The 71,141-nt window shown below is 47.6% G+C and overlaps 1 protein-coding gene across 2 annotated transcripts; it reads right to left on the reverse strand.

Moving 5' to 3' along the window:
* Window positions 1-39,330: 39,330 nt before the first annotated feature.
* Window positions 39,331-43,178, reverse strand: OTX2 (orthodenticle homeobox 2). 2 transcript variants are annotated; one of them, XM_021534661.2, is made up of 3 exons: window positions 43,039-43,178; window positions 42,517-42,668; window positions 39,331-41,278 (listed from the first exon to the last, which is right to left on the reverse strand). In XM_021534661.2, exons 1-3 carry the CDS (start codon window positions 43,133-43,135, stop codon window positions 40,658-40,660), a joined length of 870 nt encoding a protein of 289 aa, XP_021390336.1. In that variant the 5' UTR covers window positions 43,136-43,178; the 3' UTR covers window positions 39,331-40,657. The 2 variants fall into 2 exon arrangements, with proteins under 2 accessions (XP_021390336.1, XP_021390335.1); XM_021534660.3 differs by having other exon boundaries at window positions 42,517-42,689.
* Between the last annotated feature and the right edge of the window lie 27,963 nt (window positions 43,179-71,141).

Raw genomic sequence — 71,141 nt, forward strand, 5'->3', positions numbered from 1 at the left:
GTCAAAATTATTATGTGGAGATTAAACTGTAGAATTTAATTATGTATTCTGTTGCTCCTAGTACATTTATTAATTTAGCAGTACAAACTGACTGGAGCTAAACAAGCAGGGCTGATTAATTTGCAAAGACATCTAGGTAACAGATTGTGATCAAAGTGGAGACCTGATCCTGTTAGATTGAAATGTGTTGTTTTGTGCTACATGAAGGACATAGAGCAGCATGGTTTATCTTTATCAATGCTTTCCTCTGAAGGAAAGGAACAAGCTTGCAGATATAATCAGCGCTGAGGCAATGCCACTCAATAATTACCCACTGTCTCATCATAATCCCGGAACTAAGCCCCTGCCCAATCCATCTGGGACACTTTTCCATCTATTGCACAGCTCAAGAATACGTGTGTAAGCTATTACCTCTGGTCCTGCTATCTGTCCCCTGAGTAAAGATTCATAGCAGTGACCAATTATGTTGCAGGGGGCTTCTCTGTCTTTCTGTCTGGTTTGGTTTTTTGTTTTTTCCTCTCTTTTTTTTGCCACTGAATCATCCTGTATTTCTTAATTATAGTAATGGCACATTAGTGCCCTGCTACTTTGGGGTGCAAGAGCCTACACAGCTACAAAAGTGGCTGCTGCTTGTCACTTGTGAGGCAAATGTTAAAGTAATGGGGACGTGAGAAAAGCCTGTGCTGATGTGATCAGGCATCTGAAAGCTAATTGAATGCTACAGGTGGAAGTTTCTATTCTTGGGAGGATGGGAAGAACCCAGTTTGCATGGCAGCTGAGATGGTGGAAGTTCACAGCCTGAAACACTTATTGTAAAAAAAAAACCAAAAAAACAACAGACCAATGGTAGGAGAACCAGTGGCCAAAAAATGGATTTGGGATGGTCTCACCTCAGAAATGATGGAGAATGGGCCAGGTTCCCATTCTCATGGGCACAGGGTGCAAAACTGAGATCAGCAGTGTGCCAGCAGCTACTCTGCTCAGCATCCCTGGTGCCAAGAACAAAGAGAAATACCCAGCCCATGGCTCAGAGGTCCCAAAGTTCAAGCCAGTGTTTAAAAGGGGAGCAGAGGAGCTTCATGAAGTTCTTTGCCTTAGACTAAGCAGGATCAGCAGGGACAGCTGCAGGGTCTTGAAAGCCAGGACACTCATTTACCATGGATTTAAGAGGGTCTCTGTGGTGTTCTGTGTTGATAATCTGGTGATTTTCGTGTGCTGGGCAAAGAAGAAAAGTGGAAGGAGGAGAGAGATGGCTTGAAAAGGATGAAATCCCAAATAATTGCTTTATGTGATTGCTAGAGAAAATGTTTGTAGGCACGAATCAGATTTTCCCCCCAAGGCTGATCATCGTGAGAAGTTGCTGTGATGTCTCCTTGTGTCTGTTAAGTCTTGGAGTGAAATGCTCTGCATCACAGCCCTGTCCAGCACTGTTATCACAGGGAAGGATTCAAGAGGGGACTCTGGATGTCTCTCTGCCTCTTTCCTTTGCCCAGCAGTGCAAGGACACCTGCACCTTTGCCTTTCCTTTCCCTCGTCTCTCTGCTGCAGGAGTGAGCACACCTATCATGAAATGAATCAGTTGCTGATTGTCTTATGGACAGGGATTTTTTGGCCCCAGTGGAGCCTGGGGCTTAGAGATCCTCAAGGACTGTAGGATCTCTATAGGCAAAGCAGGAAAAATGTAGGGAATTGGATACAAAACCTGAGAGAAGTGTCCTGGCCAACAGAGCAGGTCAGTGGTAAAACCAGGGAGGCAATTCCAGCCTCACAGCCTAGTCATCCCAGAAATTGTTGGAATTTAATAGCAGAAGCATTTATACCATAGGATTGCAGTGATTTTAGCAGACAAATCTTATTCATGTAAGTGTGGCACCTTTTAGATGCACCAGTTTACAGACAGAGCAGAGTTAAATGCAAAAACGCAACATTGAATTTGCTCTGAAGACCAAAACTGGGTGGGTTTGTTTTTTCCAAAGACCAAGAGATAAATCCATATTTTGGTGATCTAACAGGTGGCACTTCTTTCAAGGAGAAAGCAGAATGAGGCTGCTGGATGATAAGAAATACTTAAAAAATTCAGGTAATTTATTTTTGTGTGTCATTCGAGGATTAATCCCCTTACTATAAATTCTTCCTGAATTATTTCCACTTCATTCTGAAAATCTTGTCTATGGGTGAGAGCAAGCCTTTTATTTTTTTTCTAGTCCAGAACTACTCACAATAAACTTTGTTTTTGGGTTTTTTTAATCTAGATACATTTTTTTTTGGCAGCAACTATGCATAGTGCAGAACAAACATGCAGCATTTCCTGTTTTCTGGAGAATGAGAAATCTTCAATTTCCTTATTATTACTTATAGAATGATTTAATGGTGGAAATTTGTGTCTGGGGGGGGGGGGGGTAATTTTTTCCTTTTCTGATTAATAACCCTGACGCAGGGTCATCTTTAGCCATGATCATGGGGACTGGCTAGACTGGTCCAGATGGTGCCATGTTGGCTAACTTCCTGTCAATACTCTTAACAGCTTACAGATAGGTTTATCAGGAACTCAGTCTAGACAAAAGAGTCTATCAGGCATCTCAACTAACAGAAGGAAGACAGAGGATATTCCTAATTTTCACGTATCAGTGGGGCTGCCCACTTAAGACCCGGTGTGAGCTGTCCTCTGTGAGACAGAAATTGCTCATTAGGACACTGTGCTGAATTCTGCCCTCTGGGTAGAGACTGTGTCCCCTTCTTTTCCAGCCAGAATAGCTGCAGTCAATTCTTGAAGCTGCAATGCCCAAGCCTCCCTTCTATCCCCATCCTCTTCCCAGTTTCAAATTTGTCCTTATGAATTTTATCCCAGGATAAGTTTTCTTTGACCAAAAGATGACCTCCTTTGGGCTTCCAAATATCTTTCCTGCCCTGAATTCTTAATTTTTGGTATGATCCATGCTCGTGGGGTTCAAAGTAGGCAACAAATGGTTTCCATGCCTCTTCTCTGTAGGAATGTGAAGATCCCAGTGGGTCGCTGGGGACTGGAGGCTTGTTTTTAACCTGGCTTTTGGTTTTAATATTCAAAATACACCCAATGTTTAAACACCTCAGTGTCTGTCGTCGCCCACCTGATGGCCACTGTCAAAAAGAAGGCTGAAAATGCCAGCCCCTGCTAGAGATTTGTTTTTTGAAGCCTCTGTTCAGCAGCCTTTCCAGCAGGCTGAGGGGTGATCAGAGAGCACTGTGCTGTATTGGCTGCCTGAGGGGAAATATTCTGCATGAATCCTGTAGTCATGGTGCTTTCATTATGCTGATGTCTTTGTCCAGGACTAGGGAATCTTCTTCCCATTCCACTCAATCCAACAGCTCTGCTTTGCCTGGTTTGCTCACTGCTCATGAAAAGCAGTGGGTGAAAATATTCTCCTCTTTATTTCCTGCTTTATTTGTTTTACACATCCCATCTCATTCCAGCCTCTCTCACAATGACATTCCTCTTCAGGATGGGATCAAGGACTCCTCCTTTTATTGGTAGTGCTGGACCTTCTCCTGGTCCTGGTGGGACCATGTGCAGAAGAAGACCCAGCCTTGGCTCAGTCTGGATGACACAACAGGGTCCTTATTCCAGCCCACGCCTCCATCTCTGCCTTTTGGTAGAACTGGGCTGAGAGTTGTGTTTTTATAATTTTATTTTATTATTAGGCTTCATGCTTGAGGGATATTCATAAATGGTTTATGATAATTTATCAGCCCACTTGGGTGAATATTGAATTTTGTATTTTACATGGCATGCCAATTTCCCATCTGTTGTATTTGAATAATATACAGGATAGAAACTACCACTCAAGTAATCCCTTTACTACCAAATCAATATACAGTGCATATGGTGCTGTTTGGCCCACAGATATTTATTGTAGGTCTCTTTGGATAATTATCTTCTAACTCCCCCTGTGTCCTGGTTCTGTAAGCCCTGATCCTGCAAATGTCTGTGACATGAGTGGCCTCACACATGTGAGCCCTTCAGTCATGTTTGCTGAAAGTTTATTTGTAAAACCTTCAAATGTTCTGCTTGTGGCACCTTTCATTATTCCTGGAGAGCACTTGAGGTGGGATGGGATGGCTGGTTCTTGCAGATGATGCTCATCTTTTCTGTTGCCTGCCAGGATTTTCTGTTCACATAGATTTGCATGACATTTCTTCAACTGGAAAACAGTTTTGGGAGCCCTGCTTTAATGAAGGCTGATGCTGTTGTTTCAAAGAGAAGACAGTAAAATGACTTTACAAAAAAACCCCCCAAAAAACCCAAACAAACCCACATCTCACCAAATTATCTGCAGAGGCATTTTGACTCTTTTTTTGGTGGGGAGATTGTTTTTAAAAGTTTATTTGTGATCATTGTAAAAGAAACTCCCACTTCTTCATTTAAAACTGAATTCTAACAGAATTTCCTAGATATATTGATGTGGGAAGGTGCTTTTTGTCCCGTGGTGATGTTACGGTTCTTTCATCAGGTCATTTTAGCACCTCAGAAAATTTATTTCAGTGCTGCATTTGCCAGGGAGCAAACACAGAGTACTTTAGGATGTGATTGAAGGGCTGGAAATATTTAGATTTATACTTTTTTTTTCTGCTTCCTTTGGTACAAGAAAGCACTCTCTCCATGGCTGCATCACACTCAGGTTCTGAACTCAGCTTCAAAGAACAAACAACTCAACCTGGATTCCTTCCTGCTGAGGGGATTCTGTGGGAAGTAAAAGTCACAGAGTCTTTCCCTGATTCACCAGTGCTCGAGGCTGCTCAGCAGTGTAAGGGAGATCGATTTTATTTGCCCTCCTCCTTGGGGCATCAATACACAATTTTACAAGAGGAGCACAACAGGGTCTGGGTGGGATTTGGAAAGGGGCAGATGAGACCTGGGGAGGTTTAAGGGGCAGTGGATGGGGCTGGGAGTGGCAGATCCAGCTTGAAATACATAGTTTCATAAAAAATAATGTCATATATTTGTCATAGGATTTCTTTTCCAGGCCTTTCTTGTTTGCATCCCAGCTGAATGTCTGTGTGCTGCTCCCCCAGGAAATCAGCAGGTTGCAGGAGCTGTGGGGAGTTTTGTGGGCATGTGGAGATGGATAAAATCCCCAGAATTTTGGTGTGTTTGGACAGGGCTGGAGGAGAAAATTCCTTCTCCCATCCCTTTGCTGGAGGTGGGCTGAGCAGGGATCCGAGTAGGATAGGTGGGAGTGGGCATTGCTCATGGGTAATTTGGGGAGTAAAACTGTAAAAATCAACCTTATCCCATCTCCCCTAGGGTTGCGTATTTGAGAAGGGTGGGACAATGAGGGAAAGCCTTGAAGATAAAGTCCCACCTTTGAATCTTGGTGATTCATCACAACTGCTGCAACCCAAGCACTGCACAGGAACTGAGCTGTCCTCACCAAGAGGAAAAAAATCCCCTTTGACATTGGCAGCATTTCCTTAGATGCCCGTGGTACATCTCTATGGTTTGGAAATAGGAAATAAATAAATACTAATGAATCAATCTGACAGCTCTCAGATGTGTACCAGGGCAAAGGTGCCCTAGCTCCAGGTAAGCAGAGATGAGTAATTAAAGGAAATAATTATTATGTGTTTGTTTAATTGAAAATCCCCCGAGGGGAAATGAGATAATTTTAAGTAAATGCTTTCACCAATGCATTAAAAATACATTTGTGATCAAGTCTAGATTCTCAGAGGCAGATGGGCAGGCCTGCAGGCAGACAGAGCTGCTGCAGCGACCCACTGCAGCACAGCACTGGGACGGGGCTTCAGCATAAGGAGGAAAAGATAAAACCAAGGGAATGGTGTTTTTAAAGCCTGAGCAGATGCCTGCAGAGCTTCTGTGTGGTAGGAATGGCTGGTTGGATCTTTTCCTCTTTTGCACAGAGCAGGAGAAAGTGTTTTGGACTTGCTGGGAGAATATTTTATACTTTCACAGTCTGTGTAAGTGTGTGTGCCTATGCATGCAGCACGTGCTCATTTGTTCCCCATTGCTAAATCAGCTTCCATCTACCTCTGAAAAGGATTTTTTCAGTGTTTCCTTGACTTTGGCAGGTTCAAAATAAGGCCTTCCAAAAGTCTTTGTGCAAACCTCACCCAAGATTTTCGAATTTGCTGATAATCTTTGAAAGTTAAGTCAGGAGCAAGTCAGTTTTGGCTGATGGATGGACAAAAACTGGTTTAAAATGGTTTTAATTTTTTTTTTTTTCTAGACATTGTATTCAGTATTTTCTCAGCCTGGTCAGTTCTGTGAGCGTAATAGGGTATAAGAACTTCTAAAATAGAAATGTGGAACTCTCTGATGTGTGTTCTTGAATCCTGTAGTTTGAAGACTTACCAATATTACTGGCTCACAACCTCTGTTGACTGCAGGATGAGGATGTGATGTTATGCTTAAAATTGAAACCTGTTCTCTTCATTCCCCTGGACCTACAGTGGAATGCACACTAATATTTACTTAGCATGTTACCAAGCAATTATTTTGATAAGTCCTGAGATAAATCAGGAGGCCTGGTTGATGCTAAAGAAGCATTTCATTCCTTAATGGGCCATTTCTTTATTACCCTGCCCTTATGCCAGATGTGCCCAGGTCTGGAACTTTATATTTGTGAGTAGTTTCTTTATCTTTAAAACGGTGACTTGCAGGGTAGGGCTTCAATTCAGCTATTGCTGCAGGCATTTCTAAGTTACTTCTCTCTCCCCTGCACACACCCATTCTTCAGCCTCCTGTACTGCATCCCTGGAAAACAGTGAGGTTCTTTCTGTGCAGAAGGTGTCTTCTCTGGGTGGCTGAGCTGTGCTTGAGCTGTGTTATGTTTCTGCCTCTGTTTTGAAGCTTTTCCACTGTGGCACAACCCTGTGTGTGATCCAAGGTGATGAAACCAAATCAAGCTGAGCCATCCTGAGTTCCCTTGGACCAGGGCTGTGACTCTGGTGACAGGAGTGACGTGGCACAGCAGGAGCCAGGTGGGAGCTGTTGCTGTGCAGAGGAGGAGCTGCATGGGGGGGTTCTGCAGGAAGGGATAGGAGAGGTTTAAGGAGGGGGTTATTCCTGAAATAGGAAAAGGATGCTGTTCCAGGCACCAATTCTTGCAGCAATCCATTGCCTAACTCAGAAAATCCCTTAGAACAGGCTGATTTTTTTCTTTTCATGAAATCACTGAATGGTTTGGGTTGGAAGGGACCTTAAATCTCATCCAGTTTCACCTCCTGCCATGGGCAGGGACAACTTCCACTATCCCAGGGTGCTCCAAATACTGTCCAAACTGGCCTTGGACACTTCCAGGGATGGGGCAGTCACAGCTTCTCTGGGCACCCCGTGCCAGGGCCTCCCCACCCTCACAGGGAAGAATTTCTTCCCAATATCCCATCCATCCCTGCCCTGTGGCAGTGGGAGCCATTCTCTCTTGTCCTGTCACTCCAAGCCTTGGTGAAAAGTCCCTCTCCAGGTTTCTTGGAGCCACTTGAGGTACTGGAAGGTGCTCTGAGGTCTTCCTGGATCCTTCTCTTTTCCACATGGCCAGGTTGTCAAGCTACTCATCCACCAACACCTCCAAGTTCTTGTCAGCAGGGCTGCTCTCAATCCATTCTCTGCCCAGTCTGTATTTGTCTCCTTGGTATTGACCCAACACACTTGCAGAACTATTTTATTTTATTTTATTTTATTTTATTTTATTTTATTTTATTTTATTTTGTTTCATTTTGTTTTATTTTATTTTATTTTTTTTTGAATTGAATTGAATTGAATTGAATTGAATTGAATTGAATTGAATTGAATTGAATTGAATTGAATTTTATTTTATTTTATTTTATTTTATTTTATTTTATTTTACTTTAATTTGTCCCTTGCAAGACTTTTCACCAAAGCCTTTCTACAACATGCTGGACTTTATAATGTTCTCTTCCCACTTGAAAGTAGCCTTCGCTAGTGGAAGAAAATGTGAATAATTGGGAAATATCAGCCTGTGTCCCATGGGCTGACACACCTTCTCTTCCCTCTGCTGGCCCTCACAACAAGGCAAAAAATCTCATTCTTAAAAATGTTATTTTTCCTTCTTATCAAAAGCTACATCTCTGCTGTGAGACAATTTCAGGAAAGTTTGGGCAGGTAAAAAATAGGAAAAATACATTTAATCCAGCCCCAATCCTTAGGTTTTTCAACTACCAAAACCTCTTGACTAATTAATTCAGTCTCATGGAGATTTTTACCTTGGTGTCAGCGCATACACAGACATGCTAGAGCAGAACCTCCTCCCTTCCCAGCTTCTCCCATCCCACCAGACCCGCTCGTGCCATTTCCAACGCTCCAAAGCTGGGTGAATTCCCTGCAGAGGGGCCAGCCCTGTGCTCTGTGCCTCAGTTCCCCCAGCCTGGCTGTGCCATTGCCCCTCTCCCAAAGCCTGGCCGAGGCAGAGCTGTGGATCTCTGCCACTTGGCTGAGGGTCAGCCCAGAGCAGGCAGAAGCTTGGCACAGGGAGGATTGGAGGATTGGAGCACAGCCTCTGCTCCCTCTGTTGAAAAGCTCCCATCCTTTTTCTCTCCAAGTGGGTTTGGGCAGTGCAGCCCCTCCCCTGGACACCCCAACAGCAGCAAAGTCTGGAATTGCTCTTTCATTCTGCTCCACCCAGGAGGTCTCATTTCTCTGATGTGGGAATCCAGAGCATCCCTCTGGCTGCCCTGGGACCCTGGCAGGGGTCAGGAACCCCCCTGGACAGAGCCCCAGAGACACTGGCTGTGATCTCTGTCCATGGAAAAGAGTTTTCAATCTTACAGCATGAATTACCAGCTCTGTGTGTTCCATATAAGTAACAATTAAGTGTGGCACGGGTGCAAAAGTCAAATTTTAGGATTCTAGATGAGGGGTCCAAAGGGGACAAGATGGAGGAAATTGGGTGTGCCTTGTCCTTTTTCTCCTTCTTCATGCCCTCCATGTCTCACTGTGGTGTTGGCATTTTTCTGTTGGTTCAGGCTGGGGACACACTGTCCAACGTAGGTGACAGATATTGGCACGTTCTTGTAAATCCAGCCCAGGGAGTTTCTGGTATTGAATGTTTGTCACATCCCACTGAGGGCAGAGCCCCACACGCTGCCCTGCAGGACAGAGCTGGGCAGGGCAGCAGAACATGTGAGAGATAAACAGAATAAACAACCTGGAAACCAGCACAGAGCAATTATGGCTTCTGCTTTGGCAGCGGGGCTGAAAGACAGAGACTTTTTGCAATTTGGGAATCATCAATACCACAGATTCCGACACTCTGAGATCTCATTTCTGCAGGACCTTCCTGTGGTTGTCTTTATCCCTGCTGCTCCAAGGCTAATCTAAGGATGCAGGCCCTACCTTGGGCTACCCTGGAAGGCTGCTTGGAAGCCTCATCCAGCACAGCAGAGCACAGCTGCCCATCCTGGGAGCAAGGCAAACTGGCAGGAGCACATCACACCTGTGCTCCATGCTCTGAACTGGCTGCCAGCTCCCTCCTGGGCCCCGGCCAAGACTGGTTAAATATCGATAAAGGCGGAAATGAGCTAAGCTCTGGCTAGGACCAAGGCTGCTTTGCTGCCTTGCCTCCTCACAACACCTGAAAAGCCATCTGAGCCCAGATCTGTGGCCACACGGCTGGCGCCCTGCTTGGAGAAGGATCTCTGTTCACAGCCCACTGCTTTGTGGGGCCTGAACCCAAAGCCTGGGAATTCAAGGGGAGTTCTGCCGTGAATAAAGTGAGGAGAGGCATCCACAAGAACATCCTGTGGAGACAGGAGGGAGCAGAAGAACAAAGAGAAGGATCGATGGTTGCCCTGAGAAGCTGTGGCTGCCTCATTCCTGCCAGTGTCCAAGGCCAGTTTGGACAGGGCTTGGAGCAACCTGGGATGGTGGAAGGTGTCCCTGCAGGGTGTTGGAACTGGATGTTCCTTAAGGTCCCTTCCAACCCAAGCCATTCTGTGATTCTGTAATCTTTGAGCTAGACTTCCTTATCCAAGGAAGAAAGATTTGAGAGACTGTGCAAAAAGAAGATGAGGTTTGCCTTCTTTTACTTTTTTATCACAACTCAAATATTTTTCCTGCTTGTGCAGAAGGCACTTGCACTTGCAGGACACCTGAGAGCTGTGACTTAGTGAATTTGGTGTTAATGCTGATGTGAAGCACTCTATGGGGCCAAGCCATGTGCTATTTCATCCTCCAAGCTCCCTGAATATCCTCAAAATTATACTTTGACAGTCAGTGAAAGAGGCCAGGCAGCAAGCAGGGGGATTTCTTCATACCAACACAGAAACTTGTTTGGGATTTGCTTCTCTTACTGCGATTTGGCTTTTTAAGATTTCCATCCTGGGAAGCAATGGGCAGGCATCCCCTGAGGGAAGGGACTCCCGGTCCACACATGACTACCTCCAAATTGTTGTGCTGGCCATTTCATCCCTGGGCAGAGACAAACCTTGGTGGACTCCAGCCACCTGCCTTGGAGAGATGCATGGAGCCAAAACATGCCATAAGTGCAGTTCACTCCCTGGCTGTATTTCAGATTGTCCAAAGCACCACCCCTGTTGTTCACTGACAAGATGAGCTTTGTCTTCTCACTCTCTGCTGTGCACAAAGCTCCTTCCAGTCCCTCTGAGTGCCTGTGACACCATCCTGGACATGCTTTTTTACAGCCCGCTCACTTTGCAGCACCTTTATACCCTACAAACTGCAGTCCTGGGGAGGATGAAAAAAATCCAACTTTATCCCACCATCCTGTTCCTGGTAATGGCTGCAGACCATAAGGGGAGGGTAGACAGTGAAAATTCCCCTATGTTTTGTTCCATTTTCCAGACATGTGCAGCTCAGAGACTTCCCAAGACAGAAACAATGTCTTTTGCATTTGTTGGTCTGGGATGGATTTTTATTCCATTGATTGCTTTAGGAGCTTTATGATTTATATTTTTGGCACCCAAAACTTCCTTTGGCAATGAGATCAGCAGCCTAACATCAAAAAATGTGACCTCATTAATTTGTTTTGGAATCCATCAAACTATTATTATGGTTGATACTGCTCAAAAGACAATGCATCCTCATTCCTGGTTACCTTCTCCATCCCTCTTTTTTATTATAAGTTCTTGTCATATCCAACTTATATTCTTTTTTGACCTGTGAAGGCTTTGCCAGTTTAGGATTCCTCCTGTGGAAGCCATTACTCCAGCAAACCTCGTCACCCACCTCTCCATCCTTTTTTTAGATCTAAATCTCTGCCTGGCACAGTGAGATGAAAATTGCCTGTGATGCTTAGGACATTAAGCACAGCTTCAACAGGAACCTTCACACACCAGGCATTTTCCAGCTCCCTCGCCAAGGGCACCTGTGTTGTCTATGAGCAAATCTGTCTCTGTCACCAATGGGACACCTCAAAGCTGTCCCTGCAGCAGCAGCCACAACCAGAATGGGAACGGAGGGACGCCAGCCCGTAGAGAGTTTGCAGTTATGAAAAAGCCAGGGAAGAAATTGTTAATAACATAGTGGTACCTGGTATCAACTGTTTGGGCACTCTCAAAGCATCTGGGTATTCCCTGTAACTCAGAAATGATTATAAAAGCAGCTCATTCCATCACACAGTCTGTTGAGAATTTCATGCATGCACTGGGGAAAAAAAAAAAAAATCATGATTGCTAAACGCTCCATTTTCTTTTCAAGACACTGTGCTAGTCTGAAGTGGTGTATGTATACATTTCAGGCAAATGTGTACTTTGTCTTCAAATGAACAGCTTTCAAAATGATCTTTGGTTAAGCTCCCTTTTATTTTTATCTTTTATTCGCCTACAATGCCAGCTGAGGTTACCCATCTCCCGACAGCTACCAAATGGACTCGTAATTGTAAGGCTCGGTGATTTAATTAGACTCATTCTAAACACTCACATTTTTATCAATTAGTTAATGGGCTAAAGAGAGTCTTATTGTTGGAGCCAGGTCATTTGGAAGCTGGAGCCTTCGTGAGGGCAAGAAGCTGAAGAACAACAGCGTTAATATCTGTAATTAACCTCACGAGTCCTGGTTTGTTCAATTAGGATTGAACCCCCTCTCCATCCATATGCCTTTCGTCAGATGGGCTTTTAATTTGAAATAATTGTTACAGAAAAAAATCAACAAATAATAGCTTCTTTTTTTTCTTTTTTTTTTTTTCCCCTCAAATGCAGACACATATGAAAACAAAAAGCACAATCTTGACACACGTGCCTGTGAGCTATTTATTAGAGCCTGGTTAATTCACAACTCCTGTATAAATAATCATTCTAGGTTTTTAAAGATTAACAAAGCTCTTGGTAACAGATATTGTGAGATCTTTTCAAATTGATCCTCATCTTGTAATATGTATCTGAGTCTTTTTTAATGCTGCCTTTTCTGCTACTACCAAAAAAAAAAAAGTTTGGGCTTTGATTACTTTTTGCAATTTGTTGCATGTGATTTCTGTTCTTTGGAGCATCTGATACATCTGCTAGTTGTTTTTTTGTTTTTTTTTTTCTTGAGGACAAGCTGTCTGGTATAAATACATCTGTTATAAATTAAAAAAGAGAAATATAGAGCAGCCCACGATTACAGAATTACAAAATTATTACAGAACTACAGCAGGTTCAGCATGCCTGTCTGTGTACATATTAAAACACACACACCCATCTATGATGTTTAATTAGTCATGCTATACTGTAAATATTTAAATGTATATGTGTCTAAATAAGTGTATATACTTGTATATGCACATATTTATGAGGATCAAGCTTTTCTTGTGGTGTGCGTGATCTTTCTTACCTTAAAAAATTTAATTATTCATTTTTATATAGAGGGATTATATATATATATATCTGTCACTGTATGTATACAAATGTATCTATATAAACATAAAAGCCCACTTTCCTGGCTTGCTGAGACAATAGGCACTCTGTGTGTCCTTAATCTTTTATATAATGTATACACAGTAAACATGCCCTTAACACTTGCTCCTGCATTTTCATTCTCTGCAACTTATTCATCTCTGTTCCAATTGCCATCTACAGATAAATCCTGGGACAGACACACAGATGATTTTTTTTAAGCTGCCTTTGAATTCATTCAGTCAAAAGAGAGCAAAATTAATTAGAAAGATTTAAGGATGGGCGTGATCACATCAGTGCAAGGCATTTAAAAGAGGGTCGGAGGTAGGTAAGTAGATACTAAAAATACCTCCTGGATTACGTTAGGTCCTCAGTCATAGGCATTAATTGCATATTGCTTCCACAGAGAAATGTCTCTGCCCAGCCAGCACACCCACACCTGCTCTGTTTTGTGTGCAAGCACCTAATTCCACGGAACTCGAGGGCTAGTGGAGATGCACAGCAGGGAGACTGGTGCTGCCAGCAGCAGCACTGGATTTTTCCATGGTTAGGGTTTCCCTTAGGAGGGAGGAATTCACCCTGAGAATGGGTCAGCCCCGTGGGAGCTCAGACCCAAGCCTGGCCAACCCAAAGGTGCTACTGAGCCCACACCAAAATCCCAGACCCCAAACCCTGCGGGGTCCTGGGGACACACTGGCTGCACCAGGGCCACCAGCCCAACCCCGCTGCCACCCCGAGCCCAGCCTCCAACCCAGGGAGGGTCCAACCCTCCCCAGCACAACCATTCCCACCGCAAAGCGCCGTGGGTCCAGCCATAATTGGTTCCAAATTAAGCAGGATTAAAAAACAGAAACGTAACATAGCACAATTGCTGAGAAGTCAGGCCTTCTTTTTTTACACAGTTATCTTTTTTTTTTTTTTTTTTTTTTTTTAACAGCGCCAAAGAAAGAGGCAAATTGTTGTGTAAAAATACGCGAAAATAATAGTGGTCCTGGAAGGAATGTTTTTCTTCTCTCTGGCTGCTACAAAAACAGTTGACTACTGAGAAGCAAAGAGGAAATTTGCAAGAAAGGGCACAGCACAACAGCAGCGGGGACTGTTAGGGGGAACGGTAGGCGCTTTGTTATTTCGGGAACTTCACTGTAATTTTAAAGCGTTATTTATAATAGTAATAATGCCAGCCAACTTGTTTCACTTAATACACAACCAGCCTAAATAAAAGGCTACAAAGGCAGCTGGGAACAGTACAGTTTCCTACTGTAATTGTGTGTACGTATCCGAACATCTGATGAGCCCCGCTCTACGTTTCCCTTATTGTTATCGCCAACAATTATTCCCGTGCATGCGCCTCAGAGCCGGAGCTCCGCTGAGCTGCATAAATGCACTCTTTGTTTCCTTAATTATTAGGCAGACAGTTCATTCTGTCCCATGTCCAAGTTCCAGACAGGTGGAATAAGGAGGTGGCATCTGTCTTAATATTGAATGCCACGCTTCCCCCATCTGCCGTAATAACAGCGCGGGGGCTGCTTGGCTTCGGTTGCTCCGTTCCGCACCCGGCCATATGCCCTGGTGTGCCGCACGTGCCGCCGGGGCTCGCCCAAGGAGCCTCGGCGCGGGGCCGGGGTCAGGCACGTGCTGGAGCCAGCAGGTGACACTCGACACGGCCACCGAGAGCCGCGCCAATGGACAGGGGCCTTCAAAGTCAATTGACGGAACGGAGCGCGCTGCCAATCAAATTTTGCAGGGCATACCTTCCAGGCTAGGCAAATAAGAAGATTTAGAGCACATGGCAGTTCATCGTTTATAATCCTGTCTTAGCCCAGCATGGCTTAGTGATAGTTCTGTGACAGATGATGAGCACATGACAGCTGGGGGATCTTATACAAACTCATACAGTAAAATTAAAATTAAATTAGTGACACACTTGTACACATTAGTTGTGCAACAGTTATGCAATCTGTTCGAGACCCTTAACGCAAACCATTGCTGATTTAAATAATTTATACTGGTGCTGAGGTGCTGGCTTGTGGGTTTTTTTCCCCCTCTCTCAGAAGGAATGCAGCATTTGCACATTTTTAGCTTTAAACAGCTCTGTCCTTTTCATTCTGTTTGTCCTCTCAAAACTTTGGTTTTTTTTAAGTTGAAATATTCAGAAGGGTTGTTCTGGAGTTCTGGGAGTGGTTTTTTTTTTCTTCCTGAGTGCACTGTGCAATTCATAATATTACAGCTGTTTTATTTTCTTACATAGCCATACTAGGCTACCATTAAAAAACCCAAACAAACAAATAAAAACAAACATGCTGATCTCCCCCCACAAGATGCAGAGAGGGAAGGAAACCTATAAGATCTGGGTGTTTTTAGACACAGGAGTATAATAAACTGGCTGTTCTTTGGCTCTTTAATCTGATAATCTTGTTACTATTTTATGTTTGTGTGTTGGGGAAAAAAAAAAGAGAGAAGTAATCACTGAAATGATGACAGTAGATCTGCAGTTTGAAAAGACTCATAACTTTAAAGCTTAGAGGGCCTGATCCTTTTATCCGCGTGGGCTTGACACCAGGCTACCTCTATTAGCTTTAGTGGAGTTCCACCTGATTTACACAGGGTAAACAGAGACAGCATTCGACCCTGAAATCCTTTTTGGGAGGCCACTCCCTACACCAGCAGCGTGTATTTCCTGCTCCTTCCCAATCCCTCCGTGCATCTCAGTCACTAAAATTACAGCTCAGCCACACAAAGTGGTTTTACCCTCGTGGATAGCAAAACTGTGGTGTCCAAAAGCTGTTGCAATGCTGATCTGTACTGCAATAATCCAGGGAATCATAATGATTTATCAGCTGGGATAGAACAAAAAAACGGAGAAAATATTGGGCTTTTTTCCCTTAAGCAAATGTATTATTTATTTATTTACCTATTTATTTTTGTGCGTGTATTTAATCCCAACCAGGGGATGATCTGGGGATTCCGAAATTCCCAGCCACGGGAATTTTCCCAGCTAATAAGGATAGTGTGTGTGCATTTATGTTTATATATAATTGAGATTAGAGGATCATTTGGAGGCTGTGGAAATGCTCACAGTTAGGAAGGCTAGTTTGGGTCTTTACAAGCTGTCTCTGTGTTAAGTTCCCTTTTCATTTATGTAAAGGAATAAACCATGATAACCACCCAATGGTGATGCTGCCTTTGAACCCCCACACTAAAAAGAACAATTATTGTTCTACATATTAATATTTTTATGTTAACAAGGTCAGTGAGGTTTTTTTTAGTTGAAGATGTACTTGCCTATTCAGTTTTGGACAGAATGACCTTAAAGGTCCCTTCTGACCCAACCCAATCTGAGTTTAGGATCCTACAGAATATTTTTAGCATCCTCCTCTTTCCTCCCAGAAGCATCTGGAGGCTCAAGCCGTCCCCACCACCCGTGATGCTCTGAGTTAAACTCAGCTCACCTGGGGCTCAGTGAGGATGATTCACCTGGCAGCTCCGTGCCAGCAGGATGCAGAGAGCAGCCAGATGGTGAGGTGGCTGCAGCTCAGCCCAGCTGGGAGTGCAGCTTCAGGTGGTCCCTTCTGTGTGAAAATGCAGTGTTGTGTGTCACCCGTGCAGAGCCATGGGCACTGGTGGGCCCAGCTGCTGCTGGTAGCAGTGGGGTGGGCTCACAAGGGCATTCAGGTGGCCACCACCTCCAGGGAAAAGGCCTTAGACAACTGCTGAGGTTCTGGCAACCCAGGAAATATCCCACATGCTCCTTCCCTGCTCACTGCAGAGGTTAATGCCACATCTCCCACTGTGCTCCTGCTCTTTCATGGTCAATCTATCAGTGGAGTGAGGTGCTGAGATCCCAGACCTTGTGCTGCCCAGGCCTTGGAGGATGGACCCATGTGGGGTTATGGCTTTGAGAATTCTCTACAAATCCATTTCTCACAGACCCACAGCAGCGATGCTGGGCCAGTCAATCCCAGTGTGGTCATCACTGCTTGGCTGCTCCACCCCCTGAGCCCAGAGCAACAGCTCCACTGGCTCTGGGCAACCAGGCCAGTCTGCTGATGAAACACAAAAGCTTCAAAAAGCCACCTCTGGGCCATGTCTGTGACTTGATATTCTCTCTTCTGCCACATCTCTGCTCTAATCCAAGCTCTGTTCTTCCCCAGCCTCCAGACCAGGAGTCAAACCCTTCCTTGAGCAAACCCATTCTGTTCTCAAGCTTCATTTGGTCCCCAGTTATTTCTGGGACATTTTGGCCCTTGACTTGGCAGGCTGTGAGGGGCAAAAAGACACTGGCACCCTGACTATGGAGGGAAACAGGCCTGGGAGAGGGATGGCAGCGAGCCCATCTCTGCCTGGAAATGCTCCCCCAGAAGTGCACTCACACTGCTGTGGTGGCCCCAATACTGTGTGACAATCACAAGGCCCCTGGTACACAGAGCTGCAAGATCTTTCACAGAGAAATGGTTTTTAAAAAAACTTTTAAGAGCTTTAAAACATGGTTTTCTTCCCGTTCTCTGTTTCTTCTCCCTGGGGCTGGGTAACAGCAGGTTCTTCTGGCGACATGAGTCCAATTGTGCAGGTTTCAGAAGGAGAGAAAAATGGTGTATAATCAATTGTATATAATAAAACTCAGGGGGAAAAAAGCCTTTTCCATGCTGCACAATATCAGCATTTTGCAATTGGACACTGTGTTTACCAAGGCTAGAAAGAAAAGATGCCTTCCAAGGAAGAGTTTGGGGCTTTAAAACACAAAGCACAAGGTGCAAGCTGAGTTACTGGAACCTGTCACAGAGTGTTGGTTGCCCCACAATTAGAATGAAGCCATTTAGGGATAGAAAACCCCTCAGCAAGTGGCAAAAAAGCAGCTGTTGGAACATCTGCAGCAGCATGTGCCCACCTCACCTGAGATGCACATGAAGGGAAATCATCATAGAATCATCACAGAATTATTTGAGTTGGAAGAGACCTTAAAAACCACATTGTCCCAACCCCCTCACCATGAACAGGGACGCCTTCCACTAGAGAAGGTGCTCCAAGCCCTGTCCAACATGTCCTTGAATATTTCCAGGGATGGAACAGCCCAAACAACTCTGGGTAATGTTTCCAAATGCCAAATCCCAAATTTTTCCTTCATAGGTTGGAAGGGACCACCTTGTCCCTGCTCAAACCTGACTCTGGGGCCTCCTCCAGCCACCCTGTGCAGGATCAGGAGTTGGATTTCTTGTCCTTGTGAGTCCCTTCCAGGTCAGGATATTCTATAGTTCTGTGCTTCTGTGGATGTAGTTCAGCAGCTTCTTCTCATCACACCTGCCCTCCTGTTTCACCTTTCCTGCACAACTCAACTTGAGCTGGAGGGGCAGGATTGCTGTTTTTTCAGGAGGAAAAAAAACAACTCTCTCTTTCCTAGTAGCTAGAATAAAAAACTATAAGGAAAAATCAAAGCAGGCTGAAGATAAATTGGATAAATCTTACACAAATCACACCTCTGTGCTCTGCACACGACAGACATGCGAGCGTGGAGCAGAGTCAGGGCTGGAGAGGAGCTTATCCACGTCCTGCACATGGGCAGCTTTTTAATTACTTGATGGAGTGACTCGCTGTGATTTGCAGAGCAACCTGGGAATGGGACATCTGTCTCCCACTAAACGAGGCCAGTCAGGGGGATTAAGTACCTGTCCTCTTTGAAAAGAAGCCTCACCCTCCAGCATGGCCATGTCCTCTTCCACGGGGCTTAAAAACGAAGGAAGCAGGAGCCAGGCTGGGGTTCAACACCACAAATCAGTGCCCACCTCCTCGCTGTGTGATGCAGTTATCCACTTAACTCCTCTGCTCCTTGGAAATAATGGTTCCAAGGATAAGGACACACACAGGTGGCAAGTGGGATGTCCTGGGCTGTTGTACCTGCCTTGAAATCCTAGGTGGGATATTTCTGGCTGCTGTTGTGTCTCTGTGCTGTTGTACCAGGTCTCAGGGCAGCAATATATGTTCATGAGTCAACAAGATTTTAGTTTGACAATGATCCCTGGCAGTTGGATTATAAAATATTTCCAGAACATAAACAGGACACGATGGTTTGGCCCCTCTGATTGTGGGGATAAATACGTGTTTGGGGTGCAAACAATTGTGTGCTGTGTGTGAAATACACCCATGCACACTGGCATGGACTCCCTAATCATTCCATTTGTGAATGAACCACGGTTAATAAAAATATGTGGGGCACCACAAGAATTAATAACAAAGGTGCAGCACCACAATGAACATTTTCTGTGAGAGTATGGGCATAATGAAGTGAACAAAGCGAGAGGAGAAACACAGAGAACAATATCTTCACTATCAGCAGTTTACTTCAGCCTACTTATGTATGATCAAAGACTACAAATATAGTTTAAACAGCATGAAATAATAGCCAGGTTTGCAACGTGAAATAATTTTAGGTGAAAAAAAAAAATAAAAAAGAAAAGGCAAAACATACGACGGGCTCGGTGCCACGATGCAATGGGCGTGTGGGCTCATTTTGTGATGAACAGCCAAGGAATGGCAGCAGTAGGGAAATGAGGCTGGAGGAGCTAACCTCCCTCCTACCTCCTCTTTGAAGATTTCCACGTTCTGGGGAGAGGATAATGAAAAATATTTTACCTCCTCTATTACAGAGGTGGCAGTGGACAAAAAAAAAAAAAAAAAAAAAAAAAAAAAGAAGGAAAAAAAGCACCCAAACAGAAAAACCCCAAGGATGTAGTGTAATGCAATTGCCAGGCAGATGTTGGAGGGAGGGCAGGGCTGCTCCCTCTGGCTCCAGTGGAGAAGAAGATGCACAGAGAGAGCAGCTGAATTATTCACAAGGGATAAAGGGGACTGGAACTCACTCCCTGCAGCCCCCAGCGAGTGTCTCATGCTTTCCCCTGCCTGTTTGCCTGGCTTGGCACGGCACCTCCTTCCCCCCAAAAATCACAGAGGTGAGTTTCTCCATGACCCCTCTACATCCAGGCCTGCTGCAGAGGGCAGGCTGACATTCCTGCCTCTTCTCCTCCAGCAGCTTTTGGTGCAGCCCATGCCCTCCACCTTTTCCCCAAAGAAGCCATTCAGCACCACTGATTCAGTGATGGATGAGGGACCTGAGCAGGGCACTGGCCCTGGGTGTTCCCTGTGTCCCCTGGCGTGGGATCAGCCAGGCAGAGGAGCCTGGGAGTGAGGAATCAGGGCTTGGATTGCATCCTGGTGGGTCATTCCAGCCAAACACGAGGCCTGCAGGTCACAGCTGACCAGGGCAGCAGCGGATGTTGGGTGACATTGTCACACCTGGGGCAAACAAACAGCAAGGTGGGAGAGATGTTGCTCCATCCCAGCAGCCTCAGCCAAAAGCAAAAGCAGCTATGGCTGCCACTGGAGGTACCAGTGATTACACTTAAGGCTGTTTGGTTTTTTTCCATTTAGTCTCCTGTTTTCAGCCTGCTGTTGCTTCTCAATAACTAACACTTCACTTGAGATCCTCGATGTTTATTCCCAGCCTTAGGGTGAATTCTGCAGCTCTGTCTGCTTTTTTTTTTAGTTGTTTGTTTTAGGGTTTTTAGATGTGTTTTCTTTTTTTTTTCTTCTTTTTTTTTTTTTTTTCCTAAAGACAGCAGAATGCCCCAGTCTTTTGGAGTTCTGAATTAGTGTTGCTAATGCTAAAAATTGGCTTCAGCAGCATTCAAGTTTAACCCTTTCATATTTTGTAATTGGTATTTTACCATTTAGGAGTTTGATTTGGGGAGAAACATGGAATTTGGCAGATGGGCAGCACTGGAGGGGGAGAGTTTCTGTTTTCTGTCCCTGGTAAAACAGGTTTAGGTGCATCCACATTGCAGCCCTTTGGTGACCCTCACTGCAGAAGCCACACTGAAAAAATCCCAGCTCCAAACGTGACACTGAGACACCACCCACTCCGAATTTCAGGGAAGAGCCATCAGTCAACCCCTTTTGACCCTGGGCTAGTTTGGGAGCCACAAGATGAGTAAAACACAAGGGTGTTTGACTCCCTGCTCTTCCACCAACTGGCACAAATAATTCTGTGAACTTCACAGCCCTTATTACTGAGCACGGCCTAATAATGTCATCTCAGGAGGCAAGTAATTGCAGTAATTAAGAGGTTGCACAAGGTCACTTGAGGCAGGGCTGGGAATACAAGCTTTTGTCTCTCACCCTGCTGCTGTGCCCTAAGAAGATGTGCACTGCAGCCACAGGCTGTGTGTGACCACCCAGCCCACCTCCCTTCCACAGCCAGGAATGACAATCTGCAGGGACAGCAGCAAAAAAAGGCTTTAGACCTCACTTTTCCTTCCCTTACCCAAGAAACCTCCTGCTTTATAGAAATGGTTTGAAACGGGCATGTTTTGTGGGTGAGGAGGAGGATGGAGGAGCATCAAGCATCAAGCAGAACGAAGTGATTGTCCCAAAATTCTGTCCCTGCTTTGAGAAACCTACAGTGTTTCACATGAAAAACATTCTGTGCTTGCACAAAGCGTGTAAGTCCTTCCCTACCCAGCACACACATCTGGGAAACAGGCACCACGTTCCACGGGCTTCATTCTTAGGGGCTTTTCTTAATTTTTGATGGCTCAATTTTGCCCCTTTCAGGCTGTCTGAAGCCTGTCATCAGTGTGTGACTTGATGGGTGGGACTGTTCCACGGGGAGGGAAGAGCCACCCCACCACCCAGCACTGCCTCTCTCCAGCTGATGGAGCAGATGAGGGATGCGGGGAGCTACGTAAAAATGTAGGGAGCAGAAACTTAATGAAATGGTTCTAAATGTGACAGCATTCATGAAAAGATTAATTACCAGGAGTAAAGGGGGAAGGATGCCAGGAATTGATAGGATTGGTACCAATACCAAAAGCCTGCTGTGCTAGTAGAGCCATAATATGCAGTCCTAATCTGAGGGCCTATTGTTTTTCTTACAGAAACAACAGGCTCCAGCCAATGAGACAAAAGGGGCTACATTACAGTTTCTGCAGGAAAAACAACAACAGCCATTAGAAATAATTATCTTAAGACAAATCATCAAGCAGAGTATGGCACACACAAATATCCTCCCAAGCATGAGGCTCTGGGAAGAGAGGAGCTGTTGCTATATTTATCCCAGTGGTTGCACGAATGAAGGGAGAGAATTAGGAAGTGGAAGAGAGTGAGGAGCAAAATGAGATGGGGGAAAGAAAGAGGGAGAGATAAAAAATGCAGGTTTTCCCATGAGTGACCAGTCATGGCTCTTATCCCTGGCATGGGCATGTCCAAGGATGTGGTCCCTACGTGGACTCTTCCTGTGCAATTCCAGCAGAAAAGAGGGAATATGTGTTCATCTGGATTTGCTGCTTAGGCCCTCAATTTGCCAGGGTGTAATTAACTGTGAGGAAGGGCAGCAAAGAATCAAACCCAGAAAGTCTCTCAAATGAGATCATTATTACTGTTCCCTACAAAGACCTGCTCTCCCTACTTCCCCCGAAGCAAAGGAGGCTATATTTTTAATTTGTTCTTCCCCATCTCCTCTCCTTGGCAGAATTGATGTATTTGACATATGAAATCACAAACTAACCCGTGGCGGGATAAAAATGAAAAAGCTCCATTTTGCAGTGGGATTAGACGACCACATTTGACTAATGGCGATTTCCTGCTGCATTTTATGTTGGCTGTGATTGTGCAAAAACTTTAAACTGAAATTTCAGATGACTGGGGACACTGAGAACGTTGTACTAACTCCCCATACAATGAGGTTTTACAGGATGCTGCCAAATATATCCTTAGACAGCATTTCCCTCTGTATTTTGGGTTATTTGTATGTGTAAATATATCACATATTTTGATGTGTGCATGCCTTTTCTGTTTGATTGGTGTGTGTACTGATCACTATTGTATTTTACCTGTAATAATGTCATATAAAATACACATAAACCCAGTACAAATTTATAAGTACAAATCCAAATGGCTCTGTAAGCAAGGACCACATCTATATGGGTGTCTGCATACAAATAGATCCTGGCAGAGCAATCTCTCTAAAGTCATCTTCCACTCCCCTAATGGAGACTACTTTATGTGAAGGAAAACATTGAAAAGGACATATCTATACCTATCTCACTTGAAACAAAAAATACACAACATTCTGTAACCTCTGCAGTGTTAATACATAACATATGGTGTCTGTTTCACATGCTAATAGTGACTTTTTAATTTGAAGTCAGCCCCAATGAATCTAAATCCGTGCTGTCTCCAGGATTAATTATGAGTACTAGACTGTGATACCAAGCCTCTCCTCTTGATAAGCTTTATAACCAGGTTTGCACACAGGATAAAACAGCTCCTGAGAGCTGCCATATTTAACCTATATGTGACCTGCTGGTGCATCTTCTGGAGAAAGAAAACAACTTGGTGAGGTGCTTGGCTCTATCTTGAGGGTGTGGGCACTGCCAAGGTGAGAAACACACCACTGATGGGTCCTGCCATTAATTACTGAGCAACACACACCTCTTCATCTTTATCCAACACACAAACATCCATTGGAAAGCAGGGAATGGGTCCAAGTGGAGCAAAGCATTCTGAGGTCCATGGCTCACAGGTTAACCAATATCTTCTGCATCTGAGCTGCTTCTCCTGCCCACAGCCCTGTGTGTTTGGGAGCTCCTCCTGGTGCTGGTTTTCTGGGCTGGGGCCGGGGTGGAATCCTCAGGGACAGGAGAACACAAATGACCACTCACAGCTTGGCCTGAAGGTCCATCCAGTAGAGGTGCTTAGAGAAAAACCATAAAAACAAGGTCAGCCCTCCCCCTTATCACCTCCATTCCTTGCAGCACTGAGCTTCTGAGTCAGAGGCTGTATCTTTTTTGCTCAAATAGCCCTGGCTGGTGCTCACTGCATGAATTTGTAGCTCAACCTGTTTGTGCCTCGATTCCCAGAGCGGAGCGTGGAGCGCGCGGCCAGCGAGGGCTCTCCCTGGCCCAAGGTAATTTCATAGCAGCACAAAACTCTTAATGTCACTTTAAATAGGTTTAGGTGCAAAGATCAGAGCCTATCCTAAGCACTCCTATAATGTTTCTCCTTGGAGGAAACAGCTTCTTGATGCCCAGGGGATCCTGCTGTGGCGAAGACGTTAGGAGTGGTTTTCTCTAAAATACATGTGCTTGGATGCTCAGGTGGCTGTGAGTTCATCTTCCCTTCCTTGACAAATAGGCCTGCTTAAGGAATTGAGGCTTCCTTTCTTTCTCTGAATCTCTTTTATTAACCTCAGGTTTTTAAATTACTGCAAAATACATTTAAAGTGGTTTTTCAAGGTCACTGGAAAACTACATTTTCAAAGTGTCAGTAGAAAATAACCAACTTTCGGACCACGAAAACGATGATATTTATTTTTGAACCTGCAAACCCGGTGATAAACCCAAGCTGTTTACATTAGTTTGAAATCTGTTTTCCTGGTTCTGGCCAGCCATGGCCCTGCTGCAGCTACTTTTCCCTCCAGATAATTTGCCATTCCCACTGCAGCGTAAATTCTTCCCCAGACAGTAATGCTGTGGCTGCCAGCCCTGCCACCAAAATGGCCCTGTCTCACAAGCTAAGTCGGATCAGCCTGAGACAGGATTTGCCTGACACAAACTGTCTGTCAGGGCTGTGGAACTGGGGGAGTGGGGTTTCTGGGGGTGGCATTCACATCTGTGGCTCGACATGAAGCTGTCACCCCACAGCCAGCGCCCGGTGCCGTGGTATTGCCTGCAACCACCTCCCAGAGAAACAGGAACAATTACTTGTAATAATTAACAATCCCAGAAGAGTTTTCAGGAGAACTGATGTGTTTATCTGCCATTCCTTGGCTAAATTCCAGCAAGGACTGCGTGACATCCTGCCTCTGTCATTGTACTTCATCCACCTAAATTCTCCTGCAGTTTTGATCGGGATGGAGAGCCTTTGTTATTCCTTCTCCAGCAGCTCTTGCACTGGATTCCTGCATTTGGAAGTAGCTGCTGAGCCAAATACATTTCAGTTACAAGTGATCAGTACTGCAAATTCTTCTGATTTTATAATCAGTCTTAGGAATTTTGGCATTTTTCCGAAAGCCTGAGCTGTTGGAGTCGTTATGAAGCACCAGGATCTCAGTTTTCATGGTTTTAAGTAAGTGGCTCACCCTTGCAGTTGAAAACACGAGGCATGTTTACCCTAGAGGCTGAGAAGCCAGATGGTGGATAAAGAAAATGCAACAATTTGGGGTTTTAATCTCGTGATTTTTTTTAAGCCAATCTCATAATTTTGGGGAGCTGGACTCACAGTTTGTGAATGCTCACAGTTGGCATTACCGAGTGATCATATTTTACAAGGAGTGCTTAATTAATTGCTGATTTAATTTGTGTTTGCCAAAAGCTTTGAAATCCTTGGATTCATTGAGTTCCTTTTAGGACAGAATACAATTTCCAGTGCTAAATCTGCTCAGATCTGCTACTCTGGGAATCTTTCAGTGGCCAGTAGTTCAATTTAAGGGATGAAATGCATTTTGGTGGCATTCTCACTCTAAACACTTTGAAGACATGACCACAAGATGAGCAGTGTCTTCTAAAGGGTACAAAATGGACAATCCTCTGGGTCAGGCTCTTCCCCAAATTTTGGGGAGATCACTCACTAGCCCCTAAGCAGGACAGGGAATTTTGTAGGGGTCTTCCAGTGCCACGGAAGGCCAGAAAAAGTCACGTTGTTTTGGGCTGTTGAAATCTCTGCTGACCACCAAGATTTCACAGAATCACAGAATGTTTTGGGTTGAGAGAGACCTTAAAGACCAGGTTGCTCCAAGGCCCATCCAACCTGGCCTTGGACACTTCCAAGGATGGCAAAGCCACATCTCCCGTACCCAAATGTGGGCCTGGCAGCCAGGCAGACATTTCTGTGACACAAAGATGCCACTACATTGCAAATGGTTGCATAAAATAAGTAGCTCCTTCTAACCCTCCACCAGACATCTTAGGGAAAGGCCAAACTCTGCTCAGAGTGGGATTGTTTCACCTCAGGGTCATTCAGGCAGCTGGGGCATGGAAAATGGTGTGTCATGCAGCAAAACAAGGTGCCTCGTGCTAGGCCTGGTGAGAATGTCTTTTAAGCCAAAATAATGCTTGGTCTTATTTACTTGACAGCTCAGACATTAATTTAAGACAGGCACAAATGAATCACCAGCCATGTTACAGTTGCCTCGTTGGAATCCCTCTGCTATAATCTCACAGTTTTTTCACCTAATTAATTTCCCCTTTCCTTGCACCAGTGTTTCATGAGTGTATCTTGTTTGGAGGAGATTAAGAGTCACACACTTCATTAGTAAGGTGTAAATTATCAGAGAGACCCTCTCCATCCACCTGCTTAATTGGGTTAATGAAGCGTCTCTGTGGGCCCTGGTAAGACAGCACTGCTCTCTGCTCCCTGCAGGCATTACCAGGGCTGTTTGGAAAATAAATGGAGACCTTAAAGTTCCCACCTTGGTGCATTTTGAGACTTTTGGGCATTTAATTTCCTTTTTAAAAGGGAAAAAAAGAGTTGAAGTTGACATGAATTGCAAGATAAAGCATTCCTGCCTGTGAAATTACAGTGATAATATTGCTCGAATCATTCCACATCAGAACTAATTCCTAATTAATACTAACTTCTATTTTTTTTCTCTACCTTAAGCAGCCAGATTGCATTAATATAACACACACAGAGATACTATTAATGCTCAGTTAAATGGTTAAACTGGTATAAATGCCACAGCAATGCAAGGGTAAAAATGGGGAGCGTGTGTTCAATCTCTGCAATGTGGAGTATGGACAGTCGTGGGCAATGAGCGCCCCTTGTCCCTGCCAGACATGATCCCACATGGAAACCAGGTCCCTTTATCTCTGCACATCCCTGTCTCGCCTCTCCTTGGGTTTTGGAGACTATTCTTAGAAGGGAAAGCGATAAAACCTCTATCAGGCGCATAAATTACAGCACACCCACGGAACAGGAAATTTTAAGGTGATGTGAGAGATTATTTGCACTGCATGTCCGGGCTCAGAGAGAACAGAAACACGAGGGGATGACTCACGAGTGCTGATGTCACTTGTGGGGTGAGGTGGGCTCAGTCCAAAGCTGATCCTGAGCGAGGTCAAAGCCCACAAACACCGAAGCTCTTTGAACGTTCTCAGGCTCTTTCTCGTGAGCAACTCATTGAACTCGCGCTCGTGCAGCCAGAAACAAATCCATCAGCAGCCCAGTGGACAATTTGTGGAGGGAAAATGAGGAGAAAGGCTGTGGGTAAATTATTTGTCACAAAATATTCGCCTGGCTCTACCTGACAGAGCAGAGTCCCGCGTTTGATCTCCGTGAGCGACTGTCGCGGGAATCAAAGGGAGTTTTGTCAGGGGATTAAGTGCAGAAGTTGTCGTCGAGAACTACATTAAAGATAAGAAATCCAGAGTGTGGCCCAAAGTGCCTAATCCCAGCACAACTAGTGAATTATTAAGTTGGTCATTTGACAGAAGGAAGGGAAAAAAAAAACCCAACTGTTTTTGAGACTGCCTAAAAAAAGAGGTTTCTATTAAAATACAGTGGTTGCATAATGAGAACACAACCAACATGCAGCTCCAAAATGAGAGCTGGGCTCTTGCATCAGTCCCTGAAGCCATGGAATAATGCAGAAAACAGCAGCTTCCAAGGGCTGCCCCCTTTTTTCCAGGTGTAGGATTTGGACCTCCATCTCTGTCTACTGGGGAAAAAGGAAATTTTTGAGGTATCAGCAGTAGCTGACCTTTGGAGGCTTGAGATGTGCCTGAGATACCTGGCTGATCCCAAACAGAGCCCACAGGCTGTCAGAATTTGTGGTATTGATGATTCTGAGATTCTGAAAAGTCTCTGTCTTTCTGCCCCATTGCTAAAGAAGAAACCATAATTGGTCTGTGCTGGTTTCCAGGTTGTTTATTCTGTTTATCTCTCACATGTTCTGCTGCCCTGCCCAGCTCTGTCCTGCAGGGCAGCGTGTGGGGCTCTGCCCTCAGTGGGATGTGACAAACATTAAATACCAGAAACTCCCTGGGCTGCATTTACAAGAATGTGCCAATATCTGTCACCTACGTTGGACAGTGTGTCCCCAGCCTGAACCAACAGAAAAATGCCAACACCACAGTGAGACATGGAGGGCATGAAGGAGGAGAAAAAGGACAAGGCACACCCAATTTCCTCCATCTTGTCCCCTTTGAACCCCTCATCTAGAATCCTAAAATTTTACTTTTGCACCCGTGCCACACTTAATTATTACTGATATCAAACACTCAGAGCTGGTAATTCATGCTGTAAGATTGAAAACTCTTTTCCATGGACAGAGATCACAGCCAGTGTCTCTGGGGGCTCTGTCCAGGGGGGTTCCTGACCCCTGCCAGGGTCCCAGACCTGCCAGGGCAGCCAGAGGGATGCCCTGGATTCCCAGAACAGGCACCCATCCTGCCTACAGTGTGTCCATGCCTTGTTGGTAAATCAGGAATGACAAGGTGTCCATCTCTGCCAGGAGCACAGAGCTGTTCCGTCACTTCTCCATCCAGCTCTGGGGATCCCAGCATGAGGAAGATTTGGAGATGCTGGAGTGAGTCCAGACGAGACCATGAGGATGCTCCAAGGGCTGGAGCCCCTCTGTTGTGGGGCCAGGCTGGAGAGGAGAAGCTCCAGGGAGAGTTCAGAGCCCCTTGCAGGGCCTAAAGAGGCTCCAGGAGAGCTGGAGAGGGACTGGGGACAAGGGATGGAGGGACAGGACACAGGGAATGGCTCCCACTGCCAGAGGGCAGGGATGGGTGGGAGATTGGGAATTGGGAATTCCTGGCTGGGAGGGTGGGGAGAACTTGGCACAGGGTGCCCAGAGAAGCTGTGGCTGCCCCTGGATCCCTGGAAGTGTCCAAGGCCAGGCTGGACAGGGTTGGAGCAACCTGGGAGGGTGGAAGTTGTCCCTGCAGGAGACAATCCCTTGGCAGGGGATTGGAATTTTAAAAATGGTCTTTAATGTCCTTTTCAACCCAAACCACATTATGATTCCATGATTCCATGATAGACAGGAAAACATCCAGCAGCTAGAGAAGAAAGCAAACTGAAAATGTTGGATTTGTGGACAAACAAGATGGAAACATCTGCACAGGCAGCTGACCACGGGGATGAATGTGAGAAAACAGAAATCTTAACAGGCTCATGGGGAAAAGGGAAGAGGTGTGAGTGAAACAGCATCTCCAGGAATCCTGCCAGGGATAAAGGTGTTTGAGGAGCTGTGGGACCCGCAGCAGAATGAGACACTGTTTGTTGCACCAAGTAAAGAGGAGGGGAGGCACGAGATGTTTGCATTACCGAGGTGGGAACTCTGCCTTGCAGACCCCACAGGGACAGGCTCACCCATGAGGGCTGGCCAGGGGCTGGGACAGGGTGTGGAGTGGCAGAAGGAATCCCACAGCAATGCCTCCAGCTAGGAAGGGCAGCACCAGGGGCCTGTGTATGACACAGAGAGCAGAAAGCAAAAATTCTCCCCCAGAGTCACTTTAACACTTCAGTGCCACCACTGCTGGGAAATGGGAATGAGGACTTGGAGAAGATGATGTCACTCCAAGATATGACACCCCAAGATCATCCCTGCTGCCCCTGGTCCTGTGCAGGGTGGTGGGAATCTCTGGAACAGCCTTGCAGATGTCCCAGAGAACATCCAGACACTGTGAAGGATCGTTAGGAATTTTGGGGTGGGAGAGAGGAGGGTCCAAGAGGACCCTGTCCAGCTGCCCTCCAGGGGGATGTCCCTGCTAGGGGACACACTGTGGCATTGCCCAAAGGGGCTGCACAAACCAGAACAGAGCAAAGACCCCCTGGTCCTACCTGTGCACACATCTGGCTCTGCCATGAACCCGAACTCCCACACCCAGCCAGGGATCAGCGCTGGAGGTGGGAGGGGCCCTAAAGATGGTGTGGTTCCAATCCCCAAAATGTGGAACCACACCATCTTTAAGGCCCCTTCCAGCACAAACCATCCTTGGATTCTGTGGTTCTAATGAGTGTTTCTGTGATTGGCACAAAGCAGAAAAGGCAGTGCTTCAGGGAGCTGGGGCAAATGATCCCTCACTCAACTCTCCATCACGGACACCTGACAGGTAAAAACTCTCTTCTGTGTGAGCAAAGTCTCCAGACAGGGAGCAGAGAACCTGAAAGGAATCTCCATCCTCTGAGATATTCAAAATTGGACCAAAGCAATGTGATTTAACCTTGAAGTTTGCTCTACTTTGCACAGGGTCTAGGACTGGACACCCACAAAGGCCCCTTCAAGTTTGAATTGTTTTAATTTTTTCATTCTATGACTACCCAGTTTATGTAGAATACTGCCTGACAAGAGGCAGCTGATGTGAATTTGTCAAGAACAAATCTGCCCAGAGCAGAGAGCCATTGCAATGTGGTGGGCTGCTCCATCCCTGGGGATAAGTGATTGCCTATTCCCTGGATATTTCTGTTCCCTCAGGGATCTGCTGGCCCAGCTATGCATACATTTGCTCTCGATTCTGTCAGAGTCACTCAGGCTACTAAAATGCTTCCATTAAAAAGCTGTGCATGTGGAAGAGACTCAGCTCTGCAGCATGAGGAGCCTCTGTGGCTGCTGCAGGCGGCTGCCAACCCGTGAAAACACATCTAGGAGACGCTGAAAAGGGGAGGTGGGAAGGATGTCAGGACCCTCTTTGTCAGAGCAGAGCAATGAACAGCTCTGCTGAAAGGTGAGCCAGCTTGAGTTTGTTTGCTGACACCTCCCTGCCTGGCTCCTCAAAGCTTGCAATCCTCTGCCACCCTTTGGCAATGGCACAGTCCTGTCTGCCTTGCATCCCTCTCCTTTTTTTTTTTTTTTTTTTTTTTTTTTTTTTTTGTCACTCAGCTGACAAGAAACTCTTCCAAAACAATGGCACACTTGTGCCTGTCCTCATGGAAAGCAAATGATTTACAAATAAGCTCAGCCGGGTGGTCAGGGTGAGGATCTGTAAATCATCACACTCTGCATGAAGATTTGTTTTGGAGAAAGTTCTGGTGAAAGATGTATCCTGCTGCCTTCAAATAACTGAAGCACTGTCCTTGACTCAAAATCTATCAGCTGCTCTTGCCAAGCTAGTGCTTGGGCTGCAAATGGGACATTGGAGAAATCCTTTTCTTCCAACACTGAGCTAGAAACTAACATGGAAAATGGATCATAGAACCAAAGAATATCCTGAGCTGGGAGAGACCCACAAGCATCACCAACCTCAGCTCCTGAAAGACCTTTAGACATCTTTTTCAGCCCTCTAACTATTCTTTATGGGTGAAAATAAACCAGTTTGTGTTTATCTCTCTGCATCCTGTCCTGATGACATCTGGAGGAGGCTTCCAACCACCTCAGGTAGTGGGGACACCACTGGCTACATCCCCTGGGATGCAATCAGGAGGAAGAGATGTGCTGTAAACAGCAGCAGCAGCCTGCCTGGGGTTTGTGTTTTAATGGGTGCAAGAATCGGTGTTAGCATATGCTAACCACTCTTTGCAGGGTGATCATTATGCAAATGCCTACAGTAAACAGGTAGGAAATTAGATCTAATCAGAACAACCCCCCTCATCCCTCCCCTCTCTCCTGACACAGGAAAGTTGACTCCGTCGCATTGCTCCGGGTGCAAACCAAAAAAAACCAAAAAAAGTCGGAATTCCAGCCGGAACCCTTAGTTTTCCATTCGTCCTTTTGTTCTCATGTGTTTGGTTTCTTGCGTAAGTCACTGGAAAGCGAAGGGCAGCCTTGTGACTGCTTTAATTTTAAAGCTCCCAGAACAGGCTGGTATGGCTGGATCCAGAATTAACCCCGTTGTGGATTTCCGCGATCTGAAGGCAAACAAAAAGCCGAGCACATCACGCCCGGGGTCCGTGAGTGATTTGGCTCCGTGCAATATCGCTGCCTGTGCAAGAGCCTGGCTGTTCGTCCTGGCGGGGACAGTCCCAGATTCCCGGGATGAGCCCAGGAGCATCCCAGCATCCCGCGCTTATCGGGAGCCCTTCGGTGCTGCCCGGGGTGTCACGCAGCTGATTTCTGTCTCACACCCCCTCTCCCCATGCAGCTCAGCCTTGCAACACCTCCAATCCCCTGTGCCCAAGTGCCAGACACAGCTGGTCCCCTGCCCAGGGCAGGGGGGCTGGGGCTGGATGATCTTTAAGGTCCTTTCCACCCCAAACCACTCCAGCGTTCTGTGATTTGCCCCGGGCCCCCTCGAGGGGCTCTGTCTGGCACAGGACCACCGAGCTCTCTGCTTGTCCCCATCCCAGCAAGGCCAAGGACACCCTCAGCCCCTGGGTTTAGGAAATCTCAGCCTCCCAGAACCCTGACAAAGGAGCAGACACCTTCTTGCAGCAAATATTAAAGGCTGTGGCCAAGTAATAACAACTGTTTGCTGCAGTGTCTGTGCAAAGGTTGAGGCAATTACGGCTCTGCAGACAGAAGCATAAAAGCCACAGAGGCACCTCCTGAGCCATGAGGACCCTCCTGAATCGTGTACAGACCAGAGGACAAGGCTGTGAGGAGTGGGTGCTGCAGAGAGGGGACTGAACATCCCTTGGAATCCCAGGGTGCTGCTCAGTGCTGTTTCTGGCTTTGATTCTTGCAGCCTGACCCGATGGTAGATGCTGACTGGAGCCTCAACAGGCCCTCACTGGCCAGCAATGCCAACAAAATAAAAAAAGGAAATGTCAGAGATTGGGATTTTCCCTGGGATATTGGACATCTAGGGGCTATGTTAATGTGGTTACACCCAAGGTTCTAATTCTGGTTTCAGTTTTATGGGGACAAGATGACATCAGCATCTGCACAGTCGCTCCCACAAACTCCAAATAACCCCAGCACTGCTGCTCATTTTTAATCACTCCACCAGCATCCCTTTCAACATCACAGTCTTGCAGCAGACTTGGGTGATCCATTCAAGTCCTGGTACTCTGGAAAATGCTGGAGGCATGCCCCAAAACACAGGGAAAGAGACTCAGCTGTCCCTGCCTGCCGTGACTCTTTTTGCAGTCACCTCTCTGCCATTGGTGTGGGAGCCCACGAGTCAGGAAGGAGCTTTGGCAGCCTCCAGCAGCGTGGGCTGCCCCTGGCAGGACCTACCAAAGAAGGCAGAGAGTTTGCACACCTGGAGAGGTTGGCACTGTGTCCTCAGTCCCTCTGGCAGGGGGGCAGAGAGAGAGAGGGAAGGAAGGGCAGAGAGAGAAAGGTAAGGAAGGGCAGAGAGAGGGAGAGCGGCCAAAGGAAACCAAAAAGAGCAGAGGGGCAGCACAGAGCTGAGCCACACTGCTCCAGGAAATTCTTGCAAGATATTTCCCCACCTTCCCATACCTTACCAGTATTTTTCCTGCATGAGGATTAGCCTGGAGTCCTCCCAAAACACAGATCCCACCTGCAGCCCTGGTGCCCTGATCCCTGGTGCCCAGGTCTCAGCCCTCTCCTACACCAGCTCCACTTGATTTTCCATGGCCAGACATGATCCAGAAGCAAACTTCCCCAGGAACCATCTGGTGAACACTCCATCCTCTGAAAAGTCCTGCACAAACCCCTGAAACAGCAGAGTAACCTGGATGGTTACCATAAATGATGTGACATGTTGTATTTTAAGTAATTATGGACAAGGGCAAGTACCTCCTGCATGGCTTTCAGAAAGGCACATGGGTGCTCGACTGTTACACTTAAAAATGCAGAGCTTCCCTGCCCTAAGGAAATTTTTTACAGCTTCTAATTTTTATTTTTCTCAGATGGCCAGTTTGGGTTAATCTTATTTTAACTTGTCCACCTGGATACCCATACAAAATGCTTTTGTCTTCCAGGTGATATGATATCCTGCCTTCACTAAATGTACTCACACCACTTCAATCTTCCCTTGGATAACTCATATACCCCAATCAGGTTTGTGCCTCCTGGACTTGCTCTCCTGGCTCTCCCTGAACCCTTCCTAATCCTCCCCTTTCCGTTCCAAAGCCAGGTCCTGAGACTGGACAACACCATTTCAGTAGAGATCTCCTCTCCCACACGATTTGGAGTGGATTCCAGAGTTTCAGGGGCAACAGCCCAGCCCTTATTCCCCACTGATCATGGGCTGATGCTGTTTGGGCTCCCAGCAGATTCCATCAGCCCAGAATCTGCAAGCTCACAGCTGTCAGGGGGCTCAGGGCTCCTGCCTCCTCTGCACAACAATGAAGGAACCTCCTCACAACACAGAAAACACCTTCACAACTCAGTGAACACCTTCACAATCCCACAAAAACCCTCACAACCCAATGAACACCCTCACAACCCAATGAACACTTTCACAACCCAACAAAGACCCTCACAACCCAACAAAGACCCTCACAACCCAACAAACACCCTCACAACCCAATAAGCACCTTCACAACCCAACAAACAACTTCACAACCCAATGAACACCCTCACAACCCAATGAACACTTTCACAACCCAACAAAGACCCTCACAACCCAACAAAGACCCTCACAACCCAACAAACACCCTCACAACCCAATAAGCACCTTCACAACCCAACAAACAACTTTACAACCCAATGAACACCCTCACAACTCAATGAACACCCTCAGAACCCAATAAACACTCTCACAACACCATGAACAATCTCACAACTCAACGAACACCCTCACAACCCAACAAAAGCCCTCACAACCCAACAAACACATTCACAACCTAACAAACACCCTCTGAACACCATAAACAATCTCACAACGCAATGAGAACCTTCACAACCCAACAAACACCCTCACAACACCATGAACAATCTCACAACGCAATAAGAACCTTCACAACCCAACAAACACCCTCACAACCCAACAAACAATCTCACAACTCAACAAACACCTTCACAACCCAACAAACACCCTCCCAACCCAACGAACACCTTCACAACCCAACAAACACCCTCCCAACCCAGTAAACACCCTCCCAACCCAACGAACACCTTCACAACCCAACAAACACCTTCACAACCCAACAAACACCCTCCCAACCCAACAAACACCCTCCCAACCCAGCAAACACCCTCCCAACTCACCACATTCCTTGTTTTCAGCCCTCCAGCCCCAGGGCAAACACCCTCAGCTGAATCAGCCTGCAGTAACTCCCCAGCCACTCCCTGCAGGGTGGCTCTGCACATTTTCCTAATGGAGAGGAGACTCAATATCCCAAGGGATAAAACCTGCAGCCCTACATCGTACAGAGGAGCCTGTGGGATCTCCAAAAATCAGTGAGACAGAGGGAACGGTTACCTGTCCTTCCACCCCTGTGGCATGGAGGGACCAGCTTGAAGGGACTGAGGGACACTTTGCTTTTCACAGCAACATCAGGAGACAAATCAGCTTCACCTCTGCTTGAATCTGCCTGAAAGCAAAAGCGATTTGCCTCTCGTGAAGGGAGTAAGGGATGGAGGAGGACCCAGCTTTGGTCTCCCTTTTGGCAGGAGAAGGTTGAGAAAGGCAGCCCAGCCATGGGCACCTTCCCTGCATCCCAAGGGTGCTGCTTGGAAACTCAAGGCACGTGCCAAGCCTTACCAAAAGGTCACAAGTGAATCACAGCAGGCCAGCAGGAAAGTTCTTCTGCTTGGCACTGACATCCCGACCTCACAACCTCCTGTAGGAAAGGCAAAAAAAGCTCCAGGTCTTGAAGACTTTACTCCAGCCAAGTGGAAGTTCATTCAGGCCCCAGCAGGCTGTGAACTGGTGTCAGTGGTGATGGTCCATATTGGGAAGGTTACAGTCCAGAGAGGACTTCTAAAATCTATTTTAAAAGCTGCCCTGCTTGCTCCCTCAGCCCTCTCCTCCCTGTCCAGCCTGATCCCAGACCCTCCCAGTGCCCAGGGCTCCCAGACTGGGTTAGAGGATGCATTTTCATCAGCAGGTCTCATGACCAGCATCCACACAGGAATAAAGACCAGGGTCCTGTGAGCCTGTGAGGAGAAGCACAGAGAGAACCAACTCCTCCTTGAAAACAGAAACCAGCAGATCTACACTGCAGTTTTCCCAGAAATTGGCTCTGTGGGGAGCTCTGGTTTCTGGTTTCATGGAGGAACCTCCTCTTCTCTCTCTCTCTCTCTCTATAATGATGCTGCCTCAGCTCTGCAGATTTAATTACCAGGTAATTATACATCACATTCAGTGGTTTGGTCCTGGCAAGGGCTGAGTGTCACCAGTGTTGAGACCAAGAAAAGTGTTTGCTCTGTGCACTGAGAGCCTGAAACCCCTCTGGTACCTCCAGCTCTGCATCTCTCACAGGAAAACCCAGAAACCAGGGACAAGCCCCATGACAGAGTGGGGACATCATTGCCACAGGGTCCCCAGACCATGGGATGCCATAAACCTGTCTGAAGGAAGAATGGGGAAGGGAGCACCTCGAGGAAGGCACTTTCTTTTGACACATCCCTCACTAAGAGGTATTTGCTGATAAGCTGATAATCAGGTGGCCTGGCCACCCCCAGGACGTTAGACCTTGGTGCTTAGAGAATATTTGATCATACAATATCTCCATTAGGAGTTTGTAATCCGCTATCACAGCATTTGAGAGCCATCTGAGTATAAGGAGATTTTTATTAATGGTTCATGAGCCTAAAAGTCAAAACTGACTCTCAGAGCAGATTTTAACAGTTTGTGTGGGATTTATCTATTTATCTATCTCATCACCACCTCTTCTCCCCCCACCCCTTCTCTGCCATCGCTCCCTCTGCTCTGCCCCAGCACTGAGCTGCAGCAGCAGGGACAGACTAGGCAGCCCCAGCAGCAGGAAATGGCATTTCTCCTTCCCTTCTGTCTTTCTTTGTCTTCTCTCTTTTCCCTTCCCTTCCCTTCCCTTCCCTTCCCTTCCCTTCCCTTCCCTTCCCTTCCCTTCCCTTCCCTTCCCTTCCCTTCCCTTCCCTTCCCTTCCCTTCCCTTCCCTTCCCTTCCCTTCCCTTCCCTTCCCTTCCCTTCCCTTCCCTTCCCTTCCCTTCCCTTCCCTTCCCTTCCCTTCCCTTCCCTTCCCTTCCCTTCCCTTCCCTTCCTCCATCCTTTCCTCCCTCCTTTTCCCCCTCCCTCCTCCTTTCCCTCTTTCCTTCTATCCCTCATTCTTTTCCTCCCCTTCTTCTCTCCCTCTTTACTTCCTCACTTCCCTTCTTTTCCTTCCCTTCCATTTTTCTTCCTTCCCCTCCCATCCCTTCATCCCAATACAACCCCTCATCCCAATCCTCCCTTCCTAACCTTCCCAAACCCAAACCCATTCCCAAATCCCAGGTCGAAGGCGGTGCCAGGGCTGCGAGTGGGATTTGGGGAGCTCCTGTGCCACTCCACCAGCACCAGGTGGTGAAGCTCCACTGCCTGTCCCTAAATCCGGCTTTTTTTTTTTTTTTTTTTGGTCAGCAAATCTCCCCCGTCTCCTTGGAAACTGGCAGCACTCCCCATCCCGGGGTCCTCCTGCAAATGCAGCACCCCAAAAGTTGTCCCCGTTTTGGGGCTCCCTGGGCTGGCTCGCCCTGGGGTGGCAGCAGGGATGCTCTGGATACTGGGGAGCACTGGGAAGTGCTGGTGTTGGTGGGGAGCAGGAGGGGCTGGGACAAGGATGAGCAGGAGCTGCTGGAACCGGCATTCCAGGCAGTTCCCTTGTGCTTACACTCAAAATTTCCCTCCTGTTTTTCTGCTTTTCCAGTTTTAGGTTTTGTTGGGTTTTTTTTTGTTTTGGTTTGGTTTCTTTTTTTTTTAATTATTATTTTCCCCTCTGGTGGGAAATGTCACATTGAAGAGCAGAGAGAGGATTTGCTTGTATGTGTATTTTGTGGGGCTGGGCAAGACACCTCAAATCAAACACCCTCCTAATCAGCTCTTTGCCCCTAAATCCGGCTTTCCAAAGCTAAACCGACGTGGTCTCCCCAGCTTTTCCCCAGATTTTATTGGATCCAGGATTGCCTACCGCAGCCTGAGTTCAGAGGAAGTGAATTCTACCAGGAGATGTAAAACATTAAAAATTAAAAAGGAGTAAAAACACTCTTTACAGAATATTTTGTGCTTGCCAGCTCACCTTGGGATTTTGCCCTTTGCCCACCGCACGTGCCCATTTAAATTAAACTCAGAAACGAACAGGGAGAGAAAACGTGGAAGGTACAAAAAGACAGGGAAAAATCAGAGAAACTCCTGCCATGAATTAGCTTTTTCTGATAAAAATGAGCACTAGCTGGAGGAGCTCATCCCTAACAGACAGGAAAATACTCAGGAAAGAAAAGTAAAAGATAAGATGGGGAAAGCTAAATGAAAAAGGAGGTTTTAAAGAGCCTTAAAAAAAATTAATAATCAAAAGCTCAGGAAACAAAGAGCTTTTCCAGGCAGGTGGGATGCTGTGCCCCAGTTCAGTAAGGACTTGGTTTTCTTGAGCATAATTTGCTCGAATAGATTTTTTTAGGGAGGGAGAAGTGAACTTTGTTGATTTGAAGCAAACCAGTGGAAAAATGAAACTTTCCACGCTGCTGCTTGGGAGATGCCAGCGGGCAGGGACACGGCTGGAGCTTCCCAAAGCTCCCCTGCACGGATCCTCCCGTTCCAAAAAAAAAAAATAAATGAGAAAATCACCGACTGACACAGGCTAACTGTGAGGCAGCACAAAGCTCTCCTTCCCCCAGAGTGGTTTATTTTAGAGGCTGCTCCCTGCCCTGGGGACACACGTGGCACTGCAGGAAGGAGCAGTTTGGAAGGGATGCTTTGGGACGGGGATGCAGAGCCCAGGGATGGATGGAGAGGCACCGTGGCTGCCTCATCACTCGTGCTCCTCAGTCCTGAGGACCAAAGCGTGGTGCTGGTGGCCCTGGGTGGCTCACAGGGTGCTGGTGACAAACCTGGGGGACAGCAAGTGACATGGTGCTGGGTTTTTTTTCCCAGATCACTCCCTTTCCAGAGATCCATTATTTCACTGTGCTAAATCCAACCCGAGTGCAGGGCTCCAGCAGCTCCAGCACTGCACACGGGAAGGAGAGAGGGAGAAAGAGGGAGAGGGACAGAGAAAGAGCCACCAAGAAGAGGGAATGCGTGGGAAAGGCCTGATCCTGCATCCTGGGGCTTCAGCTGGTGAGATTGTAGCTCAAACACCATCCCTCTCCTTCCCCAGCACCTCTGCCTGATCCAGGTTCTCCTTTCTTTCTGCCTGGAAAGTTCTCCCCAAAGACACAACTGGGGACTCCATCCCCTGGGAAGAAGCCGCCGGGCAGCCACGTCCCTCCCTCCCCACCAAGAGATTTGGCGAAGCTGGGGTGGGAAAGGTCACCTTAGCCAAGCTCTGCTTGTAATGGAAGTTTTTTTTAATTAAAGATTTCAAAAATAAAATAACGCCCCTCCTCGATTTTTGCTTCCTACACCTCGGGGAGATGCCAGCAGAACCCCTTTTGTCTCAACCCTGCAGAAGCAGCCAGACCCTCCTGGTCTCCCGTGCCCCTTCTCCGTCCCTCGCCGGCTGTGATTGAAATGGAAGACAAACATCAAGTGTGCTAGAACCATTTTAATATAATTATACATATCTGCCAAATCCAGGAAAAAAAGGTTTATGCATATATATCTTTTTTTTTTCTTTTTTTTTTCAGTTAACATCTGCAAGCATAAACGACAATGAATTTCTTGGTTTAAATTCATCCAGGTCAGAGCAACTGCCCAAAGTCCTGTCGGATTTGACGGTTACTGCCGGCGTGGCCAGCAGTAAGTGAGCTCCAGAGGAGTTAAATGTCCTCGGGTGGGGTATTTTCGGTCTTTCCTCTTTCATTCAGAGACAGTTTGTTGTAAAAAGTTTCAGTGCAGTTCACCTCGGGTGAAAGGCGATCGTGTTTTTTGCGTTTTTCTTTTTTTTTTTTCTTTTTTATTATTTTTTAAATATATATTTTTAATTATTTTTTTTTAAAGATGATAATAGGTAACTCAGTTGCTCTGAATTTCACTTATAATTATAACCTATTTAAATCACAGCAGAACTCCTGCTGGTGCAGAGTTCATAGTTGCATACAATACAGGAGATCACAGTTTTGAAGTCTAGCACAGATTAAAAACCACAGATGTACCATTTATATAAGACACACACTGATTGTCTCTTAAAAACTACATATTGACTCCTTATGAACATTATCTTTTTTTTTTTTCTTAATCTTTAAATAAAGTAGTGCAGCTAGGACAATCAGTCACACAACCCACACAGCCCTGAACCAAGTTCTCCGGGTGCCAACTTCAGCAAGTTGGGCATGAAACAGTTGGATGAGCTCGAGAGAGAGAAAAGAAAGAGGGAGGGACAAAAAGAGGGAGAAAAAGAGAGATGTTGTCCATTCTGAATATTTTAACCGAGGGTTGGCTAACACATTGGAAACCTCTGGGTGAAGGATCATCTTTCCACGCACACACAAAAAAAGAAATAAAAACCTAGACTTTTTTTTTTTTTTTTTAAACTGGCCCGCAGGTGGGAAGATCTCCCACCTCTTCCAAACAAAGAAACCCAACAATTGGCTAAAACTAGAAAGAACACAGATGGGTCTGTCTGGTTTCTGCTCACTAGATGATCTGTCCATTTAAGGCCTTCCTCCTCCGTTTTTCCTCTTTATTATTCCTTTTCCAGAGCGTCTGAGCAGGAGATGAGTCTGAACGGGATCACACCAACACTGTCCCCCTCTTGTTGCTGTCAAGTTTGTTTATTTTTTTTTTTTTGTTTTGTTCATTTGTTTGTCCGTGGAGTTATTTTTCTCTTTAACTTAACCAAGACCTGACTAAAACTGGAGCGCTCAGCCCAGCCTGTTCGTTCTCGTCGCGATTTCTCTCGGTATCACAAAGGTTCTTCACAAAACCTGGAACTTCCATGACGATGTCTGGTCCTTATAATCCAAGCAGTCAGCATTGAAGTTTAACTTCCAGGAGGCCGTTTGGTCTTTATAATCCAAGCAATCGGCGGTGGAGTTAAAGCCCAAACTGGAGGCTCCATAGCCCTGGGTGGAGAGGGAGGCTGGAGACTGGTTGAGGTGGCTGGTGACCGCGTTGGCACCCATGGGACTCAGGGTGGCCCCCGGCCCGGGGAGCTGGTGGTGCATAGGGGTCAAGTAAGATCCACAGTCCATCCCTCCGAAATAGGAGGTCGATCCAGCGTATCCTTGGCTGTAGCCTGATGCCTGGGTGTAGGTCATGGGATAGGATCTCTGCATGCAGGAGGAAGAGGTGGACAGGGGGTCTGAGAGCGGGGAGATGGACGCTGGGCTCCAGATGGACACGGGGGCACTGCTGCTGGAAATGGTGGGGACTGAGGTGCTGGAGGGGGGAGTGAACTGCCCGCTGGTCCCGCTCTCCGAGCTCACTTCCCGGGCGGGCGAATTCTTCTTTTTAGCCGGCCGGACCTTGTTCTGGCCCCCGTTCTGCTGCTGCTGCTGCTGCTGCCGGCACTTGGCTCGGCGGTTTTTAAACCACACCTTGAGGCAGAGACACAAGGGAGGGAGAGAGAAAAAGCCTGGGGTTAGGGATGAGATGGTGGCAGGCAGACCTCGCCGGGGAGGGAAACCCTAAACTGTCCCCCAAGAGCAGAGGGTTGCAGGCTGCTGCGAAGGGAAGCTCCGGGGCTTCCCCTCCCTGAGATAATTAGCAGCAATAACGAGTGGAAATCACAAATCAAACTCCTTAATAAGGTCACTTTTCGGGAGAAGGGGAAGCATTCTCTCTTTGCTGTTTGCCAGCCGGGGACCCCCAGGAATCACTGCGTAAGGCCTATTGAAGTCGAGCCCTTAATTAGAAACAATAGAACATCAGAAAAGCAGGGAACAATTAGGGAAGCAGAGGTTCAGGGTGGGGAGAGGGGTAAAGATGTCTCATTTATCCTCCAAACAGGCTCTCTGCTCTCACCCCCTCGGCCAGAGTTGGCCCCTCAGCCCATCTCACCTTCCCTTAGCAGGGCCCAAGGGGGCTGGCTGGCTCTGGGGAGGTTTTGTGGGAAGGAGGATGGGGTTTGGCATGGGGGTATCCTGATCCCGGCCACCACGCTCCACGGGAGCACCACACAGCCTCGGGAAGCCTCGTCAGGGAGCAAGTGGAAGGGATGGCTTTGGAGATGCCCTGTCCCCCTGCTGCTGGGGTGTTCTAGGTCCCAGAGGGAGCAGGACCCTCCTGCCTTGCCAGCAGCATCTCCAAAATGCTGCCTGCATGGGCTCCCTGCAGAGCAGACACAGCCCAGCCCCGGGAGAGGGGCTCTCTCCACCAAGGCAGCCCCTCTCTCATCAAAGTCCCCTCAGAGGGGGAGGAAGCTCCCAGTCTGTACTGGTTTGGTCTGGGATCCCAGTCTGGCCCAGCTCCAGGGATGTGGTGATCCCCGGGGAAGTGGGCATCCTCTGTGGCTTCTGCAGGACAGACTGGGATTTGGGCGTGCTGGGGATGGGTGTGGAAGGTCCAAGAGCTGGGATCCAGGATCTGCATAACACCCCCTCAGTGCAGAGGGAGGAAGGGGGGGCACAGCCAGCCCTGGGGATGCAAAATGCCACCACATCCCCTCACTGAACCCCCACCCGTCTCTGAGCCTCCTTCACCCCACAAGGGCTTGATTTGGCTTCAGGACTGGATCCATCCCCTAAAGCCGTGTCCCTCCCAGTCAGGCACAGGCCAGCCCAAGCCCTTCCCGCGGTACGGAGGGGGAGGGCAGGTAGGGATCTCCGCATCCTACCTGCACTCGGGACTCGGGCAGGTTGATTTTCAGGGCCACCTCCTCCCGCATGAAGATGTCGGGGTAGCGGGTCTTGGCGAAAAGAGCCTCCAGCACATCCAGCTGCGCCCGGGTGAAGGTGGTGCGCTCCCGCCGCTGCTTCCGCGGGGTGGCTGCGAACGGAGCCAGAGGCCCTGGCTGTCAGTCAGCGGCCCCTTAGACCCCGCTGTCCCCTCCAGCCCCCTCCCTAGAGGGGCACCCACATTCTCTCCCCTCTCCCGGGGGTCCCGCACCCCCAGGATCAGCCGCCACAGCGCGGCCGTCCCAACTCCGTGCGTTCGGAGCATCCCCAGCGCCGGGGTCTGCCCTGTTTGCAGCCCCTCTCCCCCAGAAAAACTTGGGGGTCAGGAAGAAGGGACCCCACGCGTTCACCCGCCCAAGCCAGCCGTGATCCCTGGGCATGTTGTGCCTCCAAAATCCCAGCGGTTTCTCCCCCGCGCAGCAAAATAGAGGGAGGGAAGAGGGAAGAAAAACGTGGCTTACCGGGATAACCGACGGACGGATGCAGCAAATCCATGCCCGAGGTTGTGAGACTCAGGCCATTGACTGCATAAGGTGGTTGCTTAAGATAAGACATCATGCTAAAGTTGTGGCGGGGAGGAGAGTTGGCCGAAATCCGGGCGAGGGGGAGCCGGCCGAGCGCCCTGCCTGCCCCGGGCGGTGCCTGGGGGAGCCGTCGGGCGTGGGGGGGCCGCCAGGTGCCTGCGCAGGAGGAAGAGGAGGGAGCAATGCGGGGATGAAGGGGGGAGTCAGGCCAGATCGCTGCCCCCCGCCCCCCCCGCTTTTATCCCGGCTGCCTTTCCCCCCCCCTCCACCCTCGTCAATCCTCCCTCTCGGACCCCAACCAGATTTGGGAGCTGGGAGAGACTGACTAGATAAACGCATCTCTCCCCAAAAAGGGCGAGGAGGGGAGGGAAGGGGGGGCACATCCCAGCCAGTAATTACTGCCCGAACAAAACCCCCCCATGCCTTCAACTGCCCGCATTGTACGGCGGCCGGGGGCATTTGCATAGGATTCCCGGCCGGGCACCGGCTAATTGTCTCAAGCAAAACTTGATTGGGGCCATTGGCAGACACAAAGAACCCCTCGGCTAAATAAATAATGCAGATAACAAAGCCCAAGGGTGAGAAACAAAGAAACAATTCAAGAAACCTATCTCTCCACTAGTCTCTTGCAAGGACTTTAATTATCCCAGGTTTGGGCAACATTCAAACCTTTCCCCCCTTCTCCCCCTTTTCCCCTTCCCCCCGACGTTGCTGCATTTCAGAGCTCAAATGCCCGCTCGGGAAGAGCCAAACTTTTCTGCTCTCCCGCCATCAGTCCACGTCTGCAGTAATTTCCACCGGCCATTTGCACCTAATTAGTACTCCGGGTAATTAGATTTGGAGGCAAGTAACAGATTTATTAGGCTTTCAAGAAACTCTTGATGACGGAGCTGAAGCTAAACAAACAGCCCGGCGGTGAGCGGCCCCGGGACAGCCCCGGCGAGCCAGCGGCTCTCCCGGTCACCGCTCGGGCTGCCCCGGTCCCCTCTCGCTGCCCCGACGGGACCGGCATCTCTGCGCCGGGGAACGAGGGGGGACCCAAATATGGGGTCCGCCAAAACAAAAAAAAAAAAAAAAGGGAAAAAAAAGGAGAAAAAAAAAAAAAAAAAAAAAAAGGACGGCAACGGGCCAAACAGAGACTCATAAAAAGGTTAAAAAGGTTTAGGCCGTTTTTTCCCCACAGAAAATATTTTTTTTAAAATCTTTTTGAATGAAAGCTCGCCCTTCCCTCCATCCCAGCAGCCGTCGGGAAAACGAACTCCAGCAGAACTTTCTTCCCGAAAGAGCCCAAAACTCCGCGTTCCAGCCCAGCCGACTCCCCGGGAGGGCCCAGCGCTGCCGGGGGGCTCCAGCCCCGTGCACCCCCGGCGGTGCGAGTTCTCCGCGGCGCGGACTTTCCGCTTCTCCCCTCGGGGAAGGGATTTGCCGGGCTGAGCGGCGGAGGGAGCGCGCATCCAGCGCGGGGGGCGCAGGGTCGGGCCCCGCTTTTAGCATCACCCCCCGGGGGAAGCCGAACGGGGACGGTTCTGCCGAGGGGGGAGCCACGCTCTGTTCTCCGCGCAAGACGCGCGGGAGAGCAAAGCGGGGCTTGCTGCCCGCTTCAAAACGAGCGGACAAAAATATTTTAAAAAGAAAAAAAAAGAAAAAAATACTAAAAAAAAAAAACCAAAACAAAAAAAAACACACACAAACACCTCCTCTCCAAAAAAAGCAAGCCGTTCGGTTAAATTCGGCGGCATCCCACCGAGGCGCCAGCCCGGCGCGGCCGCCCGCGGAGCCCCTCGGCCGCGGCCGCGCATCCCGGGGCCGCCGCGCAGCCCGCGGAGCAACGGCTCCACTCCGCAATCTGTCACCTTCCCCCGCCTCCCGCTCCCCCCGCTCCGCGCACATCCCGGCTACCAGTTGCTCTGCCCTCGCTCAATAATAATTACCCCGTCCGAGAATTAATTATAATAAATGTTTTCTTGATAAACTAACGAGATAATCCGGGCGGCACACGCTCCCTAATTACGAGGCACCGGCCCCGGCTCCGCTGCTCGCCCCGGTGATTAATGCGGGGCAGCGATCCGCGCCCGGCCGCGCAGGCTGCGCCCCCGGCCCCGGCCGCGCTGCGGGGGCCGGGGGGGCTCGGCCGGGCCGCGGAGCAGCGCGGAGGGGCTCCCGCGGAGGGCGGGGGGAAAGGTGCCAAGGTAGAGAAGGGAATTTGTTTCCTTTTGTTTTGCGAACGACAGCCGCGTTCCCTGCCCTCGCCGCGCTCCAACGAATTCAACGAATCCAAATTTATTTAATTTTTTTTTAAATCAAACCTTTTTTTTTCTTTTTCTTTTTTTTTTTTTTTTTTTTTTCCCGCACTGAAGGGACTGTTTGAAGGGATATTTCCCGACAAGCGAATTTTACCACAAATTGCAAAGGCGGTGGGGATGGACCCGTCACCCGCTCTGCCGGGCGGTCCCCCAGCGCTTCTCCCTCCGCAGCTCCGCGCTGCTCCGCGGCCGCGGCTCCTCCCCGGCCCCGGGAGCGGCAGGGCCGGGCTCGGCGGGCAGCCACGTCCGCCCCAGGCCCGTCCCTGCCGCCCAGCAGCACCCGGCCGCATTTTTAAAGTGCTTTTTTCCCCCACTTCTTTCTATTATTATATATATATTTTTTTAACTAGAGTTGCGCCTTTTCAAAATAAATAAATAATAAGCCTCAACTTCTCTAAGCAGCCGAAATCGAAATAAAACTCAGCAGCCAAGGAGGGTTTTAGTTCTAAAGAAACTTGTGCCGCTGCACAAGGACTTTTCCCGAGTTTTTCTTTGTCAGCGCGGTGCGAATATAGAGAGGCCGGGCCGCGCTACTCGCGGTCGGTGTCTTTAGGAAGCGCTTTCCCAAGGCATAAAAAAATAAAATTAAAATAAAATAAAGGAGGTGGATACCAGTTCCAGCCCCTCTCCGACCTGGATGCCATTCCTGCCACCCCTTTCGCCCGCCCCAAATCCTGAAGCTCCGGCCCTAAATGCTTTGAAGATTTCTCTCCCTGCGCTTTCCAGCCCGGTTCTCCCGGGCCGTGAGTGCTCAAAAACACCTTTGCAAAATTACTTTGCTGAGTCTCCGCATCGCGAGGAAGAGGAGGAGGATGAAAGGGTTCTCAGGTAGGAGTCGGAAGAGGGGAGAAATTCAATTCCTCCCCGTTGGTTTTTTGGTTGGTTGGTTTTTTGGTTTTATTTTGGTTTTATTTTTTTCTCCATAATTTTAAAACTCAAGCTTGAGGTCAGGAAATATCTACAGGCCAAAGGAACAGGCCGGAAAAAAAATCATGTACCCAACGAAAAGGCGATGAAGCCCCGCGCCTGCCCGCGGAGAGCGAGCGGCTCCGCGCCCGGCCGCGGGGGACGAGGCTCGGGGGGCGAGGGCGGCGATGGGCAGCGCCCCACGCTTCCCAATTTTGCCTTTTTCCCTCTCATCCTGCAGCTCCCGGTCCCTGCCGAGCACCGAGCCGGTGCTGTCCCCGAGCCGGGGCCGCCTCCGCCCGGCCCGGCCCGGCCTCTCCCGGGCAGCTCCTGCGGGATCCCCGCACAGCGCAGCCCCACCGCGCACAGGCTGCTTGAAAATAATCATCATTTAAACAAACAAACAAATAAAAAAAAAAAATTCGATCATTTGAATTCTCCCCGCGTTCCTGGCCGCCCAGCCGTGCCCCCGAGGAAGGATGGAGCCAGCGGGTCGGACTTACCTGCGAGGCTCGCCGGAGCCGCGGGCAGGGCTGGGGGGCGAAGGGGGAAAGCTGCTCCCGGATCCTCGCCAAATTCAGAGCTCGGGCTGAGCTGGGAGAGAAAGCACAAAGCGGGAGGTTAGAGAGCTCGCCGCATGCACATGCCCACGACATCGGGGGGAAAGGGGGGGGGGAGGGGGGGGTGGAGAAAAAAATGTTTGAAAAAGGAGAATAAATGGGGAAAAAGGGGAGGGGACGGTGCAGGAGAGGGATGCGGGGATGCTCGGGGTCTGGGCTCGGTACATACAGAGCTGGCCGGTGCTGGAGCTGGTCAAAGTGGTTTTATTTTTAATAATAGTGGCAGGGTGCGTTGGAGCTGAAGGTCTCTACCTCTCTCGGGGAGCTTTGCTGAGAAAGCGCCTCTCTGGCAACTTTTTGACGCAAACTCTCCAACCAATGGCAGGGAGAGAGTGATTGACACATCTAAGCCAGGGGGAAAATAATAAAAACACACACAGGGGGAGGAAAAAACAGGCCGCTGCTGTACCGGGGGGACAATCCAGAGAGAAATAACAGCCGCCGAAATGACACCAGAATATACATTAAAAGAACCTGCTCGGTTTAAAAATATACATTATGGAGCGGAGCGGATGAAGTCATTGTAGAAATTAATGTGATGGACAGCAGAGATGGAATTAGCGAACTGCCCGGGGAAGGCGAGGAAAGGGGGGGCAGCAGAAGGCTGGGGGGTGGCTGTAATAATAATAACAACAACAACAAAAGATATTAATGTATAGAAGTAAATATTTGTGAAGGGGGGACACGAAGCCTGCCGGGAGCCCTGGGCTGAGCAGCAGGAGATGGGTGAGAGGAAAACCCGCGGGAGCCAAGGGGAGAATCCCCCCCAGCACAGAGCGGGGTGCCCCCAGCCCCGGGTCCCCCCAGTGGCACCCACAAATCGACCACACCCCAATTCCACCTCCCAGGGGCCAAGTCACCCCTGGAAGAGGGGAAATGGAGTCACCTGGGGGACGACATAAACGCGTTTTAAATTGTATTTTTAAAGATCTATAAGGAACGAGGGTGCGGAATGGAACTTATCGGCGTCGCGTTGAAATTGCAAAGAGGGACGCGCGCATGTTTTTAATGGGAATAATTTGGGAGCAGTGACGGGCTGAGGGTGAGGAGGGCCCAGGGGGTTCCCGGCCTGGCACACCGGAGCCGGGCACCGGGATGTTCCCCTGGCACCTCCCGTCCTCGCTCAACTTCTCGCGGCTCACAGCACCCCGAAAATAAAGCCCTGGCAAAAGGCAGGAGGATGGAGGCGGCTGAGGTCGGAGGGAGGGAGCGCTCACAGACTTTCCTCACTTTGTGACAATGGGGGGAAAAAAACTGCAGCGGCTCCATCATTTTCACGGGGTGACCTATGTTAATGAAGTTATAGCAATTAATTGGCTTCTTTGTGGCTTTCTCCGAGCCCGGCTGAGTGCGATCCAACGTGGTTGTCCTTGGACTTTAGCGGCGGCGGCGCAGCCCGGGCTGGAGGTTTGCAGGAGCAGGTTTGGGATGCTCGGGGCTGGGCTGGGAGGATGGGTGGTGTGGCTTGGTTTTGGGTTGATTTTTTTTTTTTTTTAAATCCTTTACTCCCAGAAAGGAGGAGGAAGGAGGCGGCAGAAGGGAAGGAGGGAGGGGAAAGGAAGGCAAACAAACAAACAAACAAACAAATAAACAAAATACCCCCTCGCCCAGAAGCGACGCAGCCCTGACCGCCGGAGCCGCTCCCACTTTGGCCGCTGGGTTGTATTTGTTTGGGGCTTTTTTTGGTTGGATTTGGTTTGGTTTTTTGGGGTTTTTTTTCTTTTTTGTTACGAGGCGACTTCATGGAAAGTTGATACCCGGGGTACCCCCGGCAGGTACCCCCTGGCCCCACGGGATTCCCAACCCCTGCCTTTCTTGGGGTTGTGTTTTGATTTATTTTTCTCTCTTTTGTGGGGACTTTTTTTTTTTTTTTTTTTTGTGGGTTTGTTTGTCTAGTTGAGTTTGTTTGTTGTTGTGTTTTTTTTTTTTTTTAATTGTGGGGGAAAGAGGTGTGGGTAAGGGAGGGGCAGCTGCAGCCGCCGTCCCTTTGCAGCATCCCCCCCACAATCTCAACCCTTGCCCGGAGATCCGCGCTGGGCAAATCCTTCCCTCACCTCCCCTCATTTCGGCACGGCCACGCCACCCCTCAGCCTCTCCTTCAGCAGAGCACCAGGAATAAATATCCCGATTGAACCCTTCCCCCCCCTCCGCCCCCTCCGCCTTTGCCACCGTCTCCCGCCCCCACATATTATTTAATAACCTTAATCCACCTCGGAAGAAGGAGGGAGATAATTCGTTTCCCCGTGTATCCTGACCAGGAGGGTATTTTCCAAATCGATTAAAAATAAATAAAAAAATAAAAAATTAAAAATAGAAATTAAAAAAAAAAAAAAAGGGAGGGGAAAAAAGAGAAAAAATAAAAATTAAAAACGGGGTGTCTAGGGGCTGGAGGCAAGCGGGCTGTGGCAAGGCAGAGGAATAAAATGCAGGTTTTTTTACTGCCTGAAGACAGTATCTGGGAGAGCAGGAGGGGAAGCAGAGGCCAGCCCGGCTGGCAGCCCTGCCTGCAGCTGCCACGGGAGCTGGAGCATCCCAGCCTCTCCCTCTGCCCCCTCCAGCCCGACAAGTTGGGAAGAATTCCCGCGGCCAATAAAACAAGTGGCAGAGATGGCCAGTGTTACTTAAATAAACAAGGGTCTCTTTAAAATTCTCATCCACTTCAGATGTCTAAAGTAAGATTGTGATGATTTTGTCACGGTTTGGTAAATTTACCCCTTTAAGAGGCTTTCATAAATCCCAGAACACACCTTCAGCCAGATTTGAATATAGATTTAGGTTTTAAAACCCAGAAGCTGGGAACACCGCTTTATCAAAGAGAATTTCCCTTTAGCTTAGCAATGTGTCGGAATGGCTCTTGCAAAGATTGGATCTGAGAGGGGGAAAAAGGGGGAACCTTCTTTCCTGGAGCGATCCTGCACACATTTTGCAGCTGCTTCTGCCTTCAACCTCCTGCAGCTCGGGGAAAAGTTACCAAAAAATTTTGATAATCTTTGTTGCAGCTGTAGGATCTCGATTTTTTAAAAAAAAAAAATAATAATTTTTTACTCATTTTTTTAAAACTTTCCCATCTCTTCTGGTCCGTTTGGAAAGCGTTGCAGAGCAGGTACAGCCCCAGAGATCCAGACTAGCCGGGGCTAACGGGGAGTGAGTGGAGATGTGTGATTTTTCTGCCCTCTGAGAACTTTTATGCTCAGAGAACCAAAATCTGCTTCTGGGATGAAAAAGAAACTGTAACTTCTGCTTCTCAGTAAGTTCTCCAACTTTCCGATGCCAGTCGCGTTGCAAAGCCATTTTCTCTCTCCGCATTGCTCTCTCTCTCTCTTCCCTCCTTTTCTCCTTCACCCTCTCCGCTTCTCCTCCTGCTTTAATTTAATTGAATTTCCGACTCTCCTCACCATCGCGACCGTTCCGCCCGGGTTTTATCGCCGCGTGTGTCGCTCCCAGGGCTGAGCTGCTGCCCGTGGGTGTGAGAACCAAGCGTGGGGGGGAGGAAAATAAGAAATCATTTATTCAGGTCGGGTGAAAGTTAAGGGAAAAAAAAAAAAAAAGAAAAAGAAAGAAAAAAAAACACACAAAAAAAGAAAAACCCACCCCAAAATGAACCGATTTATAATTTGTCATCTTTGTATCTCTGATCGGCTCCGGAAAGCGATGCATGCTCCGCGCTTTTAAGCTTTTCCCTCATCGGATTTGTGTCTAGTTAAAATATTCCAGACTTTCCTTGAAGTTTATCTGCAATTCAAGTGTCGGTTGGAGTTTATTTTAGTTTAGGAGTTTTTCTTTTTGTTTGTTTGTTTGTTTGTTCGTGGTTTTGTGGTTTTGGTTTGTGGGTTTATCATAAGTTCTAAGCTCCTCCTCACCCCAAAATCTCCTTTTCTGGGGGTGCAAAGGCAGAGACATTGGTAGAGCTGTGTCAACTTCGAGAAAGGCTCAGATTCGTTTTAAAATACCGGAATAATTAAAAAATATATATATTCCCTCCTTTTCCAAGCTCTGGGAGGGGGATGGAGGAGCCATCACCTCTTTTGGGGAAGGGAGGAAAATTGAAATAATAAAAAATTATGAAGGCAGCATCTTTGCCTAGATGGAAGCAAGTTTCATAATTGGGATGGGGGGGCGGGCGAAGGAGAGGAGGGGATGCTGGAGGGATTTCGGGCTCATCTGAAAGTCCTAAAAATGTCACCCCGAGAGCAGCGAAAGTGAGGTCAGGGCTTGCACCTGACGGAAGGGACTCATGTGCGACGAGGCGGGGGTGGCAAAACCCCCTTAAAAAAAAAAAAAAAAAAAAAAAAAAAGAAAGAAAGAAAAGAAAGAGGAAGAAACGCTGGGTGTTAAATAAATAAAGCAGCATTTGCGGGAGGCTGTGCGGGGAGGGGGTGGCCCCCGGGGGCTGTGGCCGGGGCTGGGGGGTGTGCGGGGATGAAAGGCGTTAATGCTGCCGGTTTACATCATTTTTCTCTCCAGGCCATGAAGTTACCTTGATGAGCAGCTCGCTGCAGCAATCAGATTATAGCTCCCGACGCAGATATTAAAATCAGAGTTACAGTCCCGCGTCCCGCGTGTTGGCAAACTTGGGAGAAATGAAGGGGTCGGGGGAGCGGGGGGAGGGAGAGAAAGAGGCAGAAAAGGGGTTTTGTAAGAAAGAAGAAAAGAAAACCGCAGAGAAGCTTTAAACTAGTCTTTCGTTTGTAACCTTTTACAACCTTTATTTCCCGTATATGAAAAGCTCCTTTTATTGAGACCCAGAAAGAACTTTTATTTTTTTTCCCCCCTCCCCCCACCACCTTTGGATTTTTAATTAGAGCCCCTCAATTGCAGCCATATATATAGGAATCGATATAAAGTAATCCGTGGAGATGGGCTAAGGTTTTTAATCGAAAATCTTCTTTGCCATTCTTTGCAGATCTTCTTTAGCCGCTGGCTGGTGGAGAAACAAATGTTCATTACAAAAATACCCCCCCGAACCCCCCAAAAGCAGCTTCCCCCCAACCAAACAAAGCCACAAGGCAGAAAGCTTGCAAAAGATCCCAAACCAACTGTTGTTACCGTGTGAATAAGAAATTACTCCTGTGCTTAACTTCATTCTCCCTTGCAGGCAGGTATTTTTCATATTGAAAAACTTTTAAACCAGCTCCCAATACTGCAGTTATTATTATTATAATTTTTTTTTTTCTTAAAAGGTGTCTGGGGGATGGTATTTTCCGTGCGGGAAGGGTCTGGCTTGTGCCGCGGGTGTCTGTCTGTCTGTCTGTCTGTCCGTATAACACTGCGCTGAAATCCACATCCCGTCCTCTTGCAGCTTCTCAGACTCACAAATATCGCGCTTTCTTGAATTCTTTTTTTTTTTTTTTTCCTTTCCCCTTAGTGTTTGGCTTCCTTCCCCCTTCTTTTATTTTCTTTTTTTTTCTTTTTTTTTCTTTTTTTTTCTACAAGTGCTTTATATTATATAAAATTTAACTCTTTGCTTCCCTGCCATGAAATATTTCTTTTCCTATGTAAAAAGAAAGGGAAAGAAAGGGGGAAAAAAAAAATTCCCAACTTCCCCCAAAGCTCCCCCAAGCTTCCTTCTTTCTAAAGAACTGTTTTTCTCCAGGGGAAGGAGGGGGGTGGAAGCTATATATTAAACAATGCAGGCAGCTTCGGGTTTATTTTGGTAAATTAATTGTGAGACTATTCCGGCTCCTATGTGTTTCTGCATGATTAAACTGTGCTATTTGTTCCCCAAAGCTGCACATTAGCAGAAAGTGCAAGTCTATTTTAAAGCATCATCCTCAGGTTTAATGCAAGCAAACTGGGCTGAGTGAAAAGTTTACCCGAGTAATTGCAACTAAGAGTCCGCTGTAGTTGTTTTAATCATTATTTTCTATCTGATAAGTGCTTTTTAAAGAACAGACCCCGCATATTTTTTTTTAATCTGAAGGAAGCGAATCTGGCCGTATTTGTACCCCAACCTCGCGTCTTATCTGTATGAAATTTCAATTTATTTAAAAGCCTGGTATTTAATACACGACACGGGCAACATTTAGTTTAGACAAACCCCCTCTTGTACTTTCTCCGTAATCACGCCTAATGAAAACGTGGGATTTTCCCATTATTAAAAAAAAAAAAAAAAAAAAGTGAAAATATAATGCATCTTCATTAGGAAAATTGACTGCTGTGCTCAAGACAGTTCTTAATTGAAAAGGCAACCTATTTTAATGGTGTGGTTGAGGAGAAGATTACATACTTTATCCAAACACAAAGACAATTAATAATGAGGACCAGGCTGCTGCCATTAACTCTAATGTAGTTACATCAATGTCAGTGCAAGTGCTCGTACCTGAGAGGTGCTGGGGGATGCGCCCGCGGCCCCTCCGCCCTGCCCGGCCGGCCCGGCCGCCCGAGCATCATTTTGATTTTTATTTGGAGTTTGAACGGCAGCTCGACCCCGAGGAGTTGTGCGAGCGCGGCTCGCCCTCGCCGCTTGCTTTAAAGGGACTTTTCAGAGCTGCCTAATTCAGGATATTTAAGCGCAGGACAATGCGGGGTGCTGGGAGCGCTTAAGCTGCAGTTTGCAAACGAATCCGTGCCCCAGAGCCAAGGGAAAAGTCCTGTCCCCCCCACCCTCCCCACCCCCACGCTCGTCCCCCACTTTAGGCATTTATTTGGACTTTAAAAAAAAATAAAAATTAAAAAAATAAAAATTCAACTTCCGATGCGCCGATCAGGTGTGTTCATACCGGGCGTTGGATGTTTTTCCTGGTATATATATTTTTTTTCCCTTTCCCAGGAGGAGCGGCTGGGTGGAAGCCCCGCTCCCCCGCAGCCCCGCGCTCTTTACGCGGCCGCGGAGGAGGAGGAGGAGGGATGCGCGGAGCCCTGCGCGCCCCTCGCCCGAGTTAAACAAAGTCCTCTTCAAAGCCCCTTCCCCGGCAGGGAAGTGGAGTTGATAATTAAAAATAAAATAATGAAACCGGAGCAGCCCAGTTTCTCCCCGCGCCAATTAAATAAATAAACATCCCATAACTGATCCCTCCCTCCTTCCCAAAATTGCTTCCCCCCTCCCCCAGCGCCATCCCCGCCAGCAACTTTCCCGCAGATCTTTGTCCCGCACCGGGCACAGCGCTGCCGCTGCTCGGGGGGGTCCCGGCTGCGTTTATTTTGGGGGGTGAGGAGCAGGAATGCCGGCGGTGCGGGGTTGGGATCGGGGGGTTCCCCCTCTCCGCCACCCCCCCGTGGGTTAAATTGGCTTTTTGGGGTGTCCGGGTGGGTGCGCTGGCAGCGGGGACGATGCGGCCGGGGGGTTCCGCAGCCGAATCGCGGCAGGTTTTCATCTGCGCCGGGGGAGGAGGAGGAAGGGGAAGGTGGAGGGAGGGCGGCGGGGCCGGGGCCAGCGGCGTGGGCTGCCCGCCCCGGGCGCGGAACATCCCCGGCCCCGGCCCCGGAACCGCCCCGGCCCGGCAGGGAGGGAGGGAAGGAACGGGGGCGGCCCCGGGCACGGCGGGGGCCCGGAGGGCGGGACAGTGCCCGGCATCTCCCACTGACAGACGGACAGACGGACAGGGCAGTGCCCGGCATCTCCCACAGACTGGCAGACGGACAGGGCAGTGCCCGGCATCTCCCACTGACAGACGGACAGACGGACAGGGCAGTGCCCGGCATCTCCCACAGACAGACAGACGGACAGGGCAGTGCCTGGCATCTCCCACTGACAGACGGACAGACGGACAGGGCAGTGCCCGGCATCTCCCACTGACTGACAGACGGACAGGGCAGTGCTCGGCATCTCCCACTGACGGACAGACAGACGGACAGGGCAGTGCCTGGCATCTCCCACTGACAGACGGACAGACGGACAGGGCAGTGCCCGGCATCTCCCACTGACTGACAGACGGACAGGGCAGTGCTCGGCATCTCCCACTGACTGACAGACAGACGGACAGGGCAGCATCCTCTCACAGACAGACAGGCAAGGCAGTGCCCGGCATCTCCCACAGACAGACAGATGGACAGGGCAGTGCCCAGCATCCTCCCACAGACAGACAGATGGACAGGGCCGTGCCCGGCATCTTCTCACAGACAGACAGACGGACAGGGCAGTGCCCAGCATCCCCTCACAGTGAGAAGGACAGAGCAGTGCCCAGCATCCCCTTACAGATAGGCAGACAGACAGACAGACAGACAGACAGAAGTGTACCCAAGATATCCTCCCATCCAGACAAATGAATGCATCCCAGCGTCCCTCCAGACGGACGGACGGACAGACAGACGGACGGACAGGGCTGTGCCCAGCGTCCCCGCGCAGCCAGCCATGGCAGTGTATGGCTGCCCTCCCACACAGACAGACAGACAGACAGACAGGCATGGAGTTCGGATGGGCAGAGCCATGCCCATCCATGCCTCCCACACAGACGGACAGACGGACAGACAGACAGACAGACAGCTGTGGCCCAGCAGCCCGCGCAGAGGAGACCTGCTCCGGCTGGGGCCACCCTGGTGAGCGGAGCTGGGGGCAGCCCAGGTGGGGCCAGGCTAATCCCCAGGCAGACAGACAGACAGACAGACAGGCAGGCAGACAGACAGGCAGACGGGGCTGTGCCCCCTCAGCCCGCCTGGCAAGGGGATGCCCCGTTAAATCCCAGGCAGAGCAGGTGGAGCGTGGCTAATCCCTGGCAGAGCCGGGCAGTGCCAGGGCTGCGTTGGTCCCGGGAACACCTGGATGGACAAACAGCCCCGGCACCTCCAGCTGCCAGAGACGGGCTCCGAGCCGCTCCCACAGGTGGAAAGGAGACATCGGCTCTGTGACCATCCCGCTGGGGGATTTTCTACCTGCCAACAAACACATCCATGCGAGTTCCCTGCCCGCGCAGAGCAGCGGGGGCCAGGCTGGCTGTGGCCTTTAGGAACTACCCTGCCATCCGCAATCGGAGATAAAAAGAAAGTTCCCGCTGCTTCCCTTCCAGACAAATGAGCCTGGCCGGGTCTCTTTGCTCTCGAGCAGCATCTGCCCACCCTCCGCACCTGATTTCTCGCAGGAGCCTTTCATCTCCCTCCCCTGCCTGCTCCCGCAGCCCCGGCCGCGCTGCCCGCGGCTTTGATGGGACGGGAGGATGCGAATCCCCCGGGATGGGGCTGTGGCCGCCTCCTCCTGCTCTTCCACAGCTCCCTCGCCTCCTCGGAAGGTTGATTTTTGATGGGAGGAGAAGAATGTCCGGGGCTTTCGGATTCCTGTCTGGAGACAGCCGTGCTAGGGGCTGTCATCTCGTTTTTCTAAAGGTTGTCCCCGCAAAGGGGACATCGGTAACACAAGGGTTTGTGCCTGTGACTAGAAAGCAGGAATGTGAGCCAGATGCAGCAGGGTTTTCTGTGGAAATGTGTCTGTTGGTTTCCCTGCTGTTGGTGTAGGTAAATCTGATATCAACAGGTTGTTGAGAAGCAAAAAATATCCCTCCTTTCGTGTGCATTCACTGATAAAAGCCAGGGTGAGGTCATTTGGTGGCATTTCTTTTCTTGGGGAAATAAATGCTTTCTGGGTGGAATTCTGGCCACTTCTCAGCCGTGTCCTGTGCCCACATGCTGCTCAGATCATTTGCCTGCACGAGGTTGCCACGAGCATCCAAAATACCCTCATGTTCCTGAGACCCCCACTCCAGAGGACTTGCAGGAGATCTGTGCCCCCCTGTATGCCAGCAGGGACACCCAGAGACATCTCAGGTGACAGGGGACACCTGTATTCAGGCAACAAAGCCACGTTCAGTGTCTGAGCTGCTCCAGCCTGTTGGGAAGGATGGATAAATATAATTATCCATAAATAATACAGCCAGGATGAGAACAGTCCTCTCTGCTAGCTGGACAATGCCCCTGCCTACGGATGGGTCCAGGGGTCGAGTGAACTGTTCCATCTCACCCCCAAAATGTACAGTTCACCCCACACCTGTGACCCTCCCCTAAAACATCAAGTGCTGTGACCCCATTGGCCCCAGCCTTGTTCCAGCCCACCTTGAAGCCCCTGATAAGGGGCTCTGAGGGGCCAGACAGCCTCTTGGAACTTTCCCTCTCTTGGATCTTCCCCCTCTTAGGACCTCCACCCTCTCCTAGAGCATCCTCTTGTCTCTCCCCTCCTCCATCCCCTCAAGCCTGGCCACGTGCTGGGTCTGGCAGCTCGAGGCAGGACCTTTCTCCATCCCCAATAAACCTGATACCCCAAGAGCAACCTGCAGAGATCTCTGTCTCCATCCACCCAAACCATCCTGGAGCTCAGTGTTCCCTACAGCAGCCTGTGCCAGGCAGTCCTTCAGGTCCTTTCTGGTGCAAGGGGACACCTCTGTCACAGGTTTTTGCATCCACGGGTGAAACGCAGGAGCCTGTAGGTGACACAGCCCTGCCCTGTCCATCTCTCAGCGCCTTGTTCAGTGATGATGTGGCAACTTGAGCGACACAGCAAGAGAGCTCTGAGTTCAGGAGGTGCTGACAACCCAATTGGTGAGGGCAAAATCCTCCTGAGGTCCTTTGGCTTGGTCATCCAAAGTGTATTCCTGCTTGTTTGTGTCTGCCTAGGAAGTATTTTGGATGTGTGGATGTACACAGATGAGATCTGGAGAATGTCCTCCAAACCCTGAGGTTCTTCCCTTCCTGTGTGCAAACCCAGGGCCGTCAGGATGAGATAATAGAGAATATATAAAAGATAACAGATAAAATATGGTGATGGCTGATCTGCAGCTTGCTATGGCAAGGAGGGGCTGCCTGCAGGTGTTCATTGGAGGGAGAGGTCCAGGGGCAAAGCTCTGGCTCATCTTTCTGCTCCAGTTCTCTGGGATCAGTGGCTTGTGGAAAGACAAACTTCTGGGAGAAGGGAAAGGGCTGAAAGTGCTTCTGAGAGGAGGAGAAAGATGGAGCAGTGATGGGGCTGCCATGTGTGGGAGGGTGTGTGAGCAGTAGGATGAGGCTGGAGAGGTTCAGATTGGACATCAGGAAAAATTTCTTCATGGAAAGGGCTTTTAAGCAGTGGAAGGGGCTGCCCAGAGAGGTGGTGGAGTCCCCATCCCTGCAGGTGTCCGAGGGAAAACTGGACGTGGCACTCAGTGCTCTGGGCTGGGTGACAAGGTGGTGACAGTCTCAGGTTGGGCTTGAGGATCTTGGGCATCTTTTCCAAGCTCAGAAATTCTGTGCTTATTTTCACTTGATCACTTCAAGCTCTTATCTCTGGTGAAGTGGAGGAAAGCTGCAGCTTCAGCCCCGTTTTGGTTCCTGTAGGACTTTTCAGCCTTGGTATATTTTTCTTGTATTGTACTTTGCTTTTGGACTACCTGTCAGATTTTGGGCCACTACTCCAGATTTTCTACCTGTGCATGGAGCTGGGAGTAGGCTTCTGTAGCTCCATAATTAGGATATGTGCTGTGATTTACTTTACAGAGTCCATAAATCCACGTCTGATACCTGATGAGAAATTTGGAAGAGGCTGCAGCATGTCTTTATGTAACACAGACAGTCACAGCTATGTCAGCAGTTGAAGTATTTTATTGAAATGCAACTTTCTAACATTTTTTTACATAAGCGTTATCAAGAAATGCAAATTATAACATAATAGTATAACAATATAATTGCTCAATTCCCCTTAACTCACTGCAGTTCTTTTCTGAAGGAACACTACAAAAGGAAGGAGGTCGATTCCTTTCATATAACTAAGGAATTTAAACCTTTTTATAGTGCATTTTTAATAAAATATTTTATTTTCATGCTATCCTCCTGCACTGTAGATAGTTTCAGCCTCTGTGCTCGGATTAATTGTTACAGGAGTTATTATATAAAGCCTATTAGATTAAAAAAGAACTAATACAAACACCACTGGCTGTACTTTACCCTGCCCTTGCCATTCAAAAAAGCTTCCCAGTGGCTGATGTATGAATTATTATCAATGAAACACAGGACTTTTAACTCTTCAGATTTTCTGCTTGCACTAAGATCACAAATCCAAGTCCATTTATTAAAGTAAATAGAGATCCAATGTGTTTCTCAAGAAGAAAAGTTAATTTTAAAGCCCAAGTGGGCCTTTATTTTGAGGAAAAATATTTCTGAGAAAAAATTCCCATGATTTTTTTTTTTTTGTGACACCAAGCTTTGTAAGTTTGTATATTTTTTATTTAAAATGTGGCCATTTTGTCAAAGCTGCCCATTACTCAAAATCTGGAAGGAAAAATCAGTCTGGAATGGAAGTGGCAAAATGGTTTTGAGAAATGCAGTTGGACACTTTAGAAAACTGTGGACAAGGATGTTATGGATTGGGAAAAAAAAGCTGACCAATAATCAGGCATTTATGGTTGAGCCAGTTAGAGAAGGTCAAGCTGAATGGAACTCTAGTTATTACTCTGTATGCTATGAAAACTTCAATTATCATTAATTATGAATTTAATCTGGCATTGGAACTCCCTGCCAGAACTAATGAATTAATTCTCAGCACACCTGATGACACAGGGATGTTTTCTCTCCAGTTTTTAGGGGAGGAGCTGCCCCTTGAGTGAAGCTCAAGGGAAGAGTTTTTGGGAGGGCTGCTCTGGCTCCTCCATCCCTTCCTCATTCTTCAAAATCCAACGAAGAAACAACACCCACAGCATCTTCCAGAGGAGAAATTCCAAATTATACTTCTGCAGTTCTGCACAAAGCATAATTTAGGTGGTTTAGAAACAAATGGGCAGCTCCACACGATGTCCCAGAGTGTTAAATTTCGCTCAGGTTTAACCAAAGGATGTGTAAAAACTCATGTGGCTGCACAGCTGAGGCAGATCAGGAGTGCAAAGGAGTTGGAGCCCTGGATGCTGAGAATTTTAGACTTTCTGTGCTGAAAGGCACAGAACCTCAAGAGAACACTGCTTTTGACCTGAGGCCATGGAGAAGGCTTCTAAAATTGATTCATAGCACTGAAATTACAGGTGTGTTGTTTAAATAGAAGTGTGTAATATCACAAGATAGAAAAGTTAAAGGTTTTAGAATATAGCAATATATGTAAGATGGAAGATTTAAGGTAGTAATTAGTTATTCTCCTTCACCTTCTTCCTCATAGGTTTGGTTAGTTATGTAATTAAATGGATAATTAATTATTAGGTTAAAATAAAAATAATTGAAGTGTAATTTCTTAATTAGGTAGTTTAGCCTTAAAAGACCTCGTGGAGAAAAATACTTAACTCAAAGGTACTTGTTGCAAAAGCCAGCCTCACAAACATTGCCAAGAGCTGCTTTTGCAGGCATTGTGGGATTTTTGGGATTGTCCTGTGCAGGGCCAGGAGCTGAACTTGAACTTGTGGGTCCCTTCCAGCTCAGGATATTCCACGAGTCAGCGGTGAGCCCGGATTTTAAGGGAGCTCTGCCACACATCCAGACCCTGCAGCTTCATTTGGCTTCATTTGGCCTTAATTAAGACCTCCCTGGGAACCAAGCTGCAGATTTATACCCTGGAGATTTTTCACTTTGCAATATTGAGGAATATTGAGGGACTTGCCCGGATTTGTTCCTTAGGATAACTGGGCATCCTCCTACCTTAGCACCCGGATCCAGCACACAGGATCCCTTGGGTTACAGGAATTAAGAGCCTTGTGCATTTTCTCCTTTCACTGAAATGTTTTCATTTCCCTTTTGTGCACTAAAATCATCAATGTCCCTGTGGGAAAGTGGAAAAAGGCCTGGCTGCTGGTTTCTCAGGGAATATAGCAGCAGTGGCTGGAAGTGGCAGCCAAGTGGAAATTAACTTTTCTGCTTGAGAAACACCTTGGACTTCTATTTATTTTAATAAATGGACTTGGATTTGTGGTCTTAGTGGATGTGCCTTCCTCTTGGAGACAGTTACTGTCCCTGTGATATTGCAACATAGATCACAAATTCCAATTGTTTGTCCCAAAGGAATACTTATAAACCCATCAAATTTCAGTTGGCATTTTAATTACTCTGTGTTTCCTCACTCTTGTGGTAAAAGCAGCTTTTATACTTCCCTTTCCTTTTCTTTTGAATTTTTCTAGGTATATATTTTCAAATTATTTTTTCCCCCCTTTAAGGCAGCAAAGCCTCCCTACTGAATCCTTCTAAAGACCTTAAAGCACCTGGGAATGGTTCTCACTTACAAAATCCTCCTCATTTGATGCCCCTATGTGGTGCCCTGGCTGACAGCTGGGATTTCCCTTTTCTGGGCACACAACTTTCAGCCTGAACTTCTTCACCAACTCTTGTGTGGATCTTTTTTAGAAATCTCATCCAGTACCAACCCATTCATTCATCTGCTCTAGACCTGAATTTCCAACTTTTCCTTCTCTGCAGTTGCAGGAGGGACTTGTCTGGCTGCTGGAAAGGTCGGTGCATTAATCCTAAATCCTTTGGTGAGGTTTTCAGCACCATGCCCGTGGAGCTGGGGGGAAAATGTGTTTTCCTTTTGGTGACTGAAGCAGAAAACTGTCAGGATAAAAGTGGACTATACAGAGCTGAAAACAGATTTTTTTTTTTTTTTCCCAGATTTTACAGGTAATCTAAAACCCCTTGGAAATGTGATTTGAATCAGTCACAGACATTGTGCTTAGCTGACATGAAGTATTTTATTTTTAGGCTATTTAACTAGTTTAAAAACTCTATTTAGTTGGTTTTTTTTTTTTTGGGTTTTTTTTTTGGTTTTTTTTTGGTAGGAAAGTGCTGTTTTAAAATAATATTTTTAAAAAGTTAATTTAGAAGAAGTAAAAACCCCACAAAACTAAACTAAAAAATACACACACACACAAACTATGGGCATTTTTGAAAGCAAGCCTTCCTTAGAATACCCAAAGGAATGAAGACTTTTTATTTCCCAAATTTCCCCCATACTCACAAATAGTATTGAGTGATATGACACTCAAATTTTCAGTGAACTTTCCTTCTATCAAGAAGCAAAATAATAGCTTAGTTCTCCCCACCTGCTGTGACTTCCCTTAATTCCTTAATTGCTTTAATATGAGCAGGTTTAGGGTACGTTTATACTAATTTTTTTTAAAAATGTGGAATATTGTGCAAGTTTGATTGTTCCACTGGTGTGGGGAGTGGGTCATGGAAGGGGGGAGCAGGTGAGAGTAAAACACCTCAGCCCTGCTCAGAGCCTGGATCCAGCAGCATCCCTGCAACCACCACCACCTGCAGCAGGGCAGGGAAGGAGGTATTCACCTTCCTCACTGTGAACAGGCAAAGAGTTTTGGGGGGAAAAAAATAAATCAGGGGATATTTTGATTGCCTAAATATTCATAGCAACATCTGTGTTAAACATCAGGCGGGTTTTTGCTAATGCAGCATCCTGATGCTCATCCTTAAATCCACAGGTACATCCCTTTGGGTCATCCCTCTGTGTGGGCCAGAGATGTGGAAAATTCAGGAATTCACTCATTTGATGGCAGCAGAAGGGAAGGAAGCACGGGCTAGTGGATGCCACCAGCAGTGGGGTTTGGGAGGGACATTCACATCCCCTCAAAGGCAAACGTCATTGAGACAAGGACAGAGCAAGCCAGACACTCCCTGAGCCCTTTTCCCATGTGACAAACCAGGGGTGAGCCAGATGTGATCCATGATCCTGTTCCCCTTGCCAGGGAGGCAGATGCTGCTGCTTGGAAAACCCTTGGCCACAGCTTGAGCTGGGCTGCTGTGATTGCTGTCCAAGGAGCAGTGGCATGACTGGGGTCCCAGCTTCCCCTCATCATCTCTCCCCTCCTGATAAATCAAAGTATTAAAAAAATAAAACCATCAAATGCAGATTTTATGCCCCCACTTGTTGTAATTAAATATCTCAAAAGCATATTAAAAGCCATTATAGTAGAATGAAAAAATGCTGCAAAAATTTTGACATCGGAAGCCACTCTCTACAAACCCCGAACCTCTGTGTTTGCTCCTCTGGTGGCTGAACATTGAGATGAAACAAATCTTTTCTTTCTGATGGCAGCATGAGTAGCCATGTTAATGAATCAATTAATGTAATAAAGTTTGGCTCTAATGAGGAGCCCCTGCTCATCACACTCCACTCAGTGGGACCACACAGAGAATATCTCCAGTGTCTTAAATTGCTGGGAAATGCTTTCGGAACACTTTGACCTTGTTCATCCTTAACTAGAATTCTCTGGTTTCAGCTCATGTGAAGTGACTTTTTTGGCACTGTTGGGATTCTGGATGAGCTCTGGCAACACAAAGTTGAGTGTAAATTTAACAACTCTTCCAAAGCAAATCTCTGGCTCTGTTTGGAAGGGGTTGTGTTCTGCACACCAGGTCCAGTTTTGCAGTACACAGCCAAGACAGGTGGATCAGGCTCCACAACTGCTCTTCCATCCCTTCAAATGTTATTTTTCCAGCTGTGGAAAGGAAAGGAAAGGAAAGGAAAGGAAAGGAAAGGAAAGGAAAGGAAAGGAAAGGAAAGGAAAGGAAAGGAAAGGAAAGGAAAGGAAAGGAAAGGAAAGGAAAGGAAAGGAAAGGAAAGGAAAGGAAAGGAAAGGAAAGGAAAGGAAAGGAAAGGAAAGGAAAGGAAAGGAAAGGAAAGGAAAGGAAAGGAAAGGAAAGGAAGGAAAGGAGGAGGAAAAGCACAAAGTTTTCTTGTGAGCAAGACAAGCTTAATTCCACTTAAAACCTTTTCCAAGACAGAATTGAAACTAAAACACAACATAAGGTGAATTAATGCACTCATTAGATTTGCTGCTGTTGGGCTGCTACTGCACACCCAGCCCAGTGGCTTTCTGAGCAATCAAGTGTTGCTTAATTTTGAATAAACCCAGGATCCTTCTCTGTCATTATTTCTGCTGGGTTTGGTCATTGTTCAGCTCTGATTATGCATTTTGAAATGCTCAACTGGAAATGGCCAGTGTTGAACTCGACCTGTTGCCCATCTCCCTGCAGTAGACTAAGAGAAAAAAAGTGAAGGAGAATAAAATTCCAGCTGGCTTAGGAGGATTTGGAGTATTTGAATGGAAGGAAGTGGTGAAACCTCCACTGTTTGCACCTGGAAGAAGTGCAGAGGTAGCTGAAAAACAAGGCAGTGCTTATTTTTCAACTCTGCTTTGCAGGCAGGGAGTGCTCCTTGCCAGGCTGATTTCTTTGGTGCTTCAAGGTCTGCTCCCTGGATTGTGATTTTTTTTTTGGGGGGGTCTCCTAAGCTATGCTGGCCTGAGAAACTGCCTGGATTTATGGTGTTGTATTACACCAACACCCCTCTAGGTTCTATCTGTGTGGTAGGTTTAAGCACCTCATACCCCTGGCTAGTGAGGCAAAACCATGAAGAATGGGAGCCATGGCCCAGAGGGGGAATGTTGCACGAGGCACAGCTTTTCCATCCATATTTATTTATGATCAGATGTGGGATGGGAGTACTACATTTAAAAGGAAATGGTTTGTGCTTTTAATAAGGCTCTTCACTTACAGCTATTCTGATCTAACTCCTGCATTACCCACTGCTTTTTCTTTCCAGTGTTGTGGCTTTATGGTCTGCTGGCTCACAGACATATTCTTCATTACTTAAAAAACCTGATTGCTTCACAGCAATCTTTCTGCGGATACAAAACCAATGTTATTTCCATTTGCTTTTATATCCCTATATATAGAATACAAAAGCATTGCTGTTATTAATTTAATATGGAGAACCTCTTAAAATGGCCCAAGCATCATCTGTTTTATTAGTGCCTGCTTGATAAAGCTTCCACATCCTACAGTTAGTTTGCTTCTGAGGATAAGACTTCACAATATGCACTGAGATTTTGATAAAATCTCATCAAAGCCTGCTAAAAGATCTTTATCTATTTTGATTGGCTTGATTACATTGATTAATGAAACACTGGAGGATTTTATGTGATGGGATTAAATAATGCAATTAGTTTTAATAATTTTTCTAAAAAATAGAATTAGGTGGGAACAAAAGGGAAAAAAGAGAGCAATGTTCTGCGTACTGTGTTCATGATAAGTTGTAATTCTTTGCTTTACCCCTTGGAACAGTGGCATTTCACAGACCTCAGATGCAGGAATGCTCAGGAGGAAATATGAATGAAGAGGTTAAAACTGGGGTGAATCTTAACCCAACAGGTTTTTCCAGTCTGGCTCTCATGCCAGTGTTAGGAAGGGGTTGTTGGCACTCTGAAGGTGTTGTTTTCCTGCATTGGCCTCCTCCTTGTTCACCTCTGGTTGTTTACAGGACAAATGGGGCTGTGGATGAGAAGAAAACATGTATTGTTGGAATTTGTGATATTGATGATTCCAAGATTGTAGAAAGTCTCTGTCTGTCAGCCCCATTGCCAAAGCAGAAGCCATAATTGGTCTGTGCTGGTTTCCAGGTTGTTTATTCTGTTTATCTCTCACATGTTCTGCTGCCCTGCCCAGCTCTGTCCTGCAGGGCAGTGTGTGGGGCTCTGCCCTCAGTGGGATGTGACAAACATTCAATACCAGAAACTCCCTGGGCTGGATTTACAAGAACGTGCCAAGATCTGTCACCTACGTTGGACAGTGTGTCCCCAGCCTGAACCAACAGAAAAATGCCAACACCACAGTGAAACATGGAGGGCATGAAGAAGGAGAAAAAGGACAAGGCACACCCAATTTCCTCCATCTTGTCCCCTTTGGACCCCTCATCTAGAATCCTAAAATTTTACTTTTGCACATGTGCCACACTTAATTATTACTCATATCAAACCCTCAGAGCTGGTAATTCATGCTGTAAGATTGAAAACTCTTTTCCATGGACAGAGCCAGTGTCTCTGGGGGCTCTGTCCAGGGGGTTCCTGACCCCTGCCAGGGTCCCAGACCTGCCAGGGCAGCCAGAGGGATGCTCTGGATTCCCACAATGTATCATTTTAGCAGCAAAAATCCAAGTTTCTGTGTAGAGGATCTGCAAGGGAGCTAGAGAGGGACTTTGCGAAAGGTGTGGAGTGGCTGGAGAGAGAAATGGCTTCACACTGTCAGGGGGCAGGAATGGATGGGATATTGTGAGATATTGGGAATAATTTCCTGGCTGTGAAGGTGGGGAGGCCCTGGCACAGGGTGCCCAGAGAAGCTGTGGCTGCCCCTGGGTCCCTGAAGTGCCCAAGGCCAGGCTGGCCAGGGCTTGGAACACCCTGGGATGGTGGAATCTGTCCCTGCCCTGGTAGGGGATTGGAATGGGATAATCCTAAAGGTCCATTCCATGATCTGTGAGGGTGATGGTAACTCCTCAGCCACATCAGTGTTTGCACAGACACACTTTGTTATCAAGACAGTGTGGAGCATTTCAGTCCCAAGCTGCCCATGACAGGCAGCCCTTAGTTCCCAGTGCAAGCAATAGGGAGAGGAAATGACAATTTAGAAAATGTCCTTATCATGTCCTGTCTGAGGACAGTGGCCATCTCCTCTGCCTTCACTGTGCTGGAGGTCTGAATTCCTTATCATTGTCTGGAACTTAAATCTTGTTGAAGGTGTTAAGGGAAGAGAACCTCATAATGGTTTAGGTTAGAAGAGATCTTGAAGACAGATCTTAAAGATCTCTTCTAAGATCTAAGATCTTGATGTCCAGACATTCTCCCAGCACTGCCAATGCCACCACTAACCCATGTCCCCAAGTGCCACATGCACCTCTCTTTCATAAATCCCTCCAGGATGGGGGACTCCACCATCCTGGGCAGCCTATTCCAATGCTTGTCAACCACTTTGGTGAAGAAATTTTTCTTAATATCCAATTTAAACCTCCCCTGGCACAACCTGAGGTGATTTCCTCTTGTCCTGTCCCTGTTCCCTGGAGCAGAGCCTGATGTCCATGGCTGTCTTCTCCTGTCAGGAGCTGTGCAGAGCCACAAGGTCCCCCTGAGCCTCCTTTGCTCCAGGCTGAGCCCCTTCCCAGCTCCCCCAACCTCTCCTGGTGCTCCAGCTCTTTCCCAGCTCTGTTCCCTTTTCTGGACAAGCTCCAGCTCCTCAACATCTTTATTGTCCTGAGGGGCCCAAAACTTCCCCCAGGGCTGGAGGTGCCCCAGCAGTGCCCAGCTCTGGGGACAATCCCTGCCCTGCTCCCTCTGGCCACGCTGCTGCTGGCACAAGCCAGGACAACCCCAAGCATTGGCACAGGAGGTGTGATCAGGGCTCCCCTTCCTTGATTCCTTGTTTCCCTGGCTCTACAGCAGCTGGGCTGAGGTTTGCCTGGTGTTTAAGGATTCAGAGTTGTCAAATGATCCATCCTGGAGGTCTTGTGGGGCAGTGGCAACACAAATGCAGAGTGCCATTGCTGGGGTTTGAGGTCTTACTGGTGTTTCCCACACCTAGAATATCAATCCTAATTGCCATTTATTTTTCTTCTCATCTAGCTGTATCTCTATATCTTGTTTACTGTCACTCTGCATTAAGCTGTTACTTCAAAGCATTTGCCTTGAATAATCACAATCAGTAAACTGCATAACAGCTTTGTTAAATACACTGCCTCTTCCCTCATAGTGTCATTCCTGGGAAGAAAAGACAAGCAGGAGCTGTGCATGCTGAATCCAGATCTGATTTCAGATCTGATTTAGCAGGCAGCTAAATTGTGTACACTCTGTGTGTAGAGAAATTTGGGACTACATTTTTGCATTTGGGATGGCCTTTGTTCAGAAGCAAGTCCTGAGTGAATCAGTGCCTGAATTCTGGCACCAGGAGATATATAAAAACCTCACAATCCCTAAATAGGAGGGTGAAAATGATGTGGAATTTCTTTTCATAAGCAAAAGTTCTCTCAGCATGTGAAAAATTGTCTCTGTGCTACAAAATCCACCACTTGCAGACTGCTAGAACAGGCTGAGAACAGACTCTGCAAGTGTCATCACTTTAGGGCTGTCAGTGAAGAAAGATATTCATTCCCTGAGGTCCTGTCACAGTGGAAATATATTAACTAGCAAAAACAAATCATATTCTTTCCAATAAAATATTAAATTGCTTGTTTGTTCTAGCAAATACAAGAAATGGAGATTTAATCAAGGAAAACAAGACTTTCCATCAGACCACAAGGTATTCTTGGCTAGAAGTCTGCTAATATGCTTGAATAATTCTGGTAATAGTAAAACTGAGCCATCCAGAGAGGGCAGCTCTTATGCTGATTTAGAGTCACAGCATTTGGGGAGGCAAAGAAATAGCCAAATGAGCTCCTCAAAATTATAATTTATGAAAGTTTTGCTAATGTCTCATCTTGGAGCCCGATAGAGACACGTTTCAGGTTTCTGCTCTGTTTATTTTTTGGAAAAGCAGACCTGGTAATGAATTGGTCAGTGATCAAAGCAGAGAGAGGACCCAACCTGGCTGGGAGTTCTCCTGATGATTGCTGTCTAGGAGAGCAATTTCCCTCCTTCCACATATCAATGCTTCACGTTTTCCCCATCACACAGAATCCCTTTCATCCAGACAGACCAACACGGTCTCTCAGACTGATAATTGGCACACACAACTCCCTGTCTTTCCCCCCTAAACCCCAATCCCCATGCCTTCCCCCTGCCAAACCCAGCATCATTCCAACCCCTTGCTCCAACAGACTGGAAAGCCTCCACCAAAGTTTTCATTAATAACATTGCAATTTTTGGAACCAATCCAGAGCCAGTTTGAAGATAATAGGAACACTGAGTACTAAATAACACACTGACAGAAGACATGACACCATGCTGGCAGAAGACATGTGTGCATGACTTTTATAGTAACCATGGCTTGGGAGTCAGAGAACAGCAAAGGAAACTATTGGGAAAAATGGCCAATTTTTTATATCTCTTGACTTTAGGTGGAGAAGATCACGTGCATTACAGGAGAGAGCTGGTGTCCTTTGCCAAAAGTCTTTGTGCAGAAGCTGGAGCTGGGTCTCCCAGTTATTTGATATTCAGAAGTCACATGGAAATTCTGATAAAAGGATCAGCTCTGAAAATTAACAATGATGTATAATGACAATTGATAGGCTTCAGACTTATCACATGATGGAGAGAGAACCTGATCATCTCCATCTTTTCAAGTTATTTAGAATGTCTGATTTTCCCCTATTTGCTAGTCTTTGATCTGTAGTCCATGTGATTCTGCATGTCCCACTTCATAGACAGAATATCCAAGCCATATTCCAATGTGTTAGCTCAACCAAAATTTCAAGTTAAAATAATTGTCCTGGGGTGGGGGGAGGGGAAAGACTTATCCATACTGTTTTCTGGAATCTGTATCTCAACTCAGAAACCCTCCAGACTTTAGAGCAAGCCCTTCCCAAAGCTGATGTATTTTAGGTACTTTCAGATTAAGGAGTTCAGCCGGACGCAGTGGCAGGTCAGAGATTGAGGTCATGTTCTTGAATTGTGGCCTGGTCAGTGATTGCTTCATATTGTGTCTTCATAGTAGGAGTTAAACAGGGGGGAAAAAAAGGAAAAATATCTCAAAGTTGTGGACTGTCACTTCTGTAGGAAAAATCCTAGGACTGTGGCCAGGCTTGAAGCTGGGCATTGCACAAATACTTGGATGGATCTGGAGGGCTTTTCACATTGCTAGGCCCAACTAAACCAAGAGAAGGGCCTTGTTTTTAAACATTCCCAACTCCCAAACTCTGCATGCTGCCCTAGGAGAGGTGCTTTGTGATGTCCACCAGCTCATGGTGCTGTGATGGGCTGGGCCATGAGGAAGGATTGTGTCCCACTGGTGTCCCTTCACTGGCACTGTGACATGAGGGAGAACACTTCACCGTGGCATGGAGCTGCTTTATCTTTTATTGCTTGTACAGGATCAAGCACTTTCACTTCAACAGGAGATTATTTCTGTTTGAAGCCTTAACCATACACTGTAACGCTTAGATACAAAAAGGGCACGGAAGGCAAAGCATGGAGGAATTAAATTATATATTATATATGCATGCAACCGAACGAACCTTGCGTGAGCCACATGTTAGCTGTGAATATCTGTTCCACTTCATGAAAGCCCTTCCCTCTATTTATCACTGTTTTCTAGTGATATCAGTGGGTGTTTGTGCACACTGGCTGGAAGAGGACTGAATTCTGCAGCGTTTTCTCAGGCAAAACCCCCAGCCAAGAGCAAAGGCTCTGATGACAGTCAAGAAATGTCTCTATTCACAAGCACTCTTTACAGGTGATTGCTTATGTATTAGAGATGCAAATGAGGGTTTTGTTTCAAATGAGGTAAATCTAAGATTAAACTCCCATCGAAGAGTAAATGTTTCCTTTACCTTTCATGTGTAGTAGCTTGAAAGAGCCTACACAACAATAAATTGCATTACAGAAGCTCCCACTGACACGACCATATGTTAGCAGTCTCTGTTTTGAAGGGTTACAGCTCAGTTGTAAGAATTTGCTGTGGACTGAAATGTGGCAGTCTCTGCTGGGTAGTTAGATTTTAAAACAGAGCTACAAATGCATCCCAGCTCCTCACGAGTCATCCCAGAAAGGGCAGAGTAGGAAAGAGCAAAGCAGGTTCAATTTGAGTTTGGTGCTGACACAGCTAAGAGCGATGTGTGGTGAAATGAAAATGTGTGTGGTGGTGACAAACACTCTGAGAAACTCTGGAAAATGGTAAAAAATGAGCTGTAAACCACCACGAGGGGAAGAGCTGCCTTCTGGCAGCTCCTGAGGCTGTGGGAAGACGATGACCTGTGGTATTTGGGAACATGATCAGCTTGCAATGAGAGCCCCGTGAAAAGAGGGGGTGAAAAGAGGAAGGCTCAAAGTGGAGGAGCAGACAGTTGTTGCTTGATGTTGGCTTTTTTTCCACAAGCCCTGAGTCATGCTGCCTTCCCATTCCCAGTTCTTGGCTGTGAGGAAAATGGACAGGCTTCCCTCCAGCAGCAGCTCCTGTTGGATATCCACAGGGGAAGGAAGAATGGGGTAGGAGTTTGTGATAAAACTGCTTAAAACTCAGAGGATCAAGGAACATCAACCTCTCTCTTGACTGTATTTATATTCATTATGGGGTTTTAGTGTCTTTTTAGGTGACTGAGCCTTGCTGATTTGAGATGAGGGAAGCTCAGACTCTGTGGTCCCATGGGACAAGATGAATATTCACATCTGCACAGTGGGAATCTGTGCCTTCTTTTAGCCTGGCTGGATGTACTTATGAAATCATGGAAGATGGGGATTGAAGGGATATCAGGGGGTGCCCGCTCCACCCTACGTACAGATCATAGAATCCTAGAAGGTTTGAGTTGGAAGGGATGTTAAAAACCACCTAATTCCAAGTCCCTTGTCATGGTGTACCTTCCACCATCCCAAGCCCTGTCCAGCCTGGCCTTGGACACTTCCAGGGATGGCTC

This window comes from Lonchura striata, chromosome 6 (assembly GCF_046129695.1).
Source record: "Lonchura striata isolate bLonStr1 chromosome 6, bLonStr1.mat, whole genome shotgun sequence".
Classification (NCBI taxonomy): Eukaryota; Metazoa; Chordata; class Aves; order Passeriformes; family Estrildidae; genus Lonchura; species Lonchura striata.

What these genes read in the sequence shown, in the direction of transcription:
- OTX2 (XM_021534660.3), bottom strand. Translation starts at nt 43,135, where the DNA reads ATGATGTCTTATCTTAAGCAACCACCTTATGCAGTCAATGGCCTGAGT. An exon ending in TCCGTCCGTCGGTTATCCCG is followed by an intron (nt 42,690 to 43,038) that starts GTAAGCCACGTT and finishes ACTGACAGCCAG; the next exon opens with GGCCTCTGGCTCCGTTCGCA. An exon ending in TGCCCGAGTCCCGAGTGCAG is followed by an intron (nt 41,279 to 42,516) that starts GTAGGATGCGGA and finishes CTCTGCCTCAAG; the next exon opens with GTGTGGTTTAAAAACCGCCG.